Source organism: Enhydra lutris, unplaced genomic scaffold (genome assembly GCF_002288905.1).
Source record: "Enhydra lutris kenyoni isolate GAN:26980312 unplaced genomic scaffold, ASM228890v2 scaffoldscaffold6, whole genome shotgun sequence".
Classification (NCBI taxonomy): domain Eukaryota; kingdom Metazoa; phylum Chordata; class Mammalia; order Carnivora; family Mustelidae; genus Enhydra; species Enhydra lutris.
The window spans coordinates 260031-324766 of NW_019154090.1; the positions used below are offsets into that span (position 1 = coordinate 260031).

Consider the following 64736-nt stretch of genomic DNA (forward strand, 5'->3'; position numbering starts at 1 on the left):
CTTTCCTGCTTCCCATGCTCTGGTGAGTGGCAGTGGTGAGCTGGTCAGCAGAGCCCGCCTCCAAAAGGGGCAGAGCCCCGGGGCGCTCAGCAGGATCTGCCCATCTCCCACTCTGGTGGGAATTCCCAGGTAACCACCTGGCCTTGATTGACACCTTCAGTGAGAGGGACTGGAGTGGCAGACCCCCCCCCCCCGGGGGGCATGGTAGGCATGGACCCTGCCCAAGACTGAAGCCCAGGGCACAATGCCAGGTCCCTTTCTGAAGATCTACCTCTGGCCCAGCCCACCCCCTCCCCACCCTGCCCTGAGAACAGGAAGGGGCTGACACTTAACACAGAAGCAGGGTGCACGTTGGTTTGCTTGTGCAAAGGCAGATGAGGGTGTATCCCTGGTGTGACCAGTGGCCCAGCCGTGGCCCCCCTCCTGTCCCTCTGGATCAGAAGGGAGAGAACAGGGGCACCCTGGCCCATGGAGGGCAGGGCTGTCCCGGCGTGTCCAGGTCGGTGGGCCCCAGGTGGCTTGCCCTGGAGGCCTGGGGTTCAGGGGGCCTGGCCAGCGCCTCTGGGCCGGCGGCCACACATCCCTGTGTTTTGGGTTTCTTGGTTTGGGTTTTTTAATGACAGTTCTCCGTACATAAGTGCATTTTGAAAGAGAGGTTCCAGCTATCACTTGTAACCATATATATACATATATATTCTATCTACAAAGTTTATTTGCAAGATGTTTCGACGGTGAGCTCGGGCCCTGCCCGCCTTGTGACCATCTTGTCCCCGGTCCTCGTCCCCGCCTCCCCGGCCGCAAGTGGTGCGGGGGTGGGCCATCAACTGTATGTATTAAATATGACTGTATCAAATAAATGTTTATTGATTTTTTTCCAGAGGCTTTGTGCGGCTGAGTTTGTGGTCAGGCTCGGGGTGGGAATCCTTCCCTGCGGAGGACGCCCGCCCCGGGCGCGTGAGGCCGGACTACGAGTCCCGGCATGCAGAGCCGTACGGCCTTGTGGGACTTGTAGTTTGGGGGGGGGGGCGCGCCAGTCAATGCGTAGCACAAAGCCCTGAACTACGACTCCCGAAGGCCAGTGCGGCCGGCAGCCTGCGGCAAGGCCTCCGAGCTCCATGGCGGCGCCCCCGGTCTCTGCCGACGCGCCCCGCTTGCCTCCAGCGCCCGCTGCGGCCGGAGACGGGCCTGACCGGCCGCCGGAGAGGAGCGAGACCGCGTGCGAGGACTGGTAGGCGCGGCGCGCCGAGCTCGGGCTGGGGGCCGCGCACGCCCCCTCGCGTCCGCCGCGGGCGGGGGAGGCGCGGCGAGCCGCAGTGGGGCCGTGGGGCGCTGGCTGGCGGGCAGGGGCGGCCGCGGCCGGCGGGGGTCTGGGCGCGCGAGGGCGGCGGGCGCCCGCGGTGGGAGGGTCCCCGGGGGCCCGGCCGGGCGGTGACACCGAGCGTGCACCGCCGCGCCCCGGGGGCTCGCGCTCGCGGTCAGGCCTGCGGATAGAGCGGCTTCTCCGGAGATCGCCTGCGGTGTCGGTCCCGAGGGGCGGGAGCGTGACCTGACGCTCCGAGGGGGACAGGCCCTGCCTCCGCTCTGCCCCAGGCCCGAGCCCAGGGCTGGCGAATCCGGGGTGCCTTCGGCCTGCCCCCCACCCCGTGGGGCGGCGCCTCGAGGCTCGGTGGAGGCTCTGCACGAGCCTGGAGTGGGAGGGCGGAGCGGGGCCGGAGCCGCCCGTCACCCCGGCCGTCACCCCAGCCGGGGAGGTGGAAGAGGCCCGGAGGAAGCGGGCTCGTGCTCCGTGCTGCCGCGGCCTGGCCCAGCAGCAGGGGCAGCCCCCCAGCCTTGAGGGCTGGCTCCTTCCTTCTGGGTGGGAACTGCCCCTGGAGGAAGGCTTGGCGACAGCCACAGGGTGGGGGCTCCGAGGGAGCGGTGGTTCCACCGCAGGCTTCCCGCCGCCGGGGACTGGAGGAGCTCTCCGAGGCAGAAATGCTGCGTGCCTGGGCTCCTCCAGGATGGTCTGGGGGCCGGGGGGCCGCTGTGTCGGCAGGGAGAGGACCGAGGCGAGGGGTCGCTGCACTGGCCGTTCTCCAGGAGCCGCCCAGAGGAGGTGCACACCTTCCCAGCGAAGAGCGACTAGATGGTGGCACGGGGTGGCTGAGTCTCGCAGACCTGAGCGGTTCTGAGCGGCTCGGAGAGTCTGAGTTAGCCCGAGATGGGAGAGGGCAAGGCCGGAGGCGCTCTTGAGAGAAGCACTCCCTGAAGACATGGGCTGGTGGCCGCTGCTGTCGGGGCCCCGCCCCGTGTGCGGAGCCAGGTAGTGGGCACAGGTGCCCCTCATGGTGCCCAGAGAGCCAGAGGTCGGAGGAAGGGAGCCAGGGCCCAGCAGCGGCACGTGTAGACTCTGGCGTGCTTCTCCAGAGGCCCGAGGGGTTCTGTCCTGGCACTGCCTCTGGGCGTCACGGTTATTCCCCAGTGCTGGTATCCTGAGCTCTGCCCCACAGGCCCCGCGCGCCCCCCGCGGGCCCCAGAGCTGGTCCGGTCGGCATCCGGGTGTATGTGCCCGTGCCCCTGACCATCGTTCCAGCTTCTCCGTGCACACGATGGCGGCTGCATCCGTGTGGTCTGTCCGCCTTGCCGTTGTGTTTTGTCTGTTTGCTCCTCCAGAGGGTCAGGGACCTCGGACACCTTAGCACTGGACATGCTGGTAGATAAGTGAGCATTTTGGTGAGGGTGGTGAGCCCCTCAGGCAGTCTCCTGGTGCAGTCCAGGTGGAGATGGGTCTGAAGCTGTGGGAGTGGAGGGAGGCCGACTGGACCCATCCAAAACGCAGGATCAAGCTGTTTCTGCAGGCAGGTTTCCAGGGTGGTGGGGGAGGGGCCGTGCAAGTCTCTGGAGCCTGTTTCAGCCCCCCAAGTTTTTCATCTGCCCTGAGAAAGCCCTGATACTCTCTGTCCCTGAGCTAGTCTGGGGTTCCCGGGGCCGGGGCCCAGTGGATCAGCGCCTCCCTCCTCCCTCTGGCCTCGTTTTCACTCATCCAGCAAACTTCCCTAAAGCCGGGCAGGGCGTCGGGCACCAGTGGCCAACTCTGCAGCCCTGCCCGGGACAGCTCCCACCTCCGAAGTGGGGGCCGGCCCCTGCCCTTGTGTCTTGTGGGCAAAGGTGGAGAGTTCTGTCCTGTTCCAAGCGCCTCTGGGCAGGGAGGCAGACTCACCCTTCTTACCTGGGCGGCCGGGAGAGGCTGCTCCTGAGGCAGCTTCCAGGAGTGGCCCCTCTTTGGGTGTGCGAACCCCACATGGAATTTTCTCTTCCCTGAGCCTCCGTGTTGTTAGGAGGAAAGCTGGAAAGGAGGGCAGGGACTTAGGGACGCAGGCCCCTTTGCACACGGCAGTAAAGACGCTTTGGCTGAAGCCTACATCCGCAAGCTGAACCCATTCTGCCTCCGGCTGCCCGGCTGGAGACTGGCTGTGTCCCCGGGCTGAACGCTGAGCTCCACGTGGCCTTGGGGACCGGCTGGAGCCTGCCCCTGGAGGGGAGGGGCGGGGAGGGCTGCTAGAGTTTCAGGTGTGTTTCTGCCTCTAGAAGGGACCTTGGGACCGAGGGTGTGACGCAGGGCTCAGCCCTGACAGTCCGCAAGGCTTGGCTGGGAGAGGGTTTCCCCGTTGCGCTGAGGGTGGTGGGAGGGGGTTGCTTCTACAGTCCCAAGCCGGCCTGGGGTCTGGAGAGTCTTTCCCCGGTGTTCTGGGGGAGGTGCACCGCGGTCCCCAGCAAGCCTGGGCCAGCAGTATACCCGCAGGCGCACAGGAGGGGCAGTTCACACCCAGGGCTGGCCTGAGCTCGGCCAGGGCCCCACGGCCGTGTTCTTTCCAGCAGGGTCAGTGCTATTAATACCAGGAGAGCTCCCAGCCCCCAGCCGGGTGAGCCTCTTAATGCCTGTGGCCTCAGCCTCTGAGGTGGCGGTTGCAGCCCGTACCCTAGCTCCTCATCTGCCGTGCCGCCTGCCCACCCATGGGGGGGCAGTTCAGGTGGCCCCTGAGCTGTCCTGGGGGGCTCCTGTGGGTCTGAGGGACACAGTGGAGGTGTTCCTGTACACACCTGGCATCACCCTGCTGTCTGCTGTCCCGTGACCCAGACATGAGCAGCCCCCCAGCTTACCCTGGCATCAGGATCTCGGGGTGCTGGGCCCTTGGAGCAGAAGGCAGGTGAGTGGCAGGTGTGTGGTCTCCCGTGGCTGTGGCGAAGCTTCCTCTGCTGTGTCCTGGCCGCTCGCAGCCCGTGCGTCACGTGTCTAATCGACAGGAGGAGACAGGCCGGGTGGGCGCTCTGGAGGGCTGGGCTGGGCCCTAGGGAGGGGCTCATTTTGCTTGGGGCTGTCTGTTACAGGTGAGTCTCTGTCCGTTGTGGCTCGTAATCCTTTGGTTTGAAATTACCTTTTGTCACCGTAACCAGACGCACGTCGTCCATCTGTGGATTGGGAAAGGAGATCTTGGGTGCGACATTCCCATTTCCAAGGTCGTGTCGCTGAGAAAATGGGGTGAGTCTTGCTCTGAGGTGACAGCGAGGCTTCCTCCCTCGTTCCCAGAGAGAGACGGGGCTTTGGAAAAGGCAGTGGAGCTGGGCTTGGCTGCATACCCAGCCTGATACCTTCAGACCCATCCCACGCCCCAGATGGGGCGGGTTTCTGGCAAAGCTCGCTCTGGCCTACTTTGTGCTCTTCCTGGCGCATGGGCTCTCTTCCCGGGGACAGTGTCTGCCCCGGGCTGTTGGCAGCAGGAGCCTCAGAAGTCGTCAGTGGTCGTGGCCGTCATTACCTCAGTAGGACAAGCAACACTCACAAATAAGGATTCAGAGTTTCCTGTTGGAGAGGCCTGGCCACTGCCCTGGGGTGAGAAGCAGGGGATGGGAGCAGGGCCCATGGCAGACTGCGCGGCCGGCCGGCCCGACTGTGAGGGACTTGTGAGCGCTGAGGCCCTCCTCCTTTGCAAGCCAGGTTTTCCACATTAGAGTTTTCTCCCAGAAGGCACAGGGGAGGGGGGCGGGGGGCTGGACTTCGTTTTCTGCCCCCCATCACCTCCAGGGCCACCGTGGAGCTCTCCTGTCACTGTTGGGAGGACAGTGCCTTGGGGAGCCCTGAGGCCTGCAGGCCCTGTGTCGTTAGAGGAGTGTTTCCAGTGCCTGGAGACGCCCCTGCGCGTTCCCTCCTGCCCCCACCCCTGCCGTGTTCATCTCCGTTCATCTCCGGCTTAACTGAGCAGGAATGTGGGGGCACCCCTGGGGCGGCTCCATGCTGGGCAGAGTCCCCCCCACACTGCTGGGTGGCAGTGCCTGACCCCAGAGCTGCACAGGTGACCCCGAGCACGCAGACTGGCTAATTACGTCTGTTGCTGTCCTGACAACACGGAGCCACGACAGCCCTGTGTCGTCTGTCCCCCGGGATGGTGCCCCGTGGCTCTGTCCCGTGATGCCTGGTGTCGTACTGCTGGACTAGTTGCAGTTGTCCTCCAGTGTCTCAGGTGCTGCTGCTGTGACCTGTCCCACCTTCAGCTTTAACAAATTCCTTCCACTGCCTCCTACCCCCCGACACACAGGCACACCGTCCTCCTCGCCCTCAGAAACATCTGGGACTCTGGGAGGTCTGTGCAGCGGGAACATCAGCGTTCCCGAGGTGGAGATGCCCGGGCCCCTCCAGATGCAGGAAGACCCTCCCATGGCCCTCGGCTGGCTGATACCGCCTCGTGGGCGGGATCCTGGCCCCTGTGGCCTCGCACTGCTGGGTGTCTTGGGCTTGGTGTGTGCGTATAAGACATTCAAGGTGGCAGGATCCCAAATCCTCGTCGCGTGGCGGTCGTGTTGGTGTCTTTTTCTGTGTGTCCCGTCCTGCTCGCACACTCACACGAAGGTGTGTGCAGGGGAGCCTGCGAGCTCTGAAGCCTGCGGAGCGGGTCCGCGAGGGGACGCTTGGGCCAGCCCAGCCCCTCTCTTGTGCGGGGGCCACGAGTGCCTTGTCTCCAGCGTGTACCGGCCGCGGCCATCTCCGCAGCAGGCTTTCGTGACCAGGCCCGTCAGCACACACTGAAGCGGGCGTCTGGCAGATGCTCGCTCCCCACTGGGCTGCTCGGCCAGACTCAGCCTCCCCAGAGCTGTCCCTGTTGGGACTGGGGCGTTGGGCCAGCGGTCACACCGTGCCCCTTGTGAACTGACGTGGACGTCAGCCTGTCACTGGGCACGAGGGGCACGGCGCAGACAGGAGCAGGGCCCAGATGCTGCCAGTGCCTCTGCCAGGTGGGGTTTTCTGGTCGCGGCTCCTGGACACTTGTGCCTTCTTGGTCTGCAGGGTGCGGACAGCAGGAAGCGGGGGCTGCTCTGTGGGTCTCCCAGCCCAGGCTCGCTCTCCTGCACCCATGGCCTCCACCAGCCCGCTCGGCTCTCCTGTCAGCAGTCTGTCCGGGAGCCTCTCCCTGTGCGCCCCGCAGGGTGGCAGGGGTTGGGTCTTCCGGAGAGTGTTGTGGGAGGGAACACAGTCCTCGACGGGGTCCTGACTGGCCCTGCTGTGCCCCTCGTCCTCTGAGGGGCCAGGCCCCGGATGGCCCTCATTTCCCCTAATGCCATTTGCTGTCCCTCTGAACGTGTGTGGACAGTGACCTGCCCAGGCCAGGAGCCCCGGGGATGGGCTGCAGGTGGCTTTCCTTCGCAACCCCCCCACCCCATGGAGGCCGCCCTACTTGACCGTGCCCGAGTGCCTGCGTCAGGGATGGGCCCCGGGGGATGGCAGCGTGGCTGGCCCTGGGGCAGAGGCAGGCATGTCCTCTCCTCTGCAGCAGTAGCGCGGAATCCTTGGACAGGCTCCTCCCGCCCGTGGGCAGCAGGCGCTCACCCCGGAAGCGCACCACCAGCCAGTGCAAGTCGGAGCCGCCCCTGCTGCGCACCAGCAAGCGCACCATCTACACAGCCGGCCGGCCGCCCTGGTACAACGAGCACGGCACACAGTCCAAGGAGGCCTTTGCCATTGGTGAGCAAGGCGGGGCCTGCACCGAGTGCCCGGGCGCGGTGCTGCTGACCTGAGCTGCCTCGGGTCCCCTGGGCGCCGTCGTGGAGAGCAGGGGAGGAGCGGGGGGGTTGGGGATGCTGCAGGCAGAGTGTAGGTGTGGGGGGGCACCCCTGGAGCCAGGCTAGGGGCTGGCCCTGCTGCTCTTGCTCAGGGTCACTCTGCCCCTTTCCGCAGGCCTGGGAGGTGGCAGCGCCTCCGGGAAGACAACTGTGGCCAGGATGATCATTGAGGCCCTCGACGTGCCCTGGGTGGTCTTGCTGTCCATGGACTCCTTCTACAAGGTGAGGGGCGTGCCTGTGAGTGCGGGCCACGCCCCGGAGGGCCTGGAGGCACCGCCCCGGTCTCTGGCATGGTGTGGAGAGGCGCATGGAGCCCCTGATCCCTCCTGCCACAGGTGCTGACCACACAGCAGCAGGAACAGGCCGCCCACAACAACTTCAACTTCGACCATCCAGACGCCTTTGACTTTGACCTCATCGTGTCCACCCTCAAGAAGCTGAAGCAGGGCAAGAGTGTCAAGGTGCCCGTCTACGACTTCACCACCCACAGCCGGAAGAAGGACTGGGTAGGCCTCAAGGGCTGGGGCTGTGCGTGCCCGCCTGGGAGCACGGCAGGCACAGCGGGCGACCGGCTGCACGATCCCTTTGCAGAAAACACTGTACGGTGCAAACGTGATTATCTTCGAGGGCATCATGGCCTTTGCTGACAAGGCGTTGCTGGAGGTGAGGACGGGGCTCAAGGCTCATGGTCTTGCTGGGAATGTCCGTCCCTGCTCAGCTCCCTGCTTCTCTGTGGTTCTGATCCTAAATTTGCCTCCTCCTAGCAGGCCAAGCCGCTTGCTCTGTCCCATCCCGGTGGTGCAGTCACTGTGTGTTGGGTGGGGAACAGCTGCTCTTGGGAGAGTGGGTCGGTGACACTGGGTGGAACAGACCCACCGCTCCCACAGACAGTGAAATGCCCTTGGTGGGGTTGGCGGCCTGCGGAGGGCTCACTCTCAGCTGTGGGTGCACAGCCGTGGGCCAGTGCCTCGACCTCTTCTCATGCTCACTCACCCTCTTGTGTGAGGCTCCTCGGTGGCTCTCGGGCCCATGCAGTTGCTGAGGTCAGAGTGACCTTGGCACAGTGGGTGCTGGTCCACATTGGCGTGCACGTGTGTGCTCTTGCCTGGGATGGAGGCAGCCTCCTGTGTCTGTGCCTTCGGACCCCTGAGAGGCACACACAGCGGCATCCTTCCCGCCAGGCCCTGCGGTGGGTGGCAGCCTCTGCCACCCCCACTGAGAACCAGGAGGGAGGCCTGTGCTTTGGTCCTTGTTCCTTGTAGTTCTGAGGCCAGTAAGTTTGGGCTCAGGCTCGGAACCTTGTTGACTACCAAGCAACTCTCCAAGCCCAAGCGCTATGGTGGGGGAGGCGGGGAGGGGACAAGTCCCTGGGCCCTGGCACGTGCAAGGGCATGTGGACAGCCGGCACCCCACAGAAATGCGGCTGGCTCCATCCCGCTTGTGCAGCCAGGGTCCGTCCAGTGCCCTTGACTGAAGCCCGGTGGACAGTGGCCCGCCCCCACCGCGCTCCGCACACCCGTGCACACTGCCGGCCGGCCCCGCAAGCTGCCCCTGGCCTGGTCCCGGGTGGGCGCCACGCTCCGCTCAGCACCTCGCCGTCCCTGTCCAGCTCCTGGACATGAAGATCTTTGTGGACACAGACTCCGACATCCGTCTGGTGCGCCGGCTGCGCCGGGACATCAGTGAGCGTGGCCGGGACATCGAGGGCGTCATCAAGCAGTACAACAAGTTTGTCAAACCCGCCTTCGACCAGTACATCCAGCCCACGATGCGCGTGGCCGACATCGTGGTGCCCTGGGGTGAGCCTGCGCACCTGCCTGCGTTGGAGTGTGGGCGGGAGGGGTCTCGGTCCCCTGCCTGACCCTCCTTGCCCGTCCTGTCCCAGGGAGTGGGAACACGGTGGCCATCGACTTGATTGTGCAGCACATGCACAGCCAGCTGGAGGAGGTGAGCCCGCCGGGCCAGGCCCTCGGGCCCTGCAGCCCCCAAGCCCCTCTCCCTGCTCCCCGACTCCCCTGCTGCCGCTCTCACAGCCGTCTGCCCTCCTGCCCCTGTGTGTCCATTGTCCTCTGCCCTGTTCCGGCGTCCGGTGCCCCAGGCCTGCTCGCTCAGCCCCAGCCCTCTGTGTGGGCCAGAGACCGCGTGGGGTGCCTTCTGGGCCCCCTGACCTGAGCTGGGCCTTGAGTGGAAGGGTGCGCTCCTGTCCCTCCCAAAGCTTCAGGGGACTTTGGGGTTTTAGCACTGAGTTCCACATCCAGGGCGCTCCAGGAGGGTTGCCCCAAGCTGAAGTTACGTGCCCTGGGCTTGCCAAGGGTCCTGCCCCTTGGCTTCATAAGGGGGTGCTGGAGGCCTGAGGAGCGGGGCCCCAGGAGCCCAGGCTCGTCATGCCCAGTCCAGAGGGTGCCCAGGCTACGGGCCATAGGAGCGGGCACCCTCCTGTGGCGGGCGGCTACCCAGGACTGTCCCTGGGGACTGAGGCAGGTCCTTTCCCGGGTGGGTGGGCCTGGCGGGTCGAGGCGCACAGTGGCAACGGGCTGTGCTGTCCGGTGACTGCGAGGGGAGCCGCCACTGACACGCCCCCCCCATTCCCTTGTGTCTCCCTGTGTTGCTGCCACAGCGTGAGCTCAGTGTCAGGTAAGACTTCCCAAACCCGTCTGCACAGCCGGAGGCACTTCCAGCATCCACAGGCAGCTCGGAATTTGGGGTGTCACCTGGGCAGGTGGGAGGGTCCTCTGGTGTCACGCCCATTCCCGGGGGCAGCCCTGCCCTAGGCAGAGAAAGGATGGCTTGGTGGCCCCCACCCTACTTTTGTCTGTCTTTGCTGGTAGCTGAGGAAACAAAGGCACAGAGAGGTTAAGGCACTTGCCCCGGCTCACACAGTGCCCTGACCCTATGCTGGTCAGACCTCTCTGGAGGCCTGTCCCCCACATGGGGGGCTGGTTGCATGGGGTCTGCCGCCAGAGGGCACCGCTGTCCCGAGCCAGCGCTGCTGGGCCCCCCCAGGTTAGTGCTCACAGGCATGTCCCTCAGCAGTCAGAGGGTCCTCTGCCTGATCTTAGGCTCCAGTCTGGATGCCCCCAGATGGTGAGGCCCCAGCCCCCGACCCCCTTACCACGCTGGCCCTGAGAGCCAGGGGGGAGCTCTGGATGCCCCAGGAGAGAGAGGATGGAGCGCCCACCTCACAGAGTGCCCCGCACTAGTGACCTGCCTTTAGCCTGGGCTTTCTGTGGAATCGGGGAGCACCAGGAGAGCCCCGTTCATGCTTGAGAGCCCTGGAGCGGGTGCATTGGGAACGGCCCCTGGAGCGTGCTGCCCTCGCATGAGTCACCGCTGGGCTTTCATCCAGACTGAGGCACCTGCGGGGCTCGCCCTGCCAGGCCCCCTGGGAAGCCTTTGTCGTGAGCGTCAAGTTTCCAGGGTGGCAAACTTGAAAAAAACACCTAAATGCGGCGGGCTCTTGTCCACGGTCTGGCCAGCCCAGGAAGTGGGACTGGTGGGCGGGAAGTGGGGCACGGCAGCGGGGTGTGGGCAAAGCCTCCCGGGTTTCCCTGTCACCCTGCCACCTGCCTCTTCTCGCTCTCAGGCCAGCTGGTGGCCCCGGGGCCTCGCTCCCTTCCTAAACGGTCTTTTTCTCTTTGTTCTTTTCCTCCTCTTTGTAAACCCTTGGGTTTCCTGCCCTGTTCCCTCCCTGAACACACTTCACCTGGCGAGCAGAGGAAGCTGCGCTGGGATATGTGAGGACAGAGTGCGCGCTGGTTGTGCTGCTGTGCTGTGTGCGCTGGGGGGCGGGGGGTGCTGCTCCCGCTCGCCCCTGCCCCGCCCCCTCCGCCCCGCCCCGCCCGCTCCACCCCGGAGGGGGCCGGATCTGCCCGCGTCTCCTGTGAAGGGGCCATGCATCCCCTGGAGGGGAAGGGTCAGGACGAGGCTTGGCCCCGCAGCTCAGCTGTTCCCGAGAGACAAGTTCTGGGGTTGAGGACCAGCCGCCCATCGTGGAGGCTGGGGTTCCTTCGCGCTCCCGCTGCCTGGTCCCCTTTGGCTTTCTCCGAGCAAGCGCAGGAGGGGCTCTGGGCTGGGAGGGGAGGCTCGCAGCGCAGCCCCTCGCTTTCCCTGACGGTCAGCCGCTCTGCTCGGCCTTCGCCTGGCGGGGGTACTCGGGTTGGGGCCCGCCCTCCAGAGCAGCCACAGGGAGGCGGCGGCCCCCACCTGCACACCTCACTGTCCCCATCACGTGCGCCCCGCCCCCACACACAGTGTCCGGGGTGGGAGGACGGGGCTCTGGGAGGCGACACCCCTTCTTGAGTCCCCAACCAATTTGCGTTCCCAGGGCCGCGCTGGCCTCGGCGCACCAGTGCCACCCCCTGCCCCAGACGCTGAGTGTCCTCAAGAGCACGCCGCAGGTGCGGGGCATGCACACCATCATCAGGTGAGGGCCCCGTGCGAGGCGAGGGGGCCCCGGCGGCCCGCGCCCCCGCTTAACCCACGCGTTCCGCAGGGACAAGGAGACCAGCCGCGACGAGTTCATCTTCTACTCCAAGCGGCTGATGCGGCTGCTCATTGAGCACGCGCTCTCCTTCCTGCCCTTCCAGGTGCGGAGCGGGCTGTGGGGCGGGGGTCCTGGGCGGGGGAAAGGCGGGGGGGAGGGAGGCGGCGGCTCCCCGCGCTCAGCAGTACCCCCACGCCCTCTGCGCAGGACTGCGTCGTGCAGACCCCGCAGGGGCAGGACTACGCGGGCAAGTGCTACGCGGGGAAGCAGGTACCCGCTGGGCCGCAGCCCAGGGACGGGGTGGGGCGGCCGGGGAGGCGGGCGGTCCGGCCAGCTCAGCTCCCCCCACGTGCGGGCCCCCAGATCACTGGCGTGTCCATCCTGCGTGCGGGCGAGACCATGGAGCCGGCGCTGCGGGCCGTGTGCAAAGACGTGCGCATAGGGACCATCCTCATCCAGACCAACCAACTCACCGGGGAGCCGGAGGTGCGGGGCGGGGCTGCGGGGCCTCGGGGAGCCTGGGGGGCCCGAGGGGCCCCGGGGAGGACCGAGGGGCGAGGAAGGGGGCAGCCCCAGGTTTGGGCCGGCTCTGACTCGGCGCCCCACAGCTCCACTACCTGCGGCTGCCCAAGGACATCAGCGACGACCACGTGATCCTGACGGACTGCACCGTGTCCACGGGCGCAGCGGCCATGATGGCGGTGCGCGTGCTCCTGGTGAGTGGCCGCGGGGCCGCGGGGTGGGGGGCAGGCCTGGGTCGGCATTGACCGGCCCCTTCGGGCGCAGGACCATGACGTTCCGGAGGACAAGATCTTCCTGCTGTCGCTGCTCATGGCAGAGATGGGTGTCCACTCAGTGGCCTACGCGTTCCCACGAGTGAGGATCATCACCACGGCGGTGGACAAGCGCGTCAACGACCTTTTCCGCATCATCCCTGGCATCGGTGAGGCTGCCTGGGGCTGAGCAGTGGTGCCTGACGGCCTGCTGGGCCTGAGTCCCCACCACAAGGGTCTCCTTTCCCCAGGTAACTTCGGTGACCGCTACTTTGGGACGGACGCGGCGCCCGATGGCAGTGATGAAGAGGAAGTGGCCTCCGCGAGCTAGCTGCCCGCCTGAGCCTTCCTGCCTTGCCACCACCGGGGCTCTTCTGCCTCAGGGCCCTGTGTGTAGGGATGTCCTAAATTATTTTAATTAAGAAGGATGTTACCGCTGTTACTTACTCTCTACATTTTATAAAATAAAGTTTGGGAAAAGGAAGCTGTGCCTGGTTAGCTGGGGGCACTCGGGTGCTGTCCTGCCTGAGACCTGGGCTCGCGGAGTAGCCCCAGCGCCCAGGCTGCAGGCCCACCACGGGGAGGGAGGGAATTGAGCCCGTTCAGAACCTCTCCTTACCCGGCGTAGAACTTGTGTTCCTGCTCCCGCACTGGGCTTTCCCTACAGTCTGGGCTCAGTGTCAGTATTTAGGGGGATAGAGCTGGGGCCCACAGCTCCTGGTTCTGCTAGATGGGCCCCTCTGCAGCCCCCCACCACCCCCGCCCCCACCGCGAGTTTGCACAGTACGGGAGCCCAGCGGACATCAGCATGTGGGCGGCTGTAGGAGGGAGTGGCACGTTGGTCCCTGCTGCTGGCAGGAGCCTCACTTGCAGGGGAGATGGCCACACAGTGTCCGCGGGCCAGCCGTACCGTTCAGGGCCAGAAACCCACCTCCAGCTCTGCCTTCGTTGCTTCTGCAGCTCCCCCCAGACAGCCTGTCTGTGGCAGATCTGCCGCGGGGTGGGGGTTTGTGCATGGTGCAGACCTCCGGGCTGCTGGGAGTGGGCAGTCAGCCTCCCTACCCCTCTGTCGTCCAGACCTGGGTCTTGCCTCTTTCCCGCCCTTCTGGTCTCCTTGCACGCCCCCACACCCCAACAAAGGCCATGTCATGGACAAGCTTGTGGGGGCGGGGACAGGAAGTCACCGGGTGGGGGCCAGGCCAAGGGCAGGCAGACATAGGCAGGAGGCTTGTCCAAGGGGAGGCCAGACGCCGGGGGCAGAGAATCCACCCACACAAGGCCCAGAGGTCAGCGGGAGGAGCTTCTGCCGCAGCTGGTGAGTGGACCCCTCCGCCACATTCCAGAACCCCCGCTCCCTCTGTCCTGGTGCTATGTGCTGGGAGCCTGGCCTGACCGGCTTAGGAGGGGTGCTGGGACCCTGAGGCTGGGAAGATGGCTTCCTGTCAAGCCAAGTCTTCCAGATAAGGAACAGTTACTGAGGAGCGGCAGGGGGTGGGGGGGGCGTCTGGATCATGCCTTGGGGACCTCCCCAGAGTCTAGCCAGGGGCCGACCAGCTCCCTAAGAATAACCCAAACCCACAGATGCACGTGCATGAACAAGCACCAGGCACAGGTCTCACGTGCTGTGGCACAGAGGCCCTCCCCCAACTCAGCCACTACCTCTGGGGGAGGACAACACGGGGGGCCAGGGCAGAATGGGGAGGCAGGAAGCCTGAATCAGAGGACCTGCCCCCTCAGGCTCTGGGCCGCTCATCTGAGGCAACTGGGGGAGGCTAGGTCACGGGCTAGGGGACCTGTTGAGCCCATTTCCTGCTAGGCCCCTGCGGCGGTGGCAGAAGTGGGTCACTCTCCAAACAGCGCTGGGAGAGGGTCTTCCAGATGCCTATGAAAGGAGGGGCAATTCCTCTGGCCCCTGGGAGCCTCTTAGTCCCAGAGACAGGGCCGGAAGCAAGATTCAAGACTCCCCCGGGGACACCCAACACAGCTTACTGGACACATCAAGGGACTGCAGCATGGGGAGAAGGCTTAGGCGTGGCCCTCCAGGGGTGGACAAGCCCATCCCTGGGGAACTCTGGCTACTCGCTGGGGGTTGGGGGAGGGGTGGGGCAGGCACCTGGGGGAGCAGTTGAGGGGAGCTGGGAAGACAGAGCTACAACCTGGACATAGCCTCAGGGCCTGGTAGGGGAAGAGGTGGGTGGGGTGCAGACCTGGAGCCCACCCTAGACACTGGTCCAGAAGCTCCCACAACACACCGGCCTGCTGAGGGCTTTGCCTGCCGTCCCTGGGTAGTGCCTCCAGGACTGGCCAGCCTGAGAATGGTGTCTCCAGGGTCAGTCTCAGGTTCGTCAGTCTGTGAGGTGCTACCCCTTCCCCAGCAGCGGCTGCCACAAGGCGGAAAGGGAAGCTTGGGGTGCGCCCCTGCCAGGAGATGGGGCCCCAGACCCGGCGCTGGGGACATACGGTTGTCATGCCAAGTGGGGCAGGCCATGCAGGCTGTCAGTAGGGGCTGGGGCTGGTATGGCCAGGGGAAGGACTCCACCCCTCCTGGGGCCTCAGTGGGCCGCCTGGAGTCGGGACACACGCTGGAAGATGCCTGAGTTCCTAGTCCCCAGGTGCTCCAGCATGGACCCCGAGCAGAGGGCCAGAGGGCGGGAGGCTGGGGACTTCGAGGCTCAGCCCGGAGGGGCTGGAGGGTTGGTCTGAGCAGATTCTGAGATGCGAAGGGGCAGGGCAGGGGTGAGCGGGTGGACTGGGGCTGGGCTTGGGTTAGAAGAGCAGGAAAGGGGTAATTTGTGCATGGAGGCGCACAGGGACCCACTCTCTGACCGCCACATGCCGGGGCCAGAGGAAGGGCTGGGGCTGAGCTGCACCCACCTCCAGCGACGCATCAGGGGTCGCCTGCGGGCCGGTGGGCCTGGCTCCCGTCCTCAGGCTCCTCTGGTCACCACCCCACTTCCAGCGGGGGCCCAAGAACCGCCGGGGCTGGCGCGGGGTCGCGTGGAGCTAGCGCCGGCCCCGCCCCTCCCGGATGTCCCCGCCCCCACCGCGCCCCCGCCCCCGCCCCGGCCCGGCCGAGCACCTTCATCCTGGACCGAGGGGCCCGCGTGGGAGCGAGCGCGCAGGGGTGGAGGGGACCGCGGCCTCGGAGACCCCCGGAGTTGTACGGAGGGCGAGGGAACCGGGGCGCAGAGCAGGGTCTGAGTAGGAGCAGGGGTCCCTCTGAAGCCGGAGAGAGCCCGGTGTCCGGGACTTGGAGGGTCCTTCCCGCCGGGGCCTTCCCCTCCGGCTCCGGCCGGGGACCCCTCCAGACCTAGCGGGCCGCCCCCCGCGTCCTGCCGGCGCTGGTCTTTGGTGCCCGGGGGGGCCCCCCGGGGATGTGCGTGGGTCTCCCGTGGGGTGGCTACCGTGGCCGGGTTGAGCCCTGGGTCCCCAGACGCGCCCTGCAAGCCCCTTCCAGCTCGTGTCCTAAGTGATTTCAAATGGTGACGGGGGAGGGGGAGACGCGCGCTGGGCAACGCCCCCCCCCCGCCTCTCCTGGAGGCCACGCCCCCCGCGTCCCAACTCCTGCCCCGCGAGGCTCGCGGTGGCCCGCGGCTCCCAGGTCGCGCTCCTCACGGGCGGTGCGGAGAGGGAGGGGGCCGCGCACCTAGACCCCCGTCCGCACATGGCGACCACGACCTCCGCCAGGAGCCCAGAGTTCCGAGACTGGCCGTGGGGTAGAGGACTTTGGGAATCTCCGGGAACTGCCATTGAGCCGCACCCCCACCCCGCCATTGGCCCACAGTCCCCTAGGTCAGGGATACAAGACGTTGCGGCCCTGGGTCAGGGGGAGGAGCGAGGTCCCGCCGCCCACCACCCGGAATGGCCGGCATGAGGGCTTGGCGACCTCCGTGTCGCTGCGAGAACCCCACAGGGAACGCCTGCGAAGAGGCGAGGAGGGGAGAGGGGCCTCCCCGGCCGCGGACGGCGCAGCCACTGAGGGCAGCCTGCGGCACCCCCGGGGTTAGCCCAGCTCTGGTCAGCAGCGAAGACCTGAAGGCCCATGTCCTCCGTGAGCAGGGGCGGCAAGCATCTGCCCTCAGTCCCTTGGATGACGACGCCCCCCGGGCCCGGAAATGAGCGGAACCAGACCAGACCTCGGGGCCGACGCCTGGAGAAACCCGCACCCTGCATGAGAGCTCCCACCGGCCCAGCACCCGGAGGCACCTTCAGGCTGACGTCATAAAATCAGGAACGAAATCTGCGGATGCGCACACTGGCAGGCTGGTGGCTGCCGCAGGAGGGGGCACTGGGGCGGGGCGGGGGGAGATGGCCGGCAGTTCCACACCGCCCGCCCTTCTCTCCTTCATGGAGATTCCGAGTCACAGCTACTTCGTGTGTCCCAGATGAAGGGCTCCTTTCAAGGTGCTTCTTATATCATTCTTAGTGCTTTGACGCTGCTTTATTTTTTTCAAACTATTTTTGCCTTGCCCTGAGTTCAGTCAAGGGAACAGAAGACCCAGCACCCTGACCTCAGAGGGTCCCAGGTATGAGAGGGTGTGGAAGGTGGCACCTGCGGCCTGGGCCTTGTGGTCACACCCACACAACCTCCTGGGTGTGGGTGGCCTCTCCCGCCTAAGGCCAGGGTCCCTGGGCTGGAGTCTCAGGTTAGGCCCTGCCCACCGACAGGACCCCATCCGCCCTGATGTGTGCAGAACCCCCAGGGACACACCTGCCCTGAGGCGAGACGGCACTTCCTACAAGAGTCTGCCACTAGACATTTATCTCCAGGAAGAGAAGACAGAGGCACAGAAGTGGTGTCAGTGGGGCCGGACACCCAAGGCTGTGACCCACCCAGAGTCCCTGGCCAGGCCCTGCTCCACACTCTCAGAAGCCCCTGGGAGTCATGACCTGACCGTCCTCCATCTGGCCCACCCGACTCGCTGCTGGCATGGACGTGACCCAGGTGGACAGGACAGCCGTGTCCAGGCATGAGGACGTGAGTATACCCCACACTGATTCCCTGGGTGGAGGAGGCAGTGGGACAATCCCAGGAAGCCCCCCTCTGAAGGGCCAGGCGCAGAGGTGGACACATCTCAGCACGGAGCACAGGCCCAGGTGTGAGGGACATGGCTGTCACCCTTCGTCCACCTTGTGGCTACCAGCCGAGGACAGGGCCGCTGTGTAGCCGAGGGCTCAGGCCCAGGCTGGCGAGCTGCTCCGGACCCCTGCAGCCCAGAAGCCTGCTTTCGTGACCGGAGGATGGAGGGTGATGCCCGGCTATGTGGGCAGCGGGGACAGTCCCGGGCTGGGGTGGTGGGAGGAGTTACCGATAGGCAGGTGCAGAGGAGGGGAGAGCAGAAGCAAGGATGTGTCCCGGGAGGGCTGCAGAACCCAGTCCGAGCCACCAGGGCTTACAGGACCCTTTCCTCACTCTGCTGGGGGTGCTCGGACAGCACCTGAGAACAGAACCTAGGAGGGCCTTGGTCCGCACTTGGGCCACGAACACGGGAGTGCGTCCCCTGCCCCGCCGTGCACGACTCCCCTGGAAAAGGGCTCTGCGGGGTCACTGAATGAGACACATGCCTGGTTTGCAGTGAAAACATTTATTTTACAACGGTTATCATTATCTTAAGGTCAACATTCAGACATACAAGATGGAGATCACTACGGGACCATCCTAAGCCTCCAGCCGGGCCCTTGGGGCACACATGGGGGTTGCGGTCAGACGCACAGCCACCTAGCACTGGGGGATTCCAGCAACAGGACGAAACCAGGAACCAGCGCACGGACAGCTGCTTGCCACGCGTTGCATTTAGTATTTTCAGACAATGTGTGTGTGTGTGTGTGTACACACACACACACACACACACACACACACACACGTATTTCAGTGTAAACTACCTCCCCTCACTTAGCTTGAAACATTGTCCCATTTTCTAGGGAAACAAAATCTACCAAAAGCTACTGCCTGTACCTGAGCCCAGCCCCTTCCTCACGGACGGCATCGAGTCGCCCCTCCTCCTTCCCGGTGGCCCCCTCCCAAGCCAGACCTGCAGTTGGGGCAGAGTCCCCTTTGGAATGCCCTTCGTCACTGACTGTTATCTGAGGCTCAGAAAATTGGTTTTAATGTTTCAAGGGTGGGAAAGGCTTCCAACCACCCAGATGTCACAAAAGGACACTCACCTGGAGATCAAGTGAGCCCACGGGTGGGCCCCCAGGGACGGGCTTGGCACTGTGACAGTCACCCCCTCGGGAGCCCCAGCACCCTCCCCCCAGAGAAGGTGCCGCTGGCAGGACGAGGCCGCCACAGCACGTGCAAAGCCCAGGCACACACCAGGGCCGGTGTTCACCTCTGCACATCCAGCAAAGGAGTGCGCCACCGAGACCCTGTTCAAGACCCGACTCCCAGGAAACCCAGGCTGTCTGGGGTCGGACCGCCGGACAGCAGCAGTCACGCCCGCAGCGGGGTGTATACATATACACGTATGTACACACACAGAGATACGCTCGCTGCCCACACCCACTGCACACACTGCCAGCCGTGCGTGGAAGGACAGTAAAAATGGAGCTTTTGCCAATTCCACGGGACGGTTCACAACCAAAGTAACAACGGGCAGGACAGTCCTGTGTCACACGGGCTCACAGAGCAGCATGTTGAGGAAGGACGGACAGCAGCCGCTCTCTCCACACTCACACCCGCCCCTCGGGAGGCACCCCGAGCTCTGCCTGTGGGCAGGCGCCCACCCCACTTGCTGGCTGTCCCATCCCGAGGGCCAGCTGCCGGGAGGCCACGCGTCTCCCCGACCGCCAGCCGCACCAGCAGGCCCTCCTCCAGCTCGAGCTCGCCTGCCGGGCCCAGCTGCGGTCAGAACGCGCAGCAGCAGCCCCGACACAGCCACGCTGGGCGGCCAACAGCGTGGAAAGGCCACCTGCTCTGAGCCCATGCACGGCAGCCGCGGCTTCCCCCGCAGCACTGACCGGGAACTACGAGGCCTCACGCACACTGAGCGGTAACATCTGAAGCAGTTTGAAAGCAGAAGAAAGCCAAAGGGAAGACGAGGAAGACCAACCCCATCACGGAGCGGGAACAGAAGTGTACACGCCAGCAGCTGCCAGCAGCCGCCCCGCGGGGCCCTCCTACGCTCCCCACCAGCCACCGGCTGCTCTGGGGTCCCCCTGGGTCAAGCCCCGCGCTTTGTGACACGGGACGGGCTTCAGCCTGCACCGGCCCAGCACTCCCCGGCCACACGCGGCCCGGGCTCCGGGCAGCCCTAGGGTGAGGGCTCAGGGGCTCTCGCGGCCGTGTGGTGGGCAGACAGGCGGACCACTCCAGGAAAAGGGAACCGCAACGGGGGCGGCTGGCGAGTATGGCCGACTTCGACTTCGGAAGGGCTCCGCGTCAGAATCACCAGGTGGAAATGCCTTCAGGGCCAGGCGGGGAGAGTTCAAGGTCCCCGTCTGGACCCTGGGGTCCCTGGGCCTTGGGCAATCATCACCACCACCACCTTTAGGGTTGTTACCATCACTGTCATGATTTATTTAGTTTTTACAAATTCTACAGGAGCCCGGGTTGGACAACCTTCCAGACCTGCTCCTCCTCCTGAACCCAGGTCCCCAGAGGAGCTTCCCGTTCTGTCGCGTGGAAGCCACCCGTCGAGGACTCGCTCGGACCTGTGTGGTGGGCCTTGAGGTTTCCCGGCCACAGAGCTGCAGGGAACCCCCGCAGTGGGGAGGCTTGCTACCTCAAGTCCCAGCTTTGAACTTGGTTCTTGGCCATTCCAGTGAAAAACAGGTCAGAAAGTTATTTTCAGAAACGTCACAAAGCTGCGTTCTTGTTGCTGGGTCGGGACTGGCACAGAAGATGGACCTGTGGTCTTACCTCCTCCCTTGTCCAGGGTGGGTCAGTGAATTTCTTATCCTTTCATGATGTCTGATTTTAGCATAATTTAAGATCATAGTGCAAATTTTCTCTCTCACTGAATGTCTTCATGATTATTTTAATGAACAAAAGCCAAAAACAACAACAGAAAACAAACAAACAAAGGACCACAAACCTGCCCAAGGACCTGGGAGTGGCCACAAATGCAACAGCTACAACCCGGCCACAGCCCGCCTCCCCTCAGCACTGCGCTCGGAGCCTGTCCACGTTCTGCACGGAGGCTGCCCTCCCGTCACAGCCCGTTCCGGGCCGATAAGAACCTGCGCTCGGCACAGCTGTGGGTGGGCAGACAAGGGCCAAGGGCCAGCAGGTGAGCGGGGTGCGGGCTGGTGGTGGTGGAAACAGTGGGCATGGGAACACGCTCTGGTGCGCCTGAGCCGACACGGTCCTCCTCGTTCTTCACCTACTGGACACGCAGGAGACACGCACCAGCAGCCATGGGTTCCTTCTGTGGAAACCGCTTGGGTCTCCGGTGACCAGTGCAGGCCCAGCAGGGAGCCACGCCACATTCAGGGCTGCTGGGGGTGCGGGGGCCACTGTGACCTCTGGGCCAGCACGGGCCCATCATAACCCGTTTCCTCGTCCCCTGCAGCAGATGCACCACCCACAAGTTCTGGGTCAAAGACAAGAAGGACTGATTTCCCACAGTTCACAGAAGGCTCTGCTTGAGACAATGGCGAGTGGGGTCTGCAGTCAGGCCGCCGGCTCACAAGCCAAGGGCACCAGGCTGTGCCTTTGGTCCAGCTGGTCCTTCCTCCAGGAACCCAGCATCTCTAGCTCTGCCTGAACCATCGATGGTGACTGAAGGGAACAGGCGAAGGCCAGTGGGGTGGGTATGAGCTCTGGGAAGCACAGAGAAGAGGGCTGGGCTCCCCGCGGGTGCTTCCCGGGGCTATCCAGCCGCGCTCCACCAGCGACCTGGACGGTCAGCCCCTCTGACAACAGCACACCGGTCACTGCTACCATCTGTGGTTCCTAGAGGTCCAGGAAGGACCACCAGAAGGCCAGGTGGGCCTGAAGGAATGTGGAGGAGACGGAGGAATGTGGCCCCATCAGTCCAGCTCGTGGCTTGGGGACAGGGTGGGAGCGCAGTAGAAGAAGTGCCTGGTGAGGGCGTGTGCCCCGAGGACCACGTGACATGGAAACCGAGGCCGTGCCCAGGTAGAAAATATGGTCCTGCGGTCACCAGAGCCTCCCACACTTTCCACAGCGAGCCTCCCCGTGGGAAAGACCCTGCCACAAGGCCAAGCAACCAAAGCAAACAGACCCGCACAAACCAACACCACGGAAGTGCTGACGGGACCGGGCAGAGTGGGAGGACATGCCAGCTCCTTCCCAGTACAGCGTCCAGAGGCTCTGCCTGCGTCCATACCGCCGCCAAGCACGGTGCGGACTGGACCTCCCAGCCCCCGCCAGGCAGCACCCGCCTCCGGCCCCCACCGACACCAGGGAAAGGAGCCACCCCTCCTGCCCCAGCCTGCCTGGCGGGGACCCAGCACGCAGCCGTGGTCGGTGCAGCGCATCGTAAGCCCCAAGGAAGATCCACGGTCTGGTTAACACGGTCACGCCGCAGCACGTCCACAGCACAGACATGGAACAGAACCCGTACATGCTATTAGAAAAGGAGGAAACAGAAGGGGGAGGAGACCGTAGCTAAACTGCTTTGAATACTGCATGCGACGCACTTCACGTGGTGGGGGCGACAGGCGGGCGGGCACAGAGGTGGGCAGGGCCCCGGCGGGCCGGCGGCTGCGCGCTCCCCATCTCTGTGACTACGGTCCGTGACTCTAGGGGCGAAGTGGCCGGGCTAGCCTCTACCGCGGCCACTCCTGGGCCTAGTTGAAGCCGTCGGTGTGGTAGCTGGGGTGGGAGTCGGCCGTGAGCTGGGTGGTCTCCGTGGCCGACGCGGGCTGTACGACGACGGGTGTGTCTGTGGCCTCTGCAAAGCAAGCACACGCGTGCTCGTCGGCGCGGGCGGCCGCAATGGCACGCGTGGCCCTGACACCGTCCGTGCTCCGCGGCCTGGCCGCTCTGCCGGGGGGGGGGGGGGCGGGGGCGGGGGCGGGGGGGTGCAGAGGGGAGAGGCTGTCTGCGGGCCTCCCCCCAGCTCGGCCTGCTCCGCCACCTCGGTCCCTCCCCCGCTACTCGGTGCCGCGGAGCCGCGGCGCTTCCGGCCACGGGTGGGGACGGCCCCTGCGTCCACCGTTACCTCGAGTGTCCACGTTCACACCTCAACAGTCCCTGCCGCCACACACGCGCCCGCACAGTCAGAGCCCTCCTGCTCGACAAGACAGGGCGGCAGGGTTCAGGGCCCGCCCCGCCCGGCCGCGCCCGCTCGGGGCCGCGGACACTCACCCCGCTCGGGGCCGCGGACACTCACCCCGCTCGGGGCTGCGGACACTCACCCCGCTCGTCCGACTGCAGCTGCGCCTCCAGGTCCTCAGGGGACACGTAGAAGTCGGCGGCGTCGCCCGCAGGCGCCCGGGGCTTGCAGCGGCCGCAGCAGCAGTTGAAGCAGCAGCAGAGGCAGCAGCAGCAGTAGCAGCAGGTGAGCGCCCCGCACACCACGAACAGCAGCTGCGGGGCACAGGGGTGCTGGCTGCGGGCCGCCCCTGGGAGCGCCTCCCCCCGGCCCCGCACAGCTCCTGGGGGGTGGGGGGGGGTGGCCGCCGTGGAGGCCTCTGTCCTGCCAGAGCCGGGGCGGGAAGACAGGGACAGAGCGCAAGGGCCCCGAGGAGGGACCTACGAAGACGGGCAGGAAGGCGTCCGCGGGCCACACGTGCTCGCGGCAGGAGGAGGACATGCGTAAGCATCCAAAAAAGAACAGAAACGGTATGTCCGAAGTGTGTCAAGTCACAGAGACTTCCGACAAGTCTTCCCCTGCACTGACAAGAGCATCTGCCCACGATGGGACGGAAGAGGTCCCTTCCGATCTCTGTGCAAGAACGGACGGTGACTCGTGAGAGCCGAGTGACACGGCCGGCTCGTCGTGGGGTCTGCTCGGAGCCTTCAGGCGGCCACTCATGGGCTCCTGAGCCGGCTGTGCGCCACCAGCGGCCGAGACCAGGCCCTGCGCTGACACGTGGTGACGAAAAAGGGCACCAGACGCCGGGACACCAAGGCTCAGGAGCATGGAGCACTTGGACCAAACGCCCTCGCTCTGCCAGACCCTGATCCCTACCGGGCAGGAGACTCTCCCGGGGCACCCGGAGCACGGCACGGGGCCGCCTGCTCCCCTCACCTTGGCCCACCAACTGGAGAGCACGAAGTAGGTGTTCACGTTCTCCTCCCCAAACTGCTCGGCCACGTAGAGCCCCAGCGAGCCGTACTTGTCGTAGATGTTTCTTTTTGTGGCGTCCGTCAGGATGGCGTGGGCGTTGTTGATCTCCTTAAACTTGTCTGCAGCCTCTGGGTTATCGGGGTTCTTGTCGGGGTGATATTTCAAGGCAAGTTTCCTGCAAACAAAACCATTTCTTGTCCCTTATTTCACACTCGTCCATGAGAGGGAGGGCCCAGTGCAGGAAACATCTCTCCAGTACATGTCACCTCCCAACTCTCCACGGAGTTTGAGCAGTTCACAGTCCGAAGAAAGCTCTGCAGCTGCCTTGGGGCAAGCCTCCTGGCTCTGCCACAGAGCGGGGAGTCCCCAGGCGCGGGCTACCCCCAGCGACCCAGCCGGCAGCCCACCCTCTGGCAGAGCTCAGAGGCAGACCCCACTGCTGACCTCTAGTGTCCTTGCAGGCTAACTGCGCATTTGGCCAAATACGGTGCCAGGCAAGGGGTGCACCACAGGCCTATTTTCTCCTGTGTGTGAGAAGTACACAAGGGGAAGGACACACAGGAGGGTCGCTGCAAGGGTAGGGATCACCGAGGATGTGTGTCTCTCTCTGCAGCTGACTCCACGAAGCCACAGGTTAGTTGCCTCCAAAGGCTACGGGAGGGGCTGCGGGAAGGAGAAGGCTCAGACCTGCTTCCCAGAGCGACCGGCCGCTCCAGGGCACACAGTGTGTGTCATCTACAAAGTGTTACTTTTCTGTTGCCACGAAAGTACTGATATGAGAATTTTAAGCTACAAGGGGCACATGATGCACACAAAGATGGAGCTACGGGTCCCAGTCACCTACGGGCCAGGCAGGGGGAGACACACGCAGTGGTTCCTGGTAAATGCAGATCGAAGCACACAAGGCACAAGACCCTCTTACCGATAGGACTTTTTAATGTCATCTGAGGTTGCGTTCTTGTCCAGCCCCAGAACATGGTACAGTGATTCCCCAGAGGTAGAGAGTGAGCGCTGTCTCTGGTCGGCCATGGTAGGTTAATCTGTAAGAAAACTGCAAAGAAAACATCAAAAAGTATCGATAAAGTGTCCGGCCACAGAGCTGAAGGCCTCTACCCAGATGACTGTTCGAAGCAAGCAATCACAACACCGCTGGGTGGGGGCCGCGCGGGTCACAGACACAACGTGAAGGGCTGTGGGGAGTGGTCCCATGTGGAGACCAGAGGCTACGTTTGCAAGTGCGCCTGTGGAGGGCTAGAGGACCACCACACTGAGCAGACTGTAAAAAACTGGGTTGACTGTAATCTCCAGAGCAACCTCGAAATTAAAAAATCCAAAGAAGTGGGGCACCTGGGTGGCTCAGCTGTTAAGTGTCTGCCTTCTGCTCAAGTCATGATCCCAGGCTGGGATCGCCCCGCTTCGGGCTCCCTGCTCAGCGGGGAGTCTGCTTCCCCCTCTCCCACTCCCCCTGTTTATGTTCCCTCTCTTGCTGTCTCTATCATGTAAATAAATAAAATCTTTAACAACAACAACAAATCCCAAAAAGTACAGTTAAAAAGCCTTTTTTTTTTTTTTTTTTTTTTTAGATTTTTTTTTTTTATTTGACAGAGAGAGATCACAAGTAGAGAGGCAGGCAGAAAGAGGGAGGGAAGCAGGCTCCCTGCTGAGCAGAGAGCCCGATGTGGGACTCGATCCCAGGACCCTGAGATCATGACCTGAGCCGAAGGCAGCGGCTTAACCCATTGAGCCACCCAGGCGCCCCTAAAAAGCCTTTTAAAAGAAAAAAATGATCTCTTTAGACTAAAAAGTCCAATAAAAAAAAGAGGTTACCAGAATGGAGAAAAACTTAAGACCCAACTACACACTTTAAAGACAGAGCCTCAGAATGCTTGAATCCAAGTCCTGACAGAATTAAAGGAGAAACAGACAACCCGCAGCTATAAAAATCTTAGCACCCCTCTCGGAGAAACACAGAATGAACAACAATAAACAAGAAAAATGGATGATCCTAAAAACACTACACCCCATGACCTGATACGTATGGGACACCCAACATTCATAAACAGTTTTTTTTAAAAATCACGAAGACATGCCACATGTTAGACTTTAAAACAAATTTCAATAAATTTAATGGGCTGAAATGACGCACCGTGTGCTCTCTGACCTTAGCAGAATTAAGTTAGAAACCCAACATTAAGATACCTAAGAAAACCTCAAGAATTTTTTTAATAGAATTTTTTTTTTTTTTTTTTTAAGAGAGAGAGCGAGCGCATGAGCATAACCAGGGGGAGCAGCAGAAGGAGAGGGAGAAGCAGGCTTCCCACTGAGCAGAGAACCTGACACGGGACTTGATCTTAGGACCCTGATCATGACCTGAGCTAAAGTCAGACGCTTAACCCACTGAGCCACCCAGGTGCCCCCAAAGCCTCAAGTGTTTAATATCCAACACACTGCTAAGTAACATGTAACCCAAAGAAGAAATCATAAGAAAAATTATTTTTAATTTAATAGTAAAATATAACATATAACTAAGACCTAAGATTCAAGTTCACAATACCAGAAGCAGCAGGACCCAAAGGAAATGGAAGGAAGGGAATAATAAAGAGCAGAAATCAACAAAATAAAAAACGGAAAAACAACAAAGAAAGTTAACAAAGCCAAAAGTTGGCTCTTTGAAAACAACAAAATTGATCAACAGCTGACCAAAAAAAAAAAAAACAAAAACAGAAATCAGTGACATGAGGAAGGAAAAAAAAGAGGGGTCATCACTACAGACCCTACAGGCACAAAAAAGATGATAGAAAAAATTATGGACAACTTTATGCCAAGCAATTAGATGGAACAGATAAATGCCTTGAAAAATACAATTTACCCAACCAGAAAATCTGAATAGTCCTAAATGCATTAACAGAATTGAATCTGTAATAGAAAACCTTCCCACAGGGGCTCCTGAGTGGCTCAGTGGGTTAAAGCCTCTGCCTTTGGCTCAGGTCATGATCCCAGGGTGCTGGGATAGAGCCCCACGTCTGGCTCTCTGCTCAGCGGGGAGCCTGCTTCCTCCTCTCTCTGCCTGCCTGCCTGCCTACTTGTGATCTCTGTCAAATAAATAAATAACATCTTAAAAAAAAAAATAAAGAAAGAAAGGAAACCTTCCCACAAACAAAGTTCCAGGCCCGGATGACTTTTCTACCCAATATCCAAGGAAGAAAGACATCAATCTTGGACAAAGTTTTTCAAAAACAGAGGAGAAGGGGACTTTTGTTTTTGGAGGCCAGCACAACCTCACAAAGACATTACCAAAAAATCCATTACAAGTATAGACGTAAAAATCCTTAACAAAATATTAGCAAATTGAATCTATGAGTAGAAATTATCCCAAGAAGGCAAGCCTGATTTAACATTTCAGAACAAACCAACGTGTCTACCATATCATAGAACTGAGGTAAACCACATGACCATCTCGAAGACTCGCCGATGCACCGGCGAGTTCAACACTAACTCATGACTGTAACACTTCTCAGTAGGGTGCTCGGTGGCTCAGTCAGTTGACCGTCTGCCTTCAGCTTAGGTCAGGATCTCAGTGTCCTGGGATGGAGCTGGCCATCGGGCTTCCTGGTCAGTAGGGAGCCCGCTTCTCCCTCTGTCTCTCCCCTGTTGGACTTGGCTTACTCGCTCTCAAATAAATAAAGTCTTTAAAAAAATTTAAAAAATAAAAAATTCTCAATACATTGGGAACTTTCTCGGTCTGATAAAGGACATCCAACCGAAACCCTACAGCTGATATGACTGGGTTGTTTACAAAGAAAACCCTAAGGGATCAACAAAAAACAAAAACAATGAAACAAAAAACCAACTACAGCTAAAAAGTTAATTTAGCAAGGTCACAGGATATAAATATTTAAAACAACTATATATATACATATATATATATTTTTTTTTAAATTTTATTTATTTATTTGACAGAGAGACACAGTGAGAGAGGGAACACAAGGACGGGGAGTGGGAGAGGGAGGAGCAGGCTCCCCACTGAGCAGAGAGCCGGATGCGATGCGAGGCTCGATCCCAGGACCTGGAATCACGACCTGAGCTGAAGGCAGACGATTAACAGATGAGCCACCCAGGCGCCCCTAAAGCAACCGTATTTTTATTTGAGAGTAGTAAACAATTGGAAAATATTACTACTTCAGGTTTCATTTACAGCAGCATCCAAAATCACAGAATTATTTAGGAATAAAATTCAACAAAAGACATACAAACCCTACATTGAAAACAACACGTTGCCAAGAGAAACAAAAATTAAAAAAAAAAAAATTGCGCTTTATCATGTTCATAGATCAGAAAAGACTTAATTTTCTCCAAACTGATCTAGAGAATCAATACAATCTTAACTCTAATCCCAGCAGGCTTTTTTGCAAAAATTGAGAAAACGATCTCAAAGTTTGTACGGAAAAACGAAGGGCATATGCTGGCCACAGTGACACGGGCACACAGAGGGTCAGGAGTACATCGGAAGAGGCTCATCCTGTCACTCAGAGGCGCAGAACACGGGTCCACCAGAGCGGCCGGCCCCGGGAAGACGAGCCCTGTCACGTCTCAGCAGGGTGTGAGGCAACGGAGCTCTCGCCCCCAAGGCACACACGCACTCCCCGGGCAGGACACGCAGTCCGTCCGCCGGACGCCGCGCGCGCCTACAGGAAATGAACACACACGTCGACACAGAGACTCACACGCCAATGTTCGCAGCAGCTTCACTCGCAGCAGCTTCACTCACAACAGCCAAAGTCTGGAAACAACCCCAGTGTCTGCCGACCGGAGAGCGGATAAACAGAAAGGGTCGACCCCAGAGCGGTCGACTGCTCAGCGGGGAGGGAATGAGCCTCCGACACGCACACACCACCGACGACTCAGCGGCTGCTGAACGGAAGGGGCCAAAGACAAGGCAGGGTCCTTGCGTGAAACTCCAGCGAACGCAAAGCCGTCCACACAGGTTGCCCAGAAGTGGAGGGCAGAGCAGATACAGCTTTCAAGGGCCCCAGGCAGCTCTGGAAACGACCCGGCACACACCTGCTGCAGGACCCAGCAGGTCGGCTCCTGGCCGACTCAGCCAAAGGACAAGGAAATACATGTTCACGTAAAAACGTACACAGGACATTCAGAGCAGCTTTATTTGTAACAGCCCCAAACTCGGATCAGTCCAGACATCCTTGAACTGCAGCACATATGTGCACACTGCGACACTACTTAGCAAACCCAAACAGCCGTGCTGCGTGTGTAGCCCAGATGGACCTGCACAGAACTGCACGAGCAGATAAAAGCCAAGCCCACGAGGTCACACACTGTACAAATGGATTTTGGATACGATACGACTTTAGAAACACAAGACAGATTGCTGGTTGCAAGGGGTCAAGGATGGGAGGTGAGTGGGACAGGGGTGGCCTGCATACGGAGAATTCCAGGATCTTGAGTCCGGCGGTGGACATGCAGACCTGCGCAGGTGCTACCCCTGCAGAGGTCCTCACGCACACAGGAGTCAGTAACGTAAAGGTGGGGAGATCCGGATAGGACTGGTAAATCGTACCAACATCAGTATCCTGTTTAGGATAGTTTTGGTCTGTTTTTTTCGTTTTTTTTTTGAAGATTTTATTTATTTATTTATTTGACAGCGAGAGCAGGAACACAAGCGGGGGGCAGTGGGAGAGGGAAAGCAGGCTTCCTGCTGAGCACGAATGTGGGGCTCAATGTGGGGCTTCATGAAGGGCTGGATCCCAGGACCCTGAGGATCATACCTGAACTGAAGGCTGACGCTTAACGACTGAGCCACCCAGAGTAAACTAGAGTTTGGCAAAATGTCACCGCTGGGAAAAACCAGGCAAAGTGTCATCATTTCTTACAACTATGGGCGACTTTATAATCATCTTAATTAAAACTGCAATTAAAAGCTCATTACTAGACTAATTCAAGTTACTTGGTAGGTTTAGACCAGTAAAGGAAGCTTTAACTAGAGATAACAGAGCATACTGTTACCAGCAACAAAGGCGAGATCTAGCAAAGCCAGAAGCAAGAAAGCAGTGGGGAAGAGCCCTTAGATGGGGTCTTAGCCCAATTCCTTCACCTCCCAGTAGATCAAAGGGCAGCCCAGACATGCAAAATGATTGACCAAAATACACAAATAATTAGTCACAGAAGCAGGCCCAGAGCCAGCGCTGATTTCAAGTTCAGGCGTCAACCACACTAAAGGTGTGTCCGCTTCTCCAGAAACACGTGCAGCCACAAGTTGGGACTAGCTAAAGTCTCTTTCCTGCTCCTTAAAGTTAACAAAAAATAATAAATAAACCACCTTTCCAGGAATAATACAGTGGTGCCCCTAAAAGAAGGGCTTCCAATCTCCGCATTCTGTCCGTGCTGTGAAGGGAGCACCACGCTGAGGCAGCGCCCAGCTCCGTCACACACTTGCAGACACTGCCCCGAGGTCAACCATGTGAAAAACGAGGGGATGGGCTTAGTTTCTAAATTCAACGCCGATTTAATGATCTACTCTGTGACTCTAGGCTACTCCTACTTAAAAATAAGTCACTGTACTCCTCATCACCGGAACTCAGAAGCAGCTCAGACGTCCTTCAGTGAGTGACCGCACAAGTTGCGTCCACGCAGACAGCGGGCAGTCCTCAGTGCTGGACAGAAACCAGCTATGGAGCCGTGAAGAGGCTACACCCTGTGTGATTCCATCTCTATGACATTCTGGAAAAGGCGAAACTCCAGGGACAGGAAAGGGAGTGGAGGTTGCTGGGGGGGGGGGGGGGGGGGGCTGGAGGAGGGAGGGATTAAGAGGAGGAGCACAGAGATCTTCAGGGGATGAAACCACCCTGTGCAGCGCTACAGTGGCAGAAAAATGTGATTATGTTTGTCAAATCCCACAGAATGTGCACCATGACGAGTGACCACTGAGGTCAACTACAGACTTTGGTTAATAATGGATCAATACAGGCACCTGGGTGGCTCAGTGGTTAAGCCTCTGCCTTCGGCTTGGGTTGTGATCTCAGGGTCCTGGGATCAAGCCCCACATCAGGCTCTCTGCTCCGCAGGGAGCCTGCTTCCTCCTCTCTCTCTGCCTGTCTCTCTGCCTACTTGTGATCTCTCTCTGTCAAATAAATAAATAAAACCTTAAAAAAAAATAATGGATCAATACAGGGGCGCCTGGGGGGCTCAGTCGGTGGGGCGTCTGCCTTCACCTCAGCCTCAGGTCATGATCTCAGGGTCCTGGGACCAAGTTCCCCATCGGGCTCCCTGCTCAGATGGGGGTCTGCTTCTCCCTCTGCCTCTGCCGCTCCGCTGCTCATGCTCTCTTTCTCTCTCTAATAAATAAGTAAAATCTTTTTAAAAAAATGTGTCAATACAGGATCATCAGTTTTAACAATGTACCACTCTGATACAAACTATGGGGGCAAACGGAAAACTGTGGGGTTGGGGGAAGGGAAAGAAATACGCAAGAATTCTCTGTAAGTTCTGTCCAACTTTTCTGTAACCCTGAAGGTGTTAAAAAAAAAAAAAAAAAGGTCTATCAAGTAGAAAAAAAAGTACAAAGAAAGAGTTGATGACCCCAGAGAAAAAATGGCAAGGTTTTTTTGTTTTTTGTTTTTTAAGATTTTATTTGTCAGAGAGAGAGAGAGATCACAAGCAGGGGGAGCAGCAGAGGGAGAGGGAGAAGCAGGCTCCCCACTTAACAGGGAGCCTGATGCCAGACTCGATCCCAAGACCCTGAGATCATGACCTAAGCTGAAGGCAGACGCTTCACCCACTGAGCCACCCAGGCACCCCCGATGACAAGCTTTTAAGTTCTGAGGTTGAAGGCTTTTATAAAATTAAAGGAAACAGTGGACAAAAGTAAACTGCGAAGGAGAGGGAGCAAAGAGCAGGGTCGGCAATTGCCGCAGGAGCAGGAAGGCGACGAGAGGGCAGCACAGCTCGAGGGGGTGAAGCCACAGAGCGGAGAGAAGTCACAACCTGGGAAGTACCTTAAAGAGAGAGAACCAGCACAGAGAAAACAGAAAATGGGAGAAAACTGGTCCGGCAGGAATGTGAAAGGTAAGGGACACATCAGACTGGGGGGAAAGTCCATTAAAAACAAGAGAGAACAAAACTAGATCGGCAAGAAAACACAAGTGTGCGTGCTGAAAAGTGCTGGCCGGCACGAGTGATGCCCCCAGAGTCCAGGTCCAGCCTGAGAGCTTCCCAGCACAAAAAAGCTTCATATTCTAAGATGAAAAGATTCTATTATCAAGCAAGTGCAAGGTCAGAAGAATACACAAATGTTAGAGTCTGGGACAAGCCACGCTCCTCATTTCTAAAACAAAACACCCATCTGAGGACACACATCAACAGAACAGGGAAGGAAGTGAAGGAGGAGGGAAACCTCAGATAAAAAACCCTGGTGTCATCTGGGTCTGTGGCAGAAGAAATGATGGCAGGAAGGGGTGGCTGAGTGGCTTAGTCGGAGAGGCGTCTGCCTTTAGCTTGGGGTCAGATCCCAGGGTCCTGGGATGGAGTCCCCGCATCAGGCTCCTTGCTCAGCAGGAAGCCTGCTTCCCCTCTGCTCCTCCCCAACTTGTGCGCTTTCTCTCTGACAAATAAAATCTTTAAAAAAGAAAGAAAGAGGGGCACCTGGGTGGCTCAGAGGGATGAGCCTCTGCCTTTGGCTCAGGTCATGGTCTCAGGGTCCTGGGATCGAGCCCCACCCCCCCGTGGAGTCGGGCCCTCTGCTCAGCAGGGGGCCTGCTTCCTCTCCCCCCCCCCCCCCCCCCCGCCTGCCTCTCTGCCTACTTGTGCTCTCTCTCTCTGTCAAATAAATAAATAAAATCTTCAAATAAATAAATAAAAAGAAAGAAACAAACAAACAAAGGCAGGAGACACGGGAGCAATCCCTCCACATGGCTATGGGAGGCAGGGTCCCACTTCTCTCTCCATGCCCAATGACAACACAGAACGTAAAGGTTAGTGTGCACCATGGAAAGGAGTAGGGAGCCCCCACGGGCCAGGCTGCTCCATGCCACGGCCCACCGGGACCAGCCGACTTGGTTCCTCGAGTGTGTCAGTCCATGGGGCCCAGGCTTCCCCACCCCTCACCAGGCAGGTTCGATGGCAGTCCATCGCAGGTGCAGAGATGGACGCACAGAGAGGTGATGGAAGGATCTGAACCCAAACCCAAGGGAATCACCCTAACCCTAGAGACACCAGGTAAACCACCCGGCCCCTAAGCCCAGGGCATGATGGTGTTGCTGAGGGCAGATAATAAAACAAGTCTCAGGGCCACCCAAGAGAGAGAGGTCGCGGGTTTTACAATCAGGAAGTGAGGACTCTAAGCCCAGCGGGAAAGTGTCCAGCTGTGTGACCTGGGGCAAGGCCCCGCAGTGCTCTGAGTCTCCCTCTTCTTCTGCGGCCCTCCAGGACCAGGCTAGCACAGAGCCAGCAGAACCAAGACAGCCTCAGTCAGAAGCAGGCACTGTTACTGATGGGGCCAACCGTCCAGGACTAAGTATGTCCTCCGGCGAGTCCACGACAGAAGGACCGCGGCACCGTGAAACTCCCACGCTCAGTAATTTCTTTGTCTGTATTCTGTTACCCAATGCCCTGAATAGTGGGCTTCCAGACCCCATCCACAGAGACACCAAGAACTAATACTTCTATGTCTGCTCCATAAAAACAAGCACCTACAGCCATACCTCTCCATGCTGCCTCCTCGAGGTAATGCTTTTATCTCAGCAAACTGAAGACTCCTGGCAACGATGTGCCAAGCTAGTCTCTTCCCACAGCATTTGCTCACTTTATGTCTTTGTGTCACAGTCTGGTGACTCCTGCAGTATTTCAAATGTCTTCATTGTTAGTATGGTGGTCATGCCGTTCTGCGATCAGTGGTTCTGACTCAGCAGCTCAGATGACGGTTGGCATTTTTTTAGAGGTATTTACTTTTCAAAAAATTACTTTTATTAACATACCATGTATTATTTGCCGCAGGGGTGCAGGTCTGTGACTGTCAGGCTTACACACTCCACAGCACACACCCTCCCCAGTGTCTGTCACCCAGCCACCCTCTCCCTCCCCCTCCCCCAGGCAACCCTCAGTCTGTTTTGTGAGATTGAGAGTCTCTTACGGTTTGTTTTACTTAAAAAAAAAAACAAAAAACAAAAAAACCACGAAACGCTATTGCGCCTTTACCAGACAACAGTGTCGCTCGGGCATCAGCTCGGGCATCAGCTCTACGCGCACTGGGAAACCAAACACGGACGTGACTCACTCTATCGGGATAGTCGCTTTACTGCCGTCTTCCTGGAGCCCAGCCGCCCCGCTGAGATGCGCCCGTCTGTGAGCAGCTAACGGCGTCAGCTACTTCATGTGACTGGAGACAAAGTTTCCCCCTGTGAAACGGTCACATTTTAAATTACGAATCACCAGTATGACTTAACAGTCAGTGCGCACACCGGATTTCAGATGTCACGGCACTGAACATCAAAAATGTCCTAGCCTCAGACAGAACCATCCTAAGAAAACCCAACAGAATTAATTCAGAATCAATTTTCTTAGTTTCAATGGAATGCCAGTAACTATATCCGAAGTCTCTTAAAGGCTAATCCTTGCTTAATAAAAAATCGCATCTGAGGCGCCTGGGTGGCTCAGTGGGTTAAACGTCTGCCCTCGGGCTCAGGGTCCCGCATCAGGCTTCCAGCTCCAGGGAGCCTGCTTCTCCCTCTGCCTCTCTCTCTGTCTCTCATGAATAAGTAAATAAAATCTTTTAAAAAAATCATTTCTCCACAAACCCAGAGATTAAGAAACGAAGTGCAGAGCATCGCTTGTGCCCAGCGGCCGACTCCCTGGCTGCCTGAGCAGCACGGACGGGTGGCAGGGCAGCGTCTCAACACTTCCGACCCAAGAACGTTACGCTCAGGCCAAGTCCCCACACACAGGCACAGACGAACATTCACACAGACACGAGAATGTATGGAACAAGGAGCTTCTAGAAAAAACAATCTGTTGCAACACCCAGCCAGCGAAGACATAAATGGAAAGGTAGCAATGGAGAATGAAAACCAGGGGTTAAGGGATCTGTGGGCAGGGGCTGAAGCCACAGAAACTCAAGGACAAGACCTAAGAGCACTGGGAGCTGTGGTAACAAGTGTGCCGAATAGAACATTGCACACCCGCAGCAACGAGGTCAGGACACCAGTGGAGAGAGAGTGCAGAGTCCCCATCAGCCCCACCAGGGACGCAGGCACTGTCCACACCAAAGCCAGACAATGCCAAAGGCCTCCCTTTTTAAGGGCATGGGTAGGCCTGTGGTGCTGAGCGGACAGCAATTCCATTAGCGTCCCCTTGTTTTTCCCATATGCCAGGTTCAGAGAAAAGTGAAACAAAATGCTTCTATTTCAGACTATGAGGGAAGTCTTTGGAAGCCGCATGTCTGGCTGTTTCTGGGAAAAACTAGGGACCAGAGGTTAACACATTTTCTTGTCTGTATAACATTCATCCATTTCTATACCATGGCTTTTTTTTTTTTTTTTTAATCATGTTCTTCTCTCTTTTCTGTATTGTTTGAACTTCTTACAAAATTCTGTATCATGTTTATAAAATCTACAAAGTTATCATTCTAAGAACATGAGCAGGGCACCTGGGTGGCTCAGACAGTTGGGTATCTGCCTTCGGCTCAGGTCATGATCTCAGGGTCCCACATCGGGCTCCCTGCTCAGCGGGGAGCCTGCTTCTCCCTCTTCCCCTGCCTGCTGCTCCCCCTGCTTGTGCGCTCTCTCTGTGTGTCGGTCAAACAAATAAATAAAAAATCTTAAAAGAAAAAAACAAGAACGCGAGCAAGCAGCCACATAACTGCCCTTCCTAGAAGGTTCTTGTCGTGAGTCACTCCCAGGACAGGTTATGAAGCACTCTCAGTGCGCTGGCTTGTCGGGAGTACTGAGAACCCCAGCCTACCTCACCAACAATGCCCTTTAACCAGGGGTCTGGAGCTCATCCCTTTGGGCTAACTTCCCTCTTGGAACCAGGGTCTCTCCAACAAAGTTACTACAGAGCCCCTTCTCATCAGCGCTCAAGAGAAAGTTGTTCTTTTGTGGGTGAGTCTGTCTGTTTTGGCCACAGCCAGTCGAAGGGACCAAGATGAAGGGTTTGGTCAACCAGAGTCTAGTTGATCCCAGATTTTCTCAAGAGCCAGCAAACACCCTAAGATCGACTCCCTCCCAATCCAATTTCAAATCATTTGTAGTTTTCTTGACATCAGAAAAAACTTGACAGTGAAAAACCTCCTTTCTGTTTTGATGAAATGACAGCACAGCAGGCAGCCTGGCAGCTCAGGGTAATTTAACTGGATCAAAGCCAAGTACTTACACACCAGAAAGGGCGAGGCTGGGTACAGCGAAAGTCAGCCAGACCCTTACCACTTAGGTTTCCTTTGATGTTATTCTTCGAAGGCGTGTTTACTCCAGAGCAGACGGAGGCAAGCTTTTGTTAAAGCACAAGATAGTAAGTATTTCGGTCTTGTGGGCCAGTCTCCATGGCTGGGCCCCCAGTTTTTAGCTCTGCCTCTGAAGCAGCAGAGCGCAGCGTGGGCAAGAGTGGGACAGCTGTGCTCCGCCGACGCCTGACCCAACTACAGAGCAGGTGCCACGCGTGCCCGGAGCTCAAGCAACGGCAAAAAGTTAGGTCCTTGCGGAGGGTCCCTTGTGTTTACATTCCGTGCACACGCGGAGCCTTAGCTACTGTGACACTTTTTTATTCCTCAAAATTAAGTCTGCACAAAAACAAAACAAAGACGGGGCACGCAGCAGGGCACATAAAGAAGGAATGTTCTGAATCAACATCTCCAGTGAAGGTGTGGTAATGCGGAGACCCGCCGCGACACGGAGCGATGGGAGGCAGACAGCAGCAGAGTGCCCTCTCGCTCACCTAACAACGGCTGGAAAAGCTGTGTGAAAAGCGAACGCGTTTTCAACAGAGAGCATCCAAGAAAAGCCAGTGTCATCCCTCAACTTCTCCTTACTTCAGTTAATGAGTTGAGTCATTCGCGATCTCTGGCAATGAAACTGGAGAGATACCGCAAATGGGAAAATTTAAACCAGAAGACAAATCCCAAAGTCATAAAAGATCGATACTCACTGCAAAGGGATACAGTGGCTGTTACACCTGAAGAACCCTGGGCACAGCCGCCTCAGCCAGGAGAACTGTGACCTGCTGCTTCACTGACTGTCGCCCAGGCTCCCTAACACACTGGTTGGCACGTCCAAGGCACAGGACACTTGGTCGGGCGGAGGATGGGTACTTCAAACAACATCTACTGGAGACCATCACAGCTCACGCATGACCCTCCGATCACACACCATCAACATATTCTATGTTTTTTTCCAACTGGAAGTTTAATCAAATGTGAACGATCATGTAATATGGAACACCTAGCCTGTACTACCCCGCATCAAGGAACACAAAAACAGGACCCCCTATTTTGCATGCTTCTCCAGTGCTAAGATGAAGAGTCCACTGGTGGCATCAAACACATATGTGCCCCTGGAATGCCCAATCTGTCTGTCTCCCGCTAAGACCAAGAGTTATGTATGGTGACCCGAGGACAGGGCATCACCCTCCCTAAGGGATACAGACTGCTTCCATGTGCCCTGCTGGGGCATCGATGACTGTTACTTCGTTCACAAGACACAACTCCGGTTCATGCAACATTTTTTATCCTCCATGATCACTTATTTGAAAATATTTACTGAGTCCTCCCACATGCCAGGCATTGGGAACAGAACGACGAACAGGAGGTACAATCCGAGAGCAGAGAGTGAGCTCAGTGAAGGAGGACACCTGAAGTGAGAGCAAGCGGTTCCCCAGAACACAGTTTTATGGGAACAGGCAACACAAGCAGCTCGTTTATGTTTTAAGATCACCGTGGCTGGGGACGCCTGGGTGGCTCAGTGGGTTAAGCCTCTGCCTTCGGCTCAGGTCATGATCTCAGGGTCCTGGGATGGAGCCCCGCATCAGGCTCTCTGCTCAGCAGGAAGCCTGCTTCCTCCTCTCTCTCTGCCTGCCTCTCTGCCTGCTTGTGATCTCTGTCTGTCAAATAAATAAATAAAATCTTTAAAAAAAAATCACTGTGGCTGCAGGGTATAAAATTAATATGAAGAAAACCATGCGTAGGCACATTATAATCAAACCACTGAAAACCAAAGATCAGGAGGCAATCTTGTAATCAGAGAAAACTGACATGATCACATAGGGAACAATCATCTGAATCACATGCTTCTCATCAGAAATCCCTGAAACCAGAAGGTAGCGGAGCACATCGCTGAACTGTGGAAATAAAACACCCGTCAAACCAGAATGCTATTTGCAGCAAAAACATCCCTCAGAAACAAAGGTGAAATAAAAACATTTTTAGAAAAACAGAGACTAGGGGCGCCTGGGTGGCTCAGTGGGTTAAAGCCTCTGCCTTCGGCTCAGGTCAAGACCCCAGGGTCCTGGGATCGAGCCCCACGGCGGGCTCTCTGCTCAGCAGGGAGCCTGCTTCCCTCTCTCTCTGCCTGTCTCTCTGCCTACTTGTGATCTTTCCCTGTCAAATAAGTAAATAAAATCTAAAAAAAAAAAGAAAAGAAAAACGGAGACTAAAAGAACCCACAAAGATCTGAATTACAATAAACCCCAGAGTTATTGAGGCTGCAGGGAAAGGAAAACAGAAACCAGCGTCTTCAGGAAGGAGTGAAGGTCAAGGACAATTTCTTCCTTCGTGTTTTAAGAAAATACATAGCAGTGGTGAAAGCAAAAGTTACCAACATTGGCCTGTGGGGTCAAAGGACACGTACGTGTTCAGTGAGGGCAGAGGCAGGGACAGGTGCGCCCAGAGGCCTTTAGGGTTCCTCCCTGAGCATGAAGTGACACAACACTCTGAGCTCTGAGAGTGGACGCCACCAACGACCAGAAACAAAGGACCGATCACAGCTTGGTCAGTTCTGTAGGGGACACCACTCACCAATAAAAACAGGGTAACATACAGACACAACCAATAAAATCCTCAAACACATTATGCAAGACAAACAAGCTGGACCCGAAATGATTCCATTTATTAAAAGAGTAAAAACAGGACAAACAGCCTATTGTGACATAAACCAGGAAGGTGTTCGAGGGCACTGATGGGAGCCTTCTAGGAAGACAGAGACATTCTGACTTAAACTGGGGGAGTGATTTCACAAGTGTGTCCATACTCCAAAACTCACTGAAATTTACTAAGATCTGTGCATGTAACTGTAGGTCAATTTTACCTGCATTTAAAAAGCAATCTATAATTAAGATTATTTGTCCTCAAAGCAAGTTAGATATGATAAGAAAACCAAATGGAACATAAAACTCTCCAGTCATCTAGACCTGGCTGCCTATGTTTATAAACTTGTTTGGACAGCGTCACATCCCTCTTCCTGGGATGTCTATGGCTCTCAGCAGAGGCTGTGAAACCACAAAGCCTAAAAATACTCCATCTGGCCCTTTAAGGAAAAACGTAGCTGCCGTGAATATTACTCAAATTGGTATTTTATATTTCGAGTCAGAAACTATTAAATTTCTACACTACTTCACATACATTTCAGAAGTTTGTGTTCTAATAGGAACTAACCATTGCCAGGCAGCACGCACTCTTGAAAGCTCCATGTTTGGGGGAACAGGCTTGTAACTAAAAGACAAACTGTAAGTGCAAGGGGCCTACTTCATTCTTATGTATGTGATATCGGGGAACCCATCAGGAAGGGCAAACAGAAAGGCTGTGGAAGGCCATATGGCAGACAACTGTTAGAGAAAGAAATCATGAAGTTTTATGGGGTTTTTTAATCACTAAATTCAACTTCTGAAAAAAGTTACTGCCTTAATACTTCATTGTCCATCTTTTCTGTAATGAGCAGGGGTACGTCAGTGATGAGAAGAAACAGACACTTCTCCACGCAGGAAACACAGATCACCAGAAGCACGCGACCCTGCACCCTACAAAATGGAAAAAGAACACTGGTTCGGCATCTGCTGATGCTTGCGTCCCCAGCAAGGGCTGCCGGTTTTCTTGCCATGTATCCTCTGCTTCCCTCTCCCCAGCCCCGGTGCCACAGGCAGGCGGCTCCACAGCCGAAGCCACACCAGAACCCACAGAGCATCGCCAGCAACGTCCCAGCTCTGCCGACATGGTGAGCAGCGCTCACTGGGCTCAGTCCCTTCAGATGTCTTTGTATTTCCTTGGGGTGATGATGTGGGAATTCACCACCTGCTGTCTGAAGCAACACTGCGTCATGTTGTTCTCCCTAAACCTGTTCCTACTTATTTCAAGGCATCCCTGAGACCCAGAGTCAAGGTCCAGAGAGCAGCCAGGCCTCCCTGCACTGCACTTGCTGTAATCCAGGAGCTGCGGTCAGAGGTCTGCCCCCAGTTCCCACCCCGGGAAGGTCAAACCACAGTCTCTGGGCTGGGTCTTCTTTAGTAACATCACGTCTTTAAAAATAAACCGAGGGGCACATTTTGCCTCCTTGTAGTGCATCCTGGTTTGTGCTGCTAGAAGGAGCACCAGGGCTGGGCAGACAGGAAGGCACATACACAAGCAGGGAGCAGGGAGCTCTAAAATGGTGAGAGACTGCCAGGGACAAGAGGCAGAAGCCTGGTAAGAGGGAGGGATTTCTGGAAGACACTGGGTTTGTCCTCCTCAGTCTGTCCTCCCTCACTGCCGCACAGTCTGCTCCCCTCACCACACCCCTCAGGTCCTTCTCGGACCCTCCCAACAGGCTGCAGCACCAAAACCCAGCTCCCTGGCCTGCCCTTCAGGGCTGTTTAGGACATAGGCCCTGCCCACCACCAGCATTTTCCCACCACCGTGTCTACTGGGCCTCGGGACATGACTGGCAGGACCACTTATCCTAGGCAGACACAGGACTGTCACACACGAACACCTGCCCTCTCCTAAAACAACGCCCTGCTTCACAACGTCCACAACAGCCAAACTACGGACACAACCTAGACGTCCGTCAGCAGGTGAGTGAATAGAGAAGATGTGAGCTATATATATACAATGGAATACTATGCAGCCATCAAAAAGAACAAAAACAAAATCTTGCCATTTGCGACGTGGCTGGAACTAGAGGGTATTATGTTGAGCGAAGTAAGTCAGTCAGAGAAAGACAATTATCATATGATCTCTCTGGTATGAGGAATCTGAGAGGCAGGGCGGGGGGCCGTGGGGGGTAGGGAGGGAAAAAATGAAACAAGATGGGATCGGGAGGGAGACAAACCATCAGAGACTCTCAATCTCACAAAACAAACCGAGGTCTGTGGGGTGGCGGGGAGGGAGAGGGTGGCTGGTGACGGACATTGGGGAGGGCATGTGCTGTGGTGAGTGCTGGGAAGTGTGTAAGCCTGACGAGTCACAGACCAGTACCCCTGTGACAAATAATACATGATATATTAATATAAAAGGAAAAGATTAGATTCTCTTGTATGCTTGAGCTAAAGATAAAGACATTAGAATCTAAAACAAACAAAGAAACACCCTGCCCTGCTTCCTCCCGTGTGGAGAGCCCCTACCTGGACCACGGAGCACTGCAGAGATATCCCTGACTCAGGGAACCCTTTCCTGGCCACTCCCCCAGCACAAACAGCAGAGCCCTGTCGCGTCCTGGGGAGCCATCCCAGGCCTGGAGCGTGCATCTGTGTCACTCGCTGTTCCACCGCTGCTGACAGAGCCCCGGGCGCGCGCCACGCTCCGCTCCCCAAGCTGGAGATTCATCAGTGAACAAGATACACAAAGAGACAAAAACCCTATCCGCACAGGTCCTGTCCATGCTCCTCGGAAGACTTAGAGACCTTCAGGGAAAAGAGCCAAGTACTCAGACTCCTGCGTTCCCAGATGTGGCCTCAGCACATGTTTAGAAGCTGCTGCTGAGCCGACCTACTGTTTGGGGAGACAGCAAAGCATGTGCCGACGCTGGAAGGACATATCTGAAAACATTTTAAGAGAAAAGCTATTTTTGTTGTAGCATTTTTTATGTAATACATGACACACAGAATGCAATACATGCAACACACACCCCTGTATTTTATTTTACGCTGGCCGCATGCCCAGTGCACACCGCATGCCCAGTGTGGAGCCCAATGTGGGGCTTGAACTCATGACCCTGAGCTACGATCAAGAGCCAGCTGCTTAGCCCACTGAGCCCCCCAGGCACCTGGGGAATATAGAACTTACAATGCAGAGTGATAAACACCACAATCCTATCCTTCAAACTGAAGCCTTGAAAATTACCAGCAATCTTGAAGCTTCTGTTCTTCCTGTGTACATTATCCGGACTTAATGTTTATGATTCTCTTGCTTTAGAAGGATTTTACCTCATATGTTTCTCCCTAAACATTAGTTTGAACTTCTTGAACTTATAAAAATGGCCTAACCCTAAATACAACCTTCTAGGACTTGCTTCTGAAACTCAGCATGTCTCTAGGTCACACCCACGTTGCTGGATGTAGCTGAACGGCGTTTCCAGTCTGGATAGGCTCCGGTTTGTAAACAGACCACAACTTATCAATCCGTTCTTCCACTGGAGGATGCTGGGGACACCCGCAGGGTTTGCTCTCGCAGTGCTCCTCTGAACACCCCTGAACAATTCCCGCTGTGCAAGATATTTTAGGCCAACGCCAGCCGGCTCGGGCGTAGTGAGACCGGCAGAGCCTGACAGCAAGCGTCCGCAAACAGTTACGGTAACACCAACTAAAGCACAGGAAATGATACTCCACATCTCTGTTCATTTGGGAAAAGCAAAATTAAAACTACAGCATCGCAGGCGCCTGGGTGGCTCAGTGGGTTAAAGCCTCTGCCTTCGGCTCAGGTCATGATGTCAGGGGTCCTGGGATCGAGTCCCGCATCGGGCTCTCTGCTCAGCGGGGAGCCTGCTTCCCTCCTCTCTCTGCCTGCCTCTCTGCCTACTTGTGATCTCTCTCTGTCAAATGAATAAATAAAATCTTAAAAAAAAAACAAGAACTACAGTATCGCTACATACCTATGAGAATGGCTAAAAAAACTGACTGGACCACAAGGAGGGCAGATGAGGGTCAGCCATGACTAGAACGGTCACGCTGCTGGGACGCGAAATGGGGCGGCCGCCCCAGGAAAAGAGCTGGGAAGTTTCTAATGAAAAGGACCAAAGTGGTCTGTACTCAACTCAGGTGACTCCAACGGCCAGTCCGCTGAGTGCAAGAGGCTGACTCCTGCTGACGGAGTGCTCGACGTCCTGAGCAGGGTGAGGACTCCACAAATCTCTATGCGTTAAACTCAGAGAACCATACACCCAAAAAGGGAGAGTCATGCTTATTTTATGTTCGTTTTAAAAAATAAAAGAGAAGAAAAAATCTGGGCTTATATTTTATGTTTTGTCACTTATTTTTCTCGTCAGTCATTTTCATTGTAGTTCACAGAAGTATTATCAGTCTTTGGCAGACTGGAAATTAAAGAAACTGGTCCTTCACCAAAACCATTTAGGAAGCACTGCTGCGGGGAGTAAACCTAAAAGTGGAACTTGGGCTCCCAGGGAACTGGCAGTCTCTACTGGGTGAGGCGCGCCACCTGCTCCCAGAGGACGCACCGCCCAGCACCCTACCCGCCACTGCCCCTACCCCGAGGGACGAGCAGCAGGCGAACGGTGCCCTGCTCAGCCGAGTCCTCCTCCCGTGTGGGGGCGGTGAGCGCTTTCTGTCTGCCCACAGGCAGTGCGACTGCGGTCAGTGCCCGAGGGGCCACAGGACTTCTCTCCGGGACACCAGTCCTTTACTGGCTACAAACACCAACAAAAATCTTCTCCTAGTTCACAATTCTTTTCACGTATTACGGTGTCTTTTGATGAACACAAGTTCTTAATTTTTTCCACTGCAGTAAAAAACAAAACCTACCACCTTAACCGTTTTTCAGTGCACACTCAGTGTTGACCTATGCACACTTCTGTGCAACAGAGCTCACAAATTCCTAATTTTACATAACTGAATGTAACAAATCTTTGCAAACTGATGATGTTTCCCTTTTTTTGCTTTTGTTCAAAAGTACTTCTCTATCCCAAAGCCAAAAGTAAATTCTCCCGTGCTTTCTTCTAAAGGCCTTCATCCACAGGGAGTCTGCTTCACCTGGGGTTACCATGGGCATGGCAGGAGACAAAGACCAGCTTCACCCAGAGCCCCAAGTCCCAGAAAGCCCTCCCCCTGCCCCGCAAATGACCTGTCTTTCCCCAAGACCTGCAGGGTGCCTCTTGCGCACGTAAAATCCCGCATGGGAGGTCCACCTGGGGAGCTCCCTGTTTTGTGCCATTCTCAGCACACTGCATTCGAAGACCTCCATGATTACCTGAAGCAGCCTCACTTTACAAAAGCTATAAATTCTCTGGTATTTCCACACACATCATTAGATAATGGCACTGAAAACAAGTGTGTCTTAATACCAGCATCTGGTATGAGAGCAAGGAGGACTGGAAAAGCAACCGCAGGTACTGTGAGCCACACCTCCTCAGCATGTGGATGGTTTGTCCTGTGTGTCCCTAGACCCAGGCTTCATGGCCTGCAAACCGGGTGCTGTCGTTCAGCAATGAAGGCATGAAGAAGTACAAAGCCACACCACAGGCTCCCTTCTCACAGTCTCTGGGGGTCTTCCTCCCAGATGCAGAGGCCTCTATGGGGCCATGAGCACTCTCCAGCCTCTCTGTCTGCTGTGGGTCAAACCAGGATTGTGGCTGGACAGGCAACCTCCGGAGCCACTGTCCGGCCAGTGGCAGGAAGACAGAGTGCCCAAATGGAAATTCCAGGCCACAAAGATAATACGCAATACGATGGGAATCTCAAAATACATAAGCCAAGAAAAAGGTTAATACTGTTTAAAAAAAAAAAAAAAAAAAAGCCGAACGGGTCGCGCGCAGGAACAGGGAGCGCGCAGGAACTACCAAGAGTGGGGACAGGAGGCAAAGGTGCTGGGGCCTTGATCAGGATGGAAGGTACAGGTAATCCGTGAGGTGACCCATCGGGAAACAGGGCAGAGCACAGTGTAGGAGCGGTGGGCGACCACCGGCAAACCTCTCTGGGAAGGAAGGTGAAGTCTGGGAAGGTACTGCTGCTTTGCCTCATGCACTCTTGATGTGACTGTACAGAAGAAAAACAGCTAAAAATAAAAATACTAAGCAATGAAATACAACAGGGGCGCCTGGGTGGCTCAGTCAGTTGAACATACAACTCTGGGCTTCAGCTCAGGTCGTGATTCAGCCCCATGGGGTCTGCCTATCCCTCTTCCTCTGCCCCCTGTCCCCGCCCCAAACATGCGCAGGCACGCACTTTCCCTCTTTCAAATAATAACATTTTAAAAGAAAAAAAAGAAAGAAAAATATATAATGGATGTTCCAAAGACCAGGGATTTTCCTCTAAGATCTGTGATGAACCAGGCAGTACCTGCCAAAGAACACTGAAAAAGTGGGCGGGTCCGGGAGCGCCTGCCTCAGGCAAGGGACGGCCTGCACGGCCAGTGCTGGGACAGACTCAGAAACCCAAAGAGGCTCAGAAAACCATGGGTCTGAATGTCTGACTCTGAATTTGTTATCTATTCTGAAAGGAAAAAAAAATCAGTATACTGCAGAACAGAACTGCCACCAATTAACCCCACTAATACAGTCAAATTCTAAATAAGAGTCAACGAATGTGGAAAACGAGATGATGCCAATGTCACGGGTCTTCTGTATTTATTGCTAACTGAAAATGAATTTCCAATGTAAAGAATTCCTAAAGTACTGGAAATACAGGAACCCCAGAAGATTTTACCTCTCCTCCTTAATTCTTTTTTTATTTTAAGATTTTATTTATTTATTTGATAGACAGAGATCACAAGTAGGCAGAGAGGCAGGTGGGAGGGGGGGAGGGGAGCAGGCTCCCAGCTGAGCAGAGAGCCCGATGAAGGACTCGATCCCAAGACCCTGAGATCATGACCTGAGCTGAAGGCAGAGGCTTAACCCACTGAGCCACCCAGGCGCCCCTCTCCTCCTTAATCCTGAGAAGAATAAAAAGCAACAAAAGCTGAGCCTTAAAAGAAAGAGAATACAAAGAGGAAACCGGTCACTTCTTCAAGGGCCACCTCCCACCAACCATCAAAGCACAGAGAGGGAATGGGCTGAAACCGAGATGCAAGAAGGAAGACCAGCACACCCCACAACAAGCCCCACGCTTAGTTTGTCCGAGCACTCCTACACTGAAGGGAGCACCCCACCCTCACGAACTACGGGAGAGGGAGCAACAGCACGGACGGCCACAGGCTGCAGCAGACAGATGTCTCAGGAAGAACAGAAAAGACTCAGCTCAGGGCCACACGCCCGCACAGAACCTTGGGTTTCCCAAACTGACAGGTGCCAAAATGCAAGAACACTCCTAGCTCCCCCCAAAGACCTTCTAACTTACAGACGGAGCGACTGTCCCGAGTCCAGGCGGGCATTCAGTAAATGGGTGTTAAATTACTTTTATCGGGAATGACAGTGTCCAGAAACCAAGTAAGGATTTTCTTTAGTTAACTGATGCTTAAGATACAGTAAGTTAAAAGGAAAAGGAGGTCAGAAGTTGAGCAAAATCACAATAAATATGTGGATTAAATAAATAAAATAGGAGATTAAAAAATAAATGAACAAATAAATGAGTAAAAACTGGACATCCTCTAAAAATGTATTCTTCAGAAAGGAGGTTACCTGTGGACTGACCTGGGAGAGAACCTGTCCTCTAACAAATGCACACCACTTCTGACTCTGCCCTCTGGTCCTGCCCACTCGTCCTCAGAGGTGCGAACGACAGGGAAATGCATCTGGGCAACACAAAGTGAGGCTGTGCAATAGGACAACTGCACGGCACTAAGAGCTTCTAATCCCGCTGGATAAGGACAGCCTGAACCAAGCTAAAGTCCTGCACCCAGAGCACGACATTCCCACCTTCCAGCCCTGCAGACGGCACGTCCTCCTCCACACACACTGTGGAGAAAAACGATTCTAGGACTGAACCAGTACTTATGACCAAAAGTTTCCAGAAAACCTTAACATATTCCCAAATCTAAACATGAAACTAGACCATGGGAGACAAAATATTTCTCATAAAAGTAATGAGCATTAGGATGTTTGGTTGTTGATGCTTTAAGCTCACAACACCTAAAATCTCGGGACAGTAAAGCCACAGGTACTTTTCGACACAGGGAAGCACCAGGCTCTCTGCGAACTGGGTGTCAGAATCGGCACGCAGAGCCGGAGGACGCAGACGCCCTTTGTATCACGGCAGAAAGGGCAGAGAGCCATGGGCAACCAAGCGAACGCCTGCTAGAAGAGCTTCCTAAGGTCGGGGGTGAGAGTTCATAAAACGCAGAAGATGAGACCCAATGTCTCTGTGTCTCCAAGAGAACAACCCCCAAACACACCTGTCGGAAACGGCATGACTTCCCTGCACTGTGATCCCTACTGCTCAGTGTGAAAGCCCCTGGCGAGACAGCCAGCCTCTGATGATGTAAGATGGACATGGCTTCAGAGTGACCCCTTTCTGCAGCCGTGACCAGAATCAAGCTATCCTGACGAACCTAGCCTGAAACCGGGTACACGGTGCTGGTGACCCTGGAGAGATGGCCTGATGTCAGAGGGAGTGAGTGTCAAAATACACGCGCATACTTCAAAACAGAGGGCTGGTACAACTGTGGCAGAACCTGTGATCACTGCTCTAATACCAACCTGGCAGCCACAACTTCGGGGGTGCCTCCCATGTGCAGGCACCTAGAGGCACACATGTCCTAGACACCACCAGATGTTCCTAAGGAGTCTGCCGGACCGGCATGTGGTCCACCAGGTGGTGGGAGGGCAGCTCTGAGGTCACCTGATGGGGCTGGAACTCAGCCGAGCTGCTCACGGGCTCAGTAACTGGGACGAGCTACTCAGCATCTCCACCTCCCCTCTGTCCAATGGAAATGGAAACTGTCTAGTTGGTATGTCTGCGACGAGCTCGTGGGAAGTGCTTGCAATGGTGCCGGTACATGGTAACAGTACTCTGATCTGCAGATGAGAAGACAGAGGCTCAGAAACACCGAGGAATCCGCTCGAGGTCACTGCTGGGGATCGGTGGGGTTGCCATTCAAATCCAAGTCTGACCCCCAAGCGCTGTAAAACTTGATTCTCAGTTACCTGCTTCACAAATGGGAGCACTCTGTCCCCACCCAAAGCACAAAGAACTTACCTCCTTGGGCATTAAGCCTCACCTGGATAGAGTACTACATTAAAAGCCTTTACTATATTTTTACAACAAAAACAAACACATATACAGACAAAGTTTACAATGCTGTTGGGGCGCCTAAGTGGCTAAGTCAGCTGAGCGCCCGGATCCTGATCTCGGCTCAGCCTGTGATCTCAGGGTTGTGAGACTGAGCCGCATGTCAGGCTCCATGCTCACCATGGAGCACACTTTTTGGATGTAAAAGGTGTTTTCTTTTTACGTCTTAAACTTAAAAAAAAAAAAAAAATCCCTGTTATTAATCTGCCTTTTAAAATTACAGAAACCCTGGCGGGGTGGGGAGGCCGGGCGGATTATGGGCGGCGCACTTGGGTGGCTCCTTCGGTGAAGCATCTGCCTTCGGCTCAGGTCATGATCCCAGGTCCTGGAATCAAGCCCTGTGTCAGGCTCCCTGTTGCTCTCTTATCCTCTCTTTCTCACATAAATAAATTTTAAAAAATATACATATACAGAAAACCTGGGACGCCTGGGTGAATCAGTGGGTTAAGCGTCTGCCTTCTGCTCAGGTCATGCATGATCCTGGGGTCCCAGGATTGAGCCTGGCAACAGGTTCTCTGCTCAATGGGGAGTCTGCTTCTTCCTCTGCCTACCGCTCCCCCTGCTTGTGCTCGGTCTGACAAATAAACTAATAAAAATTTAAAACATATATGGAAGACCTGCCTTCAAGGCTTTGGCAGGGGGAGGGGGCATCTACTTAGGCGAGGCTGTACTGAACTGTTTGCTGTTCTGCTCCTGTGACCACCACCAAGGTGAGCTGTCCGTCAGAGGGACCGTTATTCCAGGGAGAAGTCAGGACCAAGGCCACAGGCCACTACCCACTACTGGGCGAGCATGTGGTCTGGCTTATGGACAGGCTAACCCAATCTGCCCTACAACACGCTATGACTCTGACCAGTTTATTACATCGTTTTTTTTAATCTTGAGGAATGTTATATTCTAAAAACATTATTAATAAAATCATAGGTCTATTCCAAGATTTCTTACTATCTTCTGTAACATTCCACTTGGAAGATAGAAAACCACTAAGTTTTTCTCCAAGGAAGGGTGCACATGGAATGCAATATTGCATTACTGCATGTCCTGAATGTAAACCAGGAGGAGAAGGAAACAATTTATACCCCCCCTCCAGGACTCTGTGACCAGTTTAAAATATGTCACAAGTAAAAGGTATAAATTACAGACACTTACAAAGGTTTGCTTATTTCCCCTAAACTGCCACAGGTTCAAGAGTACGCCCATGCCATTAACACCTCTTTGCATTGCAATCCACTGGCCTGAGCGAGGACAGGATGATGTGAAGAGCTGGCTGGACAGACTGACCTACCGGCTGTCAAGGGTCCCCTTGGATGTTACAGTTACGTGTTCCATGGGTTAAAAAAAAAAATTAAGATTTTATTTATTTGAGAGAAAGAGAGAAAGAGAGGGAGGAGGAGTAGGGGGAGCAGCAGGTAGAGGAGAATCAAGCTGCCCTCTAAGCAGGGAGCCCAATGCAGGATCTGACCCCACCTGAAGGTAGACGTGTAACCCACTGGGCCACCCAGACGTCCCCTCCATGGGTACATTTTTCTGAAAGAAAAAGCAGAGGCAGATGAAACAAGTGTGGGAGGACACACACCAGGAAAAAGGATGCTGCTGGTAACAGCCTCATCCCACCAGGCAGGGTTGTGCATCAGAGACCAGCAGCAACAGAAACAGCAGTTTAAAAGGTGTAAACCATGGGACACCTGGGGGGCTCCGTCGTTGAGCATCTGCCTTCGGCTCAGGTCATGAACCCATGGTCCTGGGATCGAGCTCCATTGAGGGGAGGCCTGCTTTCCCTCTCCCACTCCCCCTGCTTGTGTTCCTGCTCTTGCTGTCTCTCGGTCAAATAAATAAATTAAATCTTCCAAAAAATAAAAAAATAAGAGGTGTAAACTGTGTATGTTGTTATTTTAGCTTGTGACGGCATCTTTTGTCTCCGTCTTCAATAGCGCACCTTACACCAGAGAACACGCATAACTGTCCGTGTCCTCATCTATAAAATTTGGTAACAGCTACCTTGCAAGGCTGTCCTGGGAATTGTGGCTGCTGTGCCTTAAGTGAACTGGCCTGTTCACAGAGGGTTTGTGACTGGAGGGTTGGGAACAAGGGACCCACTAAGTGAATTCCAGGAGAAAACGTTCTGTTTCAGTACCAACTTTGCTCGGACAGGTTAAGAAAAACTTCATAGATAACTGTCACGCTTAAGTTGTAGACTTCCTAGTTTCATCTCAAAATAAGACTGGACCACTGGATTCCATCTAAAAATTCTGAACTTTTGGGGTGTCTGGGTGGCTTAGTGGGTTAAGCCTCTGCCTTCAGCTCAGGTCACGATCCCAGGGTCCTGGGATGGAGCCCCGTATCGGGCTCTCTGCTCAGCAGGGAGCCTGCCTCCCCCCTCTCTCTGCCTGCCTCTCTGCCTACTGGTGATCTCTGTCTGTCAAACAAATAAATATTTTTTTTTAAAAATTCTGAACTTTAGATTTAGATGTGAAGAGCCTCATGATTCAAAGTACAAGATAAATACACCCAGCAAAAATCTTTACCCAGAACACAACTGCTTTTTAAGTTAAAAAACAGATATTGATTGGTTTTACATAATTTTTAAATTAAATAATTTTTAAAAATTAAAAAACTAAATTTAAAAATTAAAAAATTACATAATTTTAAAAGGTCTTTTATAACTAAACTCGTTTTATTTAAAACTAAGTTCTTAACACAGCACAATTTATTGCAACTGGCAAAAAAGCCAAAAAAACAAAAACTGAGATATTATTATCAAACCCTATAGCAATAGCTTAATGAGCACCAAAACATAAACCTTAAGATCTCATGTGAGTGAAGAGGAAAAGACACACATTGTCACAGAGAATGTAAACTTTGTAATATATGTCAAAAGTTACAACGTCTGTACTCTTTGACCTAGAAACTTTTCATTATTTATCTTAGAAAAACACCCTCTCACCAAAGACACTATTTATTTATTTAATATTTTACTTATTTATTTGACAGAGAGAGACTGAGGGAACAAGCACTGGGAGAGGGAGCAGCAGGCTTCCCACCGGAGAGGGAGCCCAATGTGGGGCTCGATCCCAGAACCCTGATATCATGACCTGAGCCCAAGGCATAGGGGCTAACAACTGAGCCACCCAGGTACCCCAAGACACTTGTATTTAATAAGAAAAATTCAATGGGACTGCCTAGCTAAAAACCAAACATTAGGTCTGGGCTAATCCCTTCCAATAATAGGCAGGGGAAATAGCACAGGCCTGCTCTGCCAAGCCCAGCCTCTCACGCCCAGGGCCTGCAACTTAGCTGGGGCTCTGCGCTTCCATCCCCCTCCCCCAGTTCTACCAGGACTAACTGAACCCAGCCCCCAGCCCCTGAACCAATGCCAAGTTACAAGACGGACAGGAGATTTGGGTTCCGTAGGTTCCACTACACCACGCCACCCTGTGACACAAACAGAGTGCTGTCGAAGAAAGGGGCTGGCCATCCCAGAGACAGCCAGGATCAGGCACAGCTGATGGGGGTGCAAGTCCGCATTCCAATCCTCTGACTCCCAGGACTGCAACTTTATAGCCATTTGGCATAGAATTTCCCAGAACATAGCAACAGAGACACTAAATGACTGAACATTTCATCCAACCACCATATTTGCTGGTGATACACATTCAATGTAGAAAAATTAAAAAGATAATAAAATTACAAATAGCCCATGATAACAAATAAGGTTCAATCACACTCATCCATTCAAGGAATATTCACCATCACACATAACATATCACATAATTTGAAAATATTAGCTGCGTTTCTGCCAAAGACTAAGTTTTTTTTCTATTTTTATTTTTTAAAGATTTTATTTATTCATTTGAGAGAGAGAGAGCACACAGAGTGAGAGTGAGAGGGAGAAGCAGATTCCTTGCTGAACAGGGACCCCTGATACAGGTGTCGATCCCAGGACCCCAGGATCATGACCTGAGTCCCAGGCAGACACGCAACCAACCGAGTCAGCCAGGAACCCCCAGAACTAAGTTATGAAAACCATTTATACGGATACATGAGCAATACAGACTGATTTTGGAATGAAATGAATTTTAATGTATACGGTTCAGTCCTTAAAAAGGAAACTGATTAAGGGGTGCCCAGGAGGTTCGGCTGGTTAAGCATCTGAGTCTTGGTTTCAGCTCAGGTCATGATCTTGAGGGCCTGGGATGGAGCCCCACACTGGGCTCTGTGCTCCGTGGAAAGTCTGCTCAACAGTTCTCTCTCTTGGGGTGCCTGGGGGGCTCAGTCCTTAAGCGTCTGCCTTTGGCTCAGGTCATGATCCCAGGGTCCTGGGATCAAGCCCCGCATCGGGCTCCCTGCTCAGCGGGGAGCCTGCTTCTCCCTCTCCTGCTCCCCCTGCTTGCTTGTGTTCCCTCTCTTGCTATCTCTCTGTGTCAAACAAACAAATAAAATCCTAAAAAAAAAAAAAAAAAGGATTCTCTCTCTCTCTGCCCCTCCCCTCTGCACACTCTGTCTCTCCCTAAAAAACAAATGAATAAGTGTGTTTTGTTTTGCTTTTTAAGATTTTATTTATTTATTTGACAGACAGAGATCACAAGCAGGCAGAGAGGCAGGCAGAGAGAGAGAGGGGGAAGCAGGTTCCCCGCTGAGCAGAGAGCCCGATGAGGGGCTCGATCCCAAAACCTCGGAATCATGACCTGAGCTGAAGGCAGAGGCTTAACCCACTGAGCCCCCTAGGCGCCCCGTTTTGTTTTTTTAAAGATTTGTTTGAGAGAGAATCTCCAGCAGACTCACTGATGAGAGAGAGGGGTCTGACGTGGGGCTCTATGCCAGGACCCTGGGATCATGACCTGACCTAAGCCGAAATCAAGAGTCCAACGCCCAACGTCACTCGGTGCCGCACACAGACAGACCTTTAAAAGGAGAGAGAGAGAGAGAGAGAGAGAGGAAACAGATTCAGATGGCCTACTGAATGACCTCCCACACCTGGGCTCACTGTGTATCCTCTTTACAGAGTGCGAAGCTATACACCATTTCTGCAGTTTCAGTGTCAACCAACATGCCTGCAAACGTGCGATGCCCTCAGAGAAAATCAGAGCAGAGCACGAGGAGAGACAACATCCAAGCTGAAGGCTGTTTGGCGATCTAATCCTTGAATCTTCCCAGCTACCGGTGACCGACCAGCTGCTAATCCTCTTCAGACTAAGAGGTCACTATTGGAGAGGCAGCCCTGGTGTCGGGACAGGAGAGGCGCAGTCATTCGCTCTCGTAAGTGAGGAGCAGCATCTTCATAAAATAGAACTGCTACCATTTTCCAGCACTGCTGTTGCGTATAAAATTAGGGAGGAGCTGATGAGACACTTTTCCACTTAGCACCGCCTACTCCCCCAGCAGGCAGGCAGGGCAGGTACCATGACCTCCACTTTGGTGAGGCCCCTGTCATGTGAGCCCTAGTCTTATCATCTTCAGGAGGAAAGTCTAGCACAGACTCTGACGACCCACGGGGGGACATCTACAGCACAGGATGCTCCGACCTAACGTCAGAGCACCGTAGGCATCATCTGCGGAATGCTGCAGGTCGAGCCGCGATTCACAGAGCCCAGAGACTCACAAGTGCACCACTGAGCGCTAACAGCCTCCTTGCCACCTGTGCAGAGACTGCTCGCCGAGCTTGCCGCCAGCCCCCAGAAGACACGGAGTCTGTCTCTTTACTGGAAAACTGGCTGCCTAGCTGGGCGCGCCACTGTTTGCCTGCGGCCCTACGAACACCAGAGCTGCAGGAAAGTTAAGGGATTTTTTCAAGGGTGCTTACATCTGTGTGTTCCGCGCTCATCTTACTCCCTGACTTTAGGAGCAACTCCCACCTGAGACAAAATTCTTGTTTTCTAGGATTTTACTTATTTACTTGACAGAAACAGAGAACGCTTGCGTGCGCACCAGCAGGGAGAGTGGAGGCAGAGGGAGACGAAGAAGCAGGCTCCCCGCAGACCGCGAGCCAATCCGGGACTCAACCCCAGGACCCCAGAATCATGACCCGAGCTAAAGGCAGACACTTCGCCAACTGAAGGGCCCCGACAAAATTCTGTCTTATCACGACCCCCCAAGTCCACTGCAATTTAGCCGTCACCCAACAAACACCTACTGACCCTCCACTGCACCCCAGGGCCACTGTGAGCCGCTCCCATTTAGGCTCTAAAGAGGCACCTCCAGCAGGGGTGCGTGTTAGGGTGCCGCATGGTGGTGTCAGGTAGGCGGTCTGTCAGGAACTGGTACAGAAGGCCTCAATTTTCACATTCCAGGTCTGAGACTGAGTAAGGTGCTGGTCTCCAGGGTAGCTCCCTGCTGAGCACGGTGCCACCTAGCCACCACGTGCCAGAAGGACTCCAGAACAAGAAAGGCCAGACACACACAGCACCCTTCCAATCTCTACAGCACCTTGGTTAATACAACCCCCCTTAGGGGCACCTGGGTGGCTCAGAAGGTTACGCCTCTACCTTGGGCTCGGGTCATGGTCTCAGGGTCCTGGGATCAAGCCCCACATCAGGCTCTCTGCTCGGTGGGGAGTCTGCTTCCCCCCTCTCTCTGCCTGCCTCTCTGCCTACTTGTGATCTCTCTCTTGGTGTCAAATAAATAAACAAATAAATAAATGTAAAAAGAAAATTGAACCCCCCTTAGCAACAAGAGAATCCCCTCATTCTGCGTTAATAGGGGCACGAGAAGGGCTGCGGAGTCCCTCAGTTCACAAGGCAGGACTTGGCCGCTGCAAGCCCCACAGCAAGGAGTCTCAGGCCGAGGCTCACCCCGCAGAGTTCTTCTTACAGATTACTCCATCTCAATCCACTTAATCAACAAATGTCACCAAGCATTAAGACTAGCATGTGGGGTTTTTCCGCGGGGGGGGGGGGGGGGGGGGGGAAGGGGGGAGGGGGAAGGTGATATCAAAAACAAAATTTCTAGAAGCATTATTACCAGATCTGACTTTAAAAACTTATTTTGAGGGGCGCCTGGTTGGCTCAGTGGGTTAAAGCCTCTGCCTTTGGCTCGGGTCATGATCTCGGGGTCCTGGAATCAAGCCCCGCATCGGGCTCTCTGCTCAGTGGAAGCTTGCTTCTCCCTCTCCCTTTGCCTGCTGCTCCCCCTGCTTGTGCTCATGCTCTCTCTGTCAAATAAATAAATAAAATCTTTTTAAAATATTTTAAAAATAAGGGGGGGGCGCCTGGGGGACTCAGTAGGTTAAAGTCTCTGCCTTCGGCTCAGGTCATGATCCCAGGGTCCTGGAAACGAGCCCCGCCTCGGGCTCTCTGCTCAGCGGGGAGCCTGCTCCCCACCACCACCACCACCTGCCTCTCTGCCCACTTGTGATCTCTGTCAAATAAATAAATAAAGTCTTTTAAAAAATTAAAAAATAAAAACTTATTTTGAAATAATTTAAATTAGGAGTTGCAAAAAAGATTTCGGGGGAGGTCTCAAGCAGCTCTCTGATGGTTTAACTGGCTGTCCTTTCCCAAAGAGCAGGTGCTTGCCACACTTCCCTCAGAACCCAGGGCTTCAGTGCACACTCAGAGTGACTTCCCGGTGACAAGCCACTGAGCTGCACTGTGGTCACTGGGCTCATCACTATCATTGCTTCAACAAGTGTTTCCTGGGTATGTGCCAACACCAGTTCTTTACACAAAGCAGACTCCCCACGGACCCATCTCATAGTAAAAGAGTAAACATGGTCAGAATAACCAGGCGCTGCAGGAGAATCAGGGAGGAAAGGGAGACGGGAAATGGGAGGTGGCGACTAAACTCTATGCAGGGAAGTCACGGAGGGCCTGGCTTCATGGAGTGTGAGGATGAGGAAGTGAGTGTTCCCGGCAGACTGGAGGGCAGAGAGTTCGCCAAGAGACCAGCAAGAAGGCTGCGGAGGCAGGGGAGGGTGAGTCAGACGGCCAAAGGTAGGAGGCTGGTCGCAGAGGGGTGGGAGAGGCCTGACAGGCATCCCAGAGGCCACAGGGTCCCTCGGCAAGGATCAGAGAATCCACCACACGCCTGCCCGAGTGTCTGCTCCCCACACAAGCCCCGATGCTCTGCTTACACCAGGGCTAAGGCGGCCGGCCGCTGAGGGGCCTGCCACACACATGTCCCCGGCAGTCCTGTGCTGGTCCACAATGACCATCCACAATGACCGCTAGGGGGACAAGGCCATCTGGATCACACAGATCAGCCCCACAGTCAGCCAGCCAGCCAGAACCAGCTCCTGGAGCTGTTGGTTTGGCCACGCGCCATCAGGAGCTGCCCTGAGCCCCAGAACCCTGACACAGGTGGAAGGAGCGCCTCGCACACCGAATGATGAAGTCCCCAACGCCCTTAAATCCGGCTTCCGGTTTCAGCCGCGGACACTGCTCAGTCCTGAACTCGGCAGGATATTTCACGAGGAAGAAGCACGAAAGCCACGTAAAGTGGCCGGAGCCCGGGCGAGGGGTGCGCGGGTGGGCAGCCGCGGGAACGGCGCGGCGACAGAGCATTTCTGGCGCTAGGACGTCCGTCTCAACGGACAGCTAGTTAAGGACAAAGGTGTCCAACGCTAACGCAACGCAGGAGCGCCCGGCCGCGACCGGCGGGTTGAACACCCCGTCCGAGTGAAACCAAGCCCGACACCCATCCCAGACCTGCACCCGGCCCCTCCCCAGGCCAGCCCCTCCCACTGTCTCCTCTAGGACCACGGGGCGAAGCGGCCCGAGAAACAAGGTTCCTGCAAACCGGACGATTCATCTGGACGCGTGAAGGAACGAACCCCGTTCCCCGCGCTGCACCCCAGGGACTCAGGACCAGACGCTGTGGCTCGGTCCCAGCCGCGGCTCGCGGCGCTCCCCCCGCCCCTGGGAAGGAGAAGACCCCCGGGTCGGTCACGGGGACAGTGGGGAGGAGGGAAGGCCGCGCGCGGGCCGCGATCCGGCAGAATGGGGGAGGGACCGAGGGAGCTCGGCGCCCCCCGTGAGACCCCCCGCCCCCAGGGCTGCGGCCCCACCTGCCCACCCACAGGGGAACGCACGCCGCTGCGGGAGGCCGTGCCCCGACCAGCTCAGGGCCGCTCGGCCCGCACAGACCCCTCGGGTCGCCCCTGACCGAGGCTCGCGCGGGCCCGGGACCGCGGCGGGTGGGGGGGGGGCGCCTTCCCGCCCGACCCCCTTTCCAGGTCGCAGCGTCCACCCGGCCCCGCCGCCACAGCCGGCGCTCCGCGAAGCCCCCTCCCCCGCCGGCCCCCGCCCCGCGGGCCCCCACCCCCACCCCGCGGCCCGGAGGGAGGGTAGCCGCCATTTCCGGCTGCCGGCGCGCCGCCCCGCGGTGCCCCCACCCCGCGGCGCCCCCGGCCCTCACCCCGCGTCCCCCGCAGACCCGCGCGGCCCGCGCTACCCGACCCGGCCTGACGGGAGGCCCGTGAGGCCCGCCGCGAGCTCACCTGTCTGTCCGCCCGCCCGCCCGCCGGTTCCGCGGCTCCGCTCCTCAGCTCCGCGGCGCTGCTGGGCAGCCGGCCGACGCGCTCCTCAGCCGGGGTTGCGTCTCGGGGACCCCGAGCGGCTGCGGCTGCGGCGGCAGAGGGCGCGGGAGCAGCACCGGCACAGGCGGCGGGGGCGCGCACGCTCACGCACGCTCACGCACGCTCACGCACGCTCACGCACGCTCACGCACGCACCCGCACAGGCGCGCGCGCCCCCGGAAGAACGTGGGCTCCGCGAGTCGGAGCCGCGGACGGGGCAGGCCGCGCACGCTCCCAGAGCGCTGGGCTCGGGGGCGGGGGTGAGGGAGGCCCCGCCCATATGGGGCGGAGCTGAAACTGACAGCCGCGGAGGCCCGGAAACGCCTTCGGTTGGAGGAGCCTCGAACGACAGCCCGGGGGCGGAGCCCCAAGTGACAGCCCGGGAGCGGAAGTCCCGGGAGCAGTGGGCAGAGCTCGCTCCGCGGAGCCGGAAGCGCCTCCCGCCCGGCAGGGGCGGGGCCGAGGGGCGGGGCGGAGCCTCCAGCCAGTGCGGACGGATGCTGCGGTGATACCCGGGAGGGGAGGAGTGCGGGGCCTCGTGCTGCCGCGGGGCTTGCTCAGCGCCATAGTAAGACTGGTAACATGGAACTGCCCTCGTCAGGCGGGAAAGGACCGGAGGCCGACGCCCCCCTTCCTCGGACCACCGTGAGGGACCGGCGTTTGCTCTTCCCGGGAGCTCAGGGACAGGACTTCCTTCCCCGCCCCGCCATCCGACCACCCTCCCAGAATCGCCTTCCAACAGCGGCGTGGACAAGCGGGAGGACCAATGTCCACTCACTTCCCCCCTACCCAGGCAGGGCTCCTGCGCATCCTGTCGACCACCTGGGAGGGCTGCCTGCCCGCCACCTTTCGTTGTCACTCCCTGTAACCGGAAACAGTTCTACCATTTATTTGGTGCCTGCTCGGTGTCTGCTCCGCTGGCGTGTGCCAGTTTTCATCCAGAACGCACCCAGACACATCTTTCGTCAGTGCTTCTGCCTCCTCGCTTCCACTCCTGCCATGTTCCGTTGAGCGGAGTCGTCTTCTAGAAACCTGATGACATCCAGGGCTTCCTAAGACACCGGAGTAAAATCCAGGCTCTTTGCCAACAAGCCCTGACCCCAGCTACCTCTGCCCTCTTCTTACACCTCCCTGCCATCATGCTGGCTGCAAGTGGAGCGAGCTCAGGAAGTGTCCCCGTGGTTAGTACACCGCAACATCAAGCGGACGGTAAGAAAAGGTCAGATTAAAATGCATACTCTAGAGGATGAAGGATCCCAGGACAGAATCACAGGAGGAAGGAGAGAATAAAACGGACCTGGTACCAGGACCAGACTGAAGCTGTGTTCAGCCTGTGAGCCAGGCCTTAATGAGTCTTCCCCAACCCCATCTTGACCTAGTAGTTCCACTTTAGGGATACCCTTCCTAAGAAAATGTTCCCACATACAGAAAAAGGTTTGTGCTCTTGATGGTGTTTCTTATAATAGTGAAAACGAAAACCTGCCTGACTCTACAAGTAAGCACACTCAAATGGAATATAGTTTTGTGGGTTTTTAAAAAAATTATTTTGTAGAGGGAGAGCGAAGGGCGGGGAGGGTCAGAGAGAGGGGGATAATCTTAAGCAGGTTCCATGCCCAGTGCAGAGCCTGACCTGGAGCTCGATCTCATGACCCTGAATAATGAGCCAAGCCAAAGTCGAGTCAGCTGCTTAACCGACTGAGCCATGCAGGCGTCCCTGGAACACTATAGTTATTAAAAATGTATACAAAGGGGGTGCCTGTGTGTCTCAGTGGGTTAAGCATCTGCCTTCAGCTCAGATCATTATCTCAGAGTCCTGAGATAGAGCCCACATCGGGTTCCCTGCTCGGTGGGAAGCCTGCTTCTCCCTCTCTCACTCCCCTTGCTTGTGTTCCCTGTCAAATAAACATTTAAAAAAAAATGTATACAAAAGGGGCGCTTGGGGGGCTTGGTTAAGAGTCTGCCTTTGGCTCAGATCATGATCCGGGGGTCCTGGAATAAAGCCCTGAGTTGGCTCCTTCCTCAGCGGTAAGCTGGCTTCTTCCTCTCCCTCTGCCTCTCCCCCTGCTTGTGCTCTCTCTTGCTCAAGTCAAATAAATTTTTTTTTTTAATGTATATAAAGGCAACATAACAGCATAAAAAATTCTTGTGATAGTCCTTGCAAGTAAATGAGCAAGATGCAGGATATAAAAAGTTCATCCTTACAAGTGTGTTTTTATTTATTTATTTTTAAAGATTTTATTTATTTATTTGACAGAGATCACAAGTAGGCAGAGAGGCAGGCAGAGAGAGAGGGGGAAGCAGACTCCCTGCTGAGCAGAGAGCCCGATGTGGGGCTCGATCCCAGGACCCTGAGATCACGACCTGAGCCGAAGGCAGAGGCTTAACCGACTGACCCACTCAGATGCCCCACAAGTGTGTTTTTAAATAAGCAACCCAACCTGTTCGGAGAAAGTAAGACAGAAAAGATACCTGTGAAATGCTGACAGTGGCTGTAGTCTGCCCCTGTGCTGTGCATGCCCCTTGATCAGGCGAGGCGGACCTCGTTATCCTCACCCTGAGACAAGGGAACTGAGGCTTGGGAGAAGGAGGTGCTGCTACTCTCCAACAGCAGCTCCTCCCAGCGGTGCCCTTGCTCCTACCCGCCCCACCACTTGCTGCCACCCTCCAGGCTCTCAAAGCTCACCTCACACAAGTCCCTTAGGTAGAGCAATACCTTGTCTTCCTCAACAAATGGAATTGCAAAGCCCTTCAGGGCTGGGTCCACATCAGATTCCTCTATCTCACAAGGCCCCACAGATTCTTACCCACAGCATATTTGAATATTAATACATGAAGACTATGTGGGGCACCTCGGTGACTCAGTTGGTTAAGCATCTTTTTTTTTTTTTAAGATTGTATTTATCCACCTGACAGAGATCACAAGTAGGCAGAGAGGCAGGCAGAGACAGAGAGGAAGGGAAGCAGCCTCCCCGCCGAGCAGAGCCTGATGCAGGGCTCGGGTCCCAGGATCCCAGGACCATGACCCAAGCCCAAGGCAGAGGCTTAACCCACTGAACCACCCAGGCGCCCCTAAGCATCTGACTCTTGTTCTCAACTCAGGTTTTGATCTCAGGGTCTTGAGTTCAAACCCCACATTGCGACACCCAGTGTGGAGCCTACTCTTTAAAAAAAGGTGGGGAGAGAAAGAAAAAACACCATGAAAGCAACCCCCCGCCAAAACCAAGAAAACCTCACGGAACCCACTCCCAGAGTAAATGAAGGTAAGTGTGCTCTCACCCTCCGCACTAGCTGACTGCTGCACTGGACTGCCCTGCAGGGTGCACGGTGCACACACGGGAAGTAGCCAGGCTTCCCTGCTATTTTTTCTGGGGCAAGCCTGCTCTCCGATCCCAAAGGAAGTCTGATGCTCCCAGTGAAAGTGCTGACCACCAGAAACACCCACAACAGCAGGAACGGAACCCGCACAGGCGCGCGCGCCCCCGGAAGAACGTGGGCTCCGCGAGTCGGAGCCGCGGACGGGGCAGGCCGCGCACGCTCCCAGAGCGCTGGGCTCGGGGGCGGGGGTGAGGGAGGCCCCGCCCATATGGGGCGGAGCTGAAACTGACAGCCGCGGAGGCCCGGAAACGCCTTCGGTTGGAGGAGCCTCGAACGACAGCCCGGGGGCGGAGCCCCAAGTGACAGCCCGGGAGCGGAAGTCCCGGGAGCAGTGGGCAGAGCTCGCTCCGCGGAGCCGGAAGCGCCTCCCGCCCGGCAGGGGCGGGGCCGAGGGGCGGGGCGGAGCCTCCAGCCAGTGCGGACGGATGCTGCGGTGATACCCGGGAGGGGAGGAGTGCGGGGCCTCGTGCTGCCGCGGGGCTTGCTCAGCGCCATAGTAAGACTGGTAACATGGAACTGCCCTCGTCAGGCGGGAAAGGACCGGAGGCCGACGCCCCCCTTCCTCGGACCACCGTGAGGGACCGGCGTTTGCTCTTCCCGGGAGCTCAGGGACAGGACTTCCTTCCCCGCCCCGCCATCCGACCACCCTCCCAGAATCGCCTTCCAACAGCGGCGTGGACAAGCGGGAGGACCAATGTCCACTCACTTCCCCCCTACCCAGGCAGGGCTCCTGCGCATCCTGTCGACCACCTGGGAGGGCTGCCTGCCCGCCACCTTTCGTTGTCACTCCCTGTAACCGGAAACAGTTCTACCATTTATTTGGTGCCTGCTCGGTGTCTGCTCCGCTGGCGTGTGCCAGTTTTCATCCAGAACGCACCCAGACACATCTTTCGTCAGTGCTTCTGCCTCCTCGCTTCCACTCCTGCCATGTTCCGTTGAGCGGAGTCGTCTTCTAGAAACCTGATGACATCCAGGGCTTCCTAAGACACCGGAGTAAAATCCAGGCTCTTTGCCAACAAGCCCTGACCCCAGCTACCTCTGCCCTCTTCTTACACCTCCCTGCCATCATGCTGGCTGCAAGTGGAGCGAGCTCAGGAAGTGTCCCCGTGGTTAGTACACCGCAACATCAAGCGGACGGTAAGAAAAGGTCAGATTAAAATGCATACTCTAGAGGATGAAGGATCCCAGGACAGAATCACAGGAGGAAGGAGAGAATAAAACGGACCTGGTACCAGGACCAGACTGAAGCTGTGTTCAGCCTGTGAGCCAGGCCTTAATGAGTCTTCCCCAACCCCATCTTGACCTAGTAGTTCCACTTTAGGGATACCCTTCCTAAGAAAATGTTCCCACATACAGAAAAAGGTTTGTGCTCTTGATGGTGTTTCTTATAATAGTGAAAACGAAAACCTGCCTGACTCTACAAGTAAGCACACTCAAATGGAATATAGTTTTGTGGGTTTTTAAAAAAATTATTTTGTAGAGGGAGAGCGAAGGGCGGGGAGGGTCAGAGAGAGGGGGATAATCTTAAGCAGGTTCCATGCCCAGTGCAGAGCCTGACCTGGAGCTCGATCTCATGACCCTGAATAATGAGCCAAGCCAAAGTCGAGTCAGCTGCTTAACCGACTGAGCCATGCAGGCGTCCCTGGAACACTATAGTTATTAAAAATGTATACAAAGGGGGTGCCTGTGTGTCTCAGTGGGTTAAGCATCTGCCTTCAGCTCAGATCATTATCTCAGAGTCCTGAGATAGAGCCCACATCGGGTTCCCTGCTCGGTGGGAAGCCTGCTTCTCCCTCTCTCACTCCCCTTGCTTGTGTTCCCTGTCAAATAAACATTTAAAAAAAAATGTATACAAAAGGGGCGCTTGGGGGGCTTGGTTAAGAGTCTGCCTTTGGCTCAGATCATGATCCGGGGGTCCTGGAATAAAGCCCTGAGTTGGCTCCTTCCTCAGCGGTAAGCTGGCTTCTTCCTCTCCCTCTGCCTCTCCCCCTGCTTGTGCTCTCTCTTGCTCAAGTCAAATAAATTTTTTTTTTTAATGTATATAAAGGCAACATAACAGCATAAAAAATTCTTGTGATAGTCCTTGCAAGTAAATGAGCAAGATGCAGGATATAAAAAGTTCATCCTTACAAGTGTGTTTTTATTTATTTATTTTTAAAGATTTTATTTATTTATTTGACAGAGATCACAAGTAGGCAGAGAGGCAGGCAGAGAGAGAGGGGGAAGCAGACTCCCTGCTGAGCAGAGAGCCCGATGTGGGGCTCGATCCCAGGACCCTGAGATCACGACCTGAGCCGAAGGCAGAGGCTTAACCGACTGACCCACTCAGATGCCCCACAAGTGTGTTTTTAAATAAGCAACCCAACCTGTTCGGAGAAAGTAAGACAGAAAAGATACCTGTGAAATGCTGACAGTGGCTGTAGTCTGCCCCTGTGCTGTGCATGCCCCTTGATCAGGCGAGGCGGACCTCGTTATCCTCACCCTGAGACAAGGGAACTGAGGCTTGGGAGAAGGAGGTGCTGCTACTCTCCAACAGCAGCTCCTCCCAGCGGTGCCCTTGCTCCTACCCGCCCCACCACTTGCTGCCACCCTCCAGGCTCTCAAAGCTCACCTCACACAAGTCCCTTAGGTAGAGCAATACCTTGTCTTCCTCAACAAATGGAATTGCAAAGCCCTTCAGGGCTGGGTCCACATCAGATTCCTCTATCTCACAAGGCCCCACAGATTCTTACCCACAGCATATTTGAATATTAATACATGAAGACTATGTGGGGCACCTCGGTGACTCAGTTGGTTAAGCATCTTTTTTTTTTTTTAAGATTGTATTTATCCACCTGACAGAGATCACAAGTAGGCAGAGAGGCAGGCAGAGACAGAGAGGAAGGGAAGCAGCCTCCCCGCCGAGCAGAGCCTGATGCAGGGCTCGGGTCCCAGGATCCCAGGACCATGACCCAAGCCCAAGGCAGAGGCTTAACCCACTGAACCACCCAGGCGCCCCTAAGCATCTGACTCTTGTTCTCAACTCAGGTTTTGATCTCAGGGTCTTGAGTTCAAACCCCACATTGCGACACCCAGTGTGGAGCCTACTCTTTAAAAAAAGGTGGGGAGAGAAAGAAAAAACACCATGAAAGCAACCCCCCGCCAAAACCAAGAAAACCTCACGGAACCCACTCCCAGAGTAAATGAAGGTAAGTGTGCTCTCACCCTCCGCACTAGCTGACTGCTGCACTGGACTGCCCTGCAGGGTGCACGGTGCACACACGGGAAGTAGCCAGGCTTCCCTGCTATTTTTTCTGGGGCAAGCCTGCTCTCCGATCCCAAAGGAAGTCTGATGCTCCCAGTGAAAGTGCTGACCACCAGAAACACCCACAACAGCAGGAACGGACACATCTGGAGCAACAGGCCAGCAGAAAGGGGCTCCCCCAGAGGGCCTTAGGGGTGGGTGTGGCTAGCACCACAGGGCATAACATTAAGAGAAAGCAAAGCACAGAACACTGTGTCTTATGACTAAGGGGAAAGAAATGAGAATACACATTCTTATTTGCTCGCCTTTTCATGTAGAAATGGAGGATGAACATGTAATGAGTCATCACAGGAGCGCCTGGGTGGCTCAGGTCCCCACCATCTCAGGTCCTGGGATCAGCCCCGCTATCTGGCTCCCTGCTCATTGGGGAGTCTGCTTCTCCCTCTGCCTCTGCCCCTTTCCCCGACTCGTGCTGTCTTTCAAATAAATAAAATCTTAAAAAGAGAAAGGGTCAGGGGCGCCTGGGTGGCTCAGTGGGTTAAGCCTCTGCCTTCGGCTCAAGTCGTGGTCTCAGGGTCGTGGGATCGAGCCCCGCATCGGGCTCTCTGCTCAGCAGGGTGCCTGCTTCCCTTCCTCTCTCTCTCTCTGCCTGCCTCTCTGCCTACTTGTGATCTCTGTCAAATAACTAAATAAAATCTTT

The 64736-nt window shown here is 56.0% G+C and overlaps 3 protein-coding genes across 17 annotated transcripts in view; 2 read left to right on the top strand and 1 right to left on the bottom strand.

Annotated features, from left to right (window-relative positions):
* Window positions 1-856, top strand: part of LOC111141816 (zinc finger protein 512B) — a 9012-nt gene extending 8156 nt beyond the window's left edge. The window contains exon 16 of the mRNA XM_022494645.1: window positions 1-856. This exon is cut by the window's left edge and continues 2696 nt beyond it. The gene's annotated coding sequence lies outside the window, so the exon portion shown is untranslated.
* A 247-nt stretch (window positions 857-1103) lies between these two features.
* Window positions 1104-12829, top strand: LOC111141436 (uridine-cytidine kinase 1 like 1). Of its 11 annotated transcripts, none has more exons than XM_022493990.1 (16): window positions 1216-1228; window positions 4435-4519; window positions 6804-6994; window positions 7208-7314; window positions 7428-7598; window positions 7684-7755; window positions 8702-8891; window positions 8978-9039; window positions 10807-10826; window positions 11417-11515; window positions 11585-11678; window positions 11783-11845; window positions 11939-12061; window positions 12184-12291; window positions 12362-12518; window positions 12600-12829. In XM_022493990.1, exons 2-16 carry the CDS (start codon window positions 4515-4517, stop codon window positions 12677-12679), a joined length of 1542 nt encoding a protein of 513 aa, XP_022349698.1. In that variant the 5' UTR covers window positions 1216-1228; window positions 4435-4514; the 3' UTR covers window positions 12680-12829. The 11 variants fall into 11 exon arrangements, with proteins under 11 accessions (XP_022349691.1, XP_022349689.1, XP_022349688.1 ...); XM_022493989.1 differs by lacking the exon at window positions 1216-1228 and adding an exon at window positions 4140-4187; XM_022493983.1 differs by lacking the exons at window positions 4435-4519; window positions 10807-10826 and adding an exon at window positions 9710-9726 and having other exon boundaries at window positions 1104-1228.
* Window positions 12830-19841: 7012 nt separating this feature from the next.
* LOC111141805 (DnaJ heat shock protein family (Hsp40) member C5) lies at window positions 19842-57532 on the bottom strand. Of its 5 annotated transcripts, XR_002640227.1 has the most exons (6): window positions 33835-34122; window positions 24472-24600; window positions 23511-23724; window positions 22675-22846; window positions 22479-22547; window positions 22145-22208 (listed from the first exon to the last, which is right to left on the bottom strand). XR_002640227.1 is itself a non-coding variant. In XM_022494628.1 (5 exons), the coding sequence occupies exons 2-5, from the start codon at window positions 24576-24578 to the stop codon at window positions 22105-22107; spliced, it is 597 nt and encodes a 198-aa protein (XP_022350336.1). In that variant the 5' UTR covers window positions 24579-24600; window positions 33835-34116; the 3' UTR covers window positions 19842-22104. The 5 variants fall into 5 exon arrangements, 4 of the variants coding, with proteins under 4 accessions (XP_022350336.1, XP_022350333.1, XP_022350335.1 ...); XM_022494628.1 differs by lacking the exon at window positions 22479-22547 and having other exon boundaries at window positions 19842-22208; window positions 33835-34116; XM_022494625.1 differs by lacking the exons at window positions 22145-22208; window positions 22479-22547; window positions 22675-22846 and adding an exon at window positions 57340-57531 and having other exon boundaries at window positions 22853-23724; window positions 33835-33955.
* Window positions 57533-64736: the final 7204 nt, after the last annotated feature.

Bases quoted from the DNA above. Each gene is read 5' to 3' on its own strand.
- LOC111141436 (XM_022493981.1), top strand. From the start codon at position 1,116: ATGGCGGCGCCCCCGGTCTCTGCCGACGCGCCCCGCTTGCCTCCAGCG. The intron at 7,756-8,701 runs GTGAGGACGGGG...GTCCCTGTCCAG, and splicing joins CTGACAAGGCGTTGCTGGAG to CTCCTGGACATGAAGATCTT. The intron at 10,827-11,416 runs GTGAGGACAGAG...TTGCGTTCCCAG, and splicing joins AGGAAGCTGCGCTGGGATAT to GGCCGCGCTGGCCTCGGCGC.
- LOC111141805 (XM_022494627.1), bottom strand. From the start codon at position 24,578: ATGGCCGACCAGAGACAGCGCTCACTCTCTACCTCTGGGGAATCACTG. The intron at 23,725-24,471 runs GTAAGAGGGTCT...TTTTGTTTGCAG, and splicing joins GACATTAAAAAGTCCTATCG to GAAACTTGCCTTGAAATATC.